Source organism: Urtica dioica, chromosome 1 (assembly GCF_054948205.1).
Source record: "Urtica dioica subsp. dioica isolate 48M chromosome 1, U.dioica_male_clone48M_v1_H2, whole genome shotgun sequence".
Lineage (NCBI taxonomy): Eukaryota > Viridiplantae > Streptophyta > Magnoliopsida > Rosales > Urticaceae > Urtica > Urtica dioica.
In genome coordinates, this window is record NC_142756.1 from 34608281 (window position 1) to 34680369 (window position 72089).

Here is a 72089-nt window from a genome sequence, read left to right on the forward strand (position 1 = left end):
CTCGAACTCGACTCGAGGACTCACGTAGAACCTGCACGAGGAATTTCGTGAAGAGTCGGCGCGAGGAGTATCGGTCGACTCGCGGACTCGGAGCTCGACTCGAGGAATGAATTCATCTCGAGGAGACATGTGAAGAGTCGGCACGAGGAGTATCAGTCGACTCGTGGACTCGAACTCGACTCGAGGACTCACGTAGAGCCTGCACGAGGAATTTCGTGAAGAGTCGGCGCGAGGAGTATCGGTCGACTCGCGGAATCAGAGCTCGACTCGAGGAATGAATTGATCTCGAGGAGACATGTGAAGAGTCAGAACGAAGAGTATCAGTCGACTCGTGGACTCGAACTCGACTCGAGGACTCACGTAGAGCCTGCACGAGGAATTTCGTGAAGAGTCGGCGCGAGGAGTATCGGTCGACTCGCGGACTCGGAGCTCGACTCGAGGAATGAATTCATCTCGATGAGACATGTGAAGAGTTGGCACGAGGAGTATCAGTCGACTCATGGACTCGAACTAGACTCGAGGACTCACGTAGAGCCTGCACGAGGAATTTCGTGAAGAGTCAGCGCGAGGAGTATCGGTCGACTCGCGGACTCGGAGCTCGACTCGAGGAATGAATTCATCTCGATGAGACATGTGAAGAGTTGGCACGAGGAGTATCAGTCGACTCATGGACTCGAACTAGACTCGAGGACTCACGTAGAGCCTGCACGAGGAATTTCGTGAAGAGTCGGGGCGAGGAGTATCGGTCGACTCGCGGACTCGGAGCTCGACTCGAGGAATGAATTCATCTCGATGAGACATGTGAAGAGTTGGCACGAGGAGTATCAGTCGACTCATGGACTCGAACTCGACTCGAGGACTCACGTAGAGCCTGCACGAGGAATTTCGTGAAGAGTCGGCGCGAGGAGTATCGGTCGACTCGCGGACTCGGAGCTCGACTCGAGGAATGAATTCATCTCGAGGAGACATGTGAAGAGTTGGCACGAGGAGTATCAGTCGACTCATGGACTCGAACTAGACTCGAGGACTCACGTAGAGCCTGCACGAGGAATTTCGTGAAGAGTCAGCGCGAGGAGTATCGGTCGACTCGCGGACTCGGAGCTCGACTCGAGGAATGAATTCATCTCGATGAGACATGTGAAGAGTTGGCACGAGGAGTATCAGTCGACTCATGGACTCAAACTAGACTCGAGGACTCACGTAGAGCCTGCACGAGGAATTTCGTGAAGAGTCGGGGCGAGGAATATCGGTCGACTCGCGGACTCGGAGCTCGACTCGAGGAATGAATTCATCTCGAGGAGACATGTGAAGAGTTGGCACGAGGAGTATCAGTCGACTCATGGACTCGAACTCGACTCGAGGACTCACGTAGAGCCTGCACGAGGAATTTCGTGAAGAGTCGGCGCGAGGAGTATCGGTCGACTCGCGGACTCGGAGCTCGACTCGAGGAATGAATTCATCTCGAGGAGACATGTGAAGAGTTGGCACGAGGAGTATCAGTCGACTCGTGGACTCGAACTCGACTCGAGGACTCACGTAGAGCCTGCACGAGGAATTTCGTGAAGAGTCGGCGCGATGAGTATCGGTCGACTCGCGGACTCGGAGCTCGACTCGAGGAATGAATTCATCTCGAGGAGACATGTGAAGAGTCGGCACGAGGAGTATCAGTCGACTCGTGGACTCGAACTCGACTCGAGGACTCACGTAGAGCCTGCACGAGGAATTTCGTGAAGAGTCGGCGCGAGGAGTATCGGTCGACTGGCGGACTCGGAGCTCGACTCGAGGAATGAATTCATCTCGAGGAGACATGTGAAGAGTTGGCACGAGGAGTATCAGTCGACTCATGGACTCGAACTCGACTCGAGGACTCACGTAGAGCCTGCACGAGGAATTTCGTGAAGAGTCGGCGCGAGGAGTATCGGTCGACTCGCGGACTCAGAGCTCGACTCGAGGATTGAATTGATCTCGAGGAGACATGTGAAGAGTCAGAACGAAGAGTATCAGTCGACTCGTGGACTCGAACTCGACTCGAGGACTCACGTAGAGCCTGCACGAGGAATTTCGTGAAGAGTCGGCGCGAGGAGTATCGGTCGACTCGCGGACTCGGAGCTCGACTCGAGGAATGAATTCATCTCGAGGAGACATGTGAAGAGTTGGCACGAGGAGTTTCAGTCGACTCATGGACTCGAACTCGACTCGAGGACTCACGTAGAGCCTGCACGAGGAATTTCGTGAAGAGTCGGCGCGATGAGTATCGGTCGACTCGCGGACTCGGAGCTCGACTCGAGGAATGAATTCATCTCGAGGAAACATGTGAAGAGTCGGCACGAGGAGTATCAGTCGACTCGTGGACTCGAACTCGACTCGAGGACTCACGTAGAGCCTGCACAAGGAATTTCGTGAAGAGTCGTCGCGAGGAGTATCGGTCGACTCGAGGAATGAATTCATCTCGAGGAGACATGTGAAGAGTCGGCACGAGGAGTATCAGTCGACTCGTGGACTCGAACTCGACTCGAGGACTCTCGTAGAGCCTGCACGAGGAATTTCGTGAAGAGTCGGCGCGAGGAGTATCGGTCGACTCGCGGAATCAGAGTTTGACTCGAGGAATGAATTGATCTCGAGGAGACGTGTGAAGAGTCAGAACGAAGAGTATCAGTCGACTCGTGGACTCGAACTCGACTCGAGGACTCACGTAGAGCCTGCACGAGAAATTTCGTGAAGAGTCGGCGCGAGGAGTATCGGTCGACTCGCGGACTCGGAGCTCGACTCGAGGAATGAATTCATCTCGATGAGACATGTGAAGAGTTGGCACGAGGAGTATCAGTCGACTCATGGACTCGAACTAGACTCGAGGACTCACGTAGAGCCTGCACGAGGAATTTCGTGAAGAGTCGGCGCGAGGAGTATCGGTCGACTCGCGGACTCGGAGCTCGACTCGAGGAATGAATTCATCTCGATGAGACATGTGAAGAGTTGGCACGAGGAGTATCAGTCGACTCATGGACTCGAACTAGACTCGAGGACTCACGTAGAGCCTGCACGAGGAATTTCGTGAAGAGTCGGCGCGAGGAGTATCGGTCGACTCGCGGACTCGGAGCTCGACTCGAGGAATGAATTCATCTCGAGGAGACATGTGAAGAGTTGGCACGAGGAGTATCAGTCGACTCATGGACTCGAACTCGACTCGAGGACTCATGTAGAGCCTGCATGAGGAATTTCGTGAAGAGTCGGCGCGAGGACTATCGGTCGACTCGCGGACTCGGAGCTCGACTCGAGGAATTAATTCATCTCGAGGAGACATGTGAAGAGTCGGCACGAGGAGTATCAGTCGACTCATGGACTCGAACTTGACTCGAGGACTCACGTAGAGCCTGCACGAGGAATTTCGTGAAGAGTCGGCGCGAGGAGTATCGGTCGACTCGCGGACTCGGAGCTCGACTCGAGGAATGAAAGAATCTCGAGGAGACATGTGAAGAGTTGGCACGAGGAGTATCAGTCGACTCATGGACTCGAGGACTCACGTAGAGCCTGCACAAGGAATTTCGTGAAGAGTCGTCGCGAGGAGTATCGGTCGACTCGAGGAATGAATTCATCTCGAGGAGACATGTGAAGAGTCGGCACGAGGAGTATCAGTCGACTCGTGGACTCGAACTCGACTCGAGGACTCTCGTAGAGCCTGCACGAGGAATTTCGTGAAGAGTCGGCGCGAGGAGTATCGGTCGACTCGCGGAATCAGAGTTTGACTCGAGGAATGAATTGATCTCGAGGAGACGTGTGAAGAGTCAGAACGAAGAGTATCAGTCGACTCGTGGACTCGAACTCGACTCGAGGACTCACGTAGAGCCTGCACGAGAAATTTCGTGAAGAGTCGGCGCGAGGAGTATCGGTCGACTCGCGGACTCGGAGCTCGACTCGAGGAATGAATTCATCTCGATGAGACATGTGAAGAGTTGGCACGAGGAGTATCAGTCGACTCATGGACTCGAACTAGACTCGAGGACTCACGTAGAGCCTGCACGAGGAATTTCGTGAAGAGTCAGCGCGAGGAGTATCGGTCGACTCGCGGACTCGGAGCTCGACTCGAGGAATGAATTCATCTCGATGAGACATGTGAAGAGTTGGCACGAGGAGTATCAGTCGACTCATGGACTCGAACTAGACTCGAGGACTCACGTAGAGCCTGCACGAGGAATTTCGTGAAGAGTCGGGGCGAGGAGTATCGGTCGACTCGCGGACTCGGAGCTCGACTCGAGGAATGAATTCATCTCGAGGAGACATGTGAAGAGTTGGCACGAGGAGTATCAGTCGACTCATGGACTCGAACTAGACTCGAGGACTCACGTAGAGCCTGCACGAGGAATTTCGTGAAGAGTCGGGGCGAGGAGTATCGGTCGACTCGCGGACTCGGAGCTCGACTCGAGGAATGAATTCATCTCGAGGAGACATGTGAAGAGTTGGCACGAGGAGTATCAGTCGACTCGTGGACTCGAACTCGACTCGAGGACTCACGTAGAGCCTGCACGAGGAATTTCGTGAAGAGTCGGCGCGATGAGTATCGGTCGACTCGCGGACTCGGAGCTCGACTCGAGGAATGAATTCATCTCGAGGAGACATGTGAAGAGTCGGCACGAGGAGTATCAGTCGACTCGTGGACTCGAACTCGACTCGAGGACTCACGTAGAGCCTGCACGAGGAATTTCGTGAAGAGTCGGCGCGAGGAGTATCGGTCGACTGGCGGACTCGGAGCTCGACTCGAGGAATGAATTCATCTCGAGGAGACATGTGAAGAGTTGGCACGAGGAGTATCAGTCGACTCATGGACTCGAACTCGACTCGAGGACTCACGTAGAGCCTGCACGAGGAATTTCGTGAAGAGTCGGCGCGAGGAGTATCGGTCGACTCGCGGACTCAGAGCTCGACTCGAGGATTGAATTGATCTCGAGGAGACATGTGAAGAGTCAGAACGAAGAGTATCAGTCGACTCGTGGACTCGAACTCGACTCGAGGACTCACGTAGAGCCTGCACGAGGAATTTCGTGAAGAGTCGGCGCGAGGAGTATCGGTCGACTCGCGGACTCGGAGCTCGACTCGAGGAATGAATTCATCTCGAGGAGACATGTGAAGAGTTGGCACGAGGAGTATCAGTCGACTCATGGACTCGAACTCGACTCGAGGACTCACGTAGAGCCTGCACGAGGAATTTCGTGAAGAGTCGGCGCGATGAGTATCGGTCGACTCGCGGACTCGGAGCTCGACTCGAGGAATGAATTCATCTCGAGGAAACATGTGAAGAGTCGGCACGAGGAGTATCAGTCGACTCGTGGACTCGAACTCGACTCGAGGACTCACGTAGAGCCTGCACAAGGAATTTCGTGAAGAGTCGTCGCGAGGAGTATCGGTCGACTCGAGGAATGAATTCATCTCGAGGAGACATGTGAAGAGTCGGCACGAGGAGTATCAGTCGACTCGTGGACTCGAACTCGACTCGAGGACTCTCGTAGAGCCTGCACGAGGAATTTCGTGAAGAGTCGGCGCGAGGAGTATCGGTCGACTCGCGGAATCAGAGTTTGACTCGAGGAATGAATTGATCTCGAGGAGACGTGTGAAGAGTCAGAACGAAGAGTATCAGTCGACTCGTGGACTCGAACTCGACTCGAGGACTCACGTAGAGCCTGCACGAGAAATTTCGTGAAGAGTCGGCGCGAGGAGTATCGGTCGACTCGCGGACTCGGAGCTCGACTCGAGGAATGAATTCATCTCGATGAGACATGTGAAGAGTTGGCACGAGGAGTATCAGTCGACTCATGGACTCGAACTAGACTCGAGGACTCACGTAGAGCCTGCACGAGGAATTTCGTGAAGAGTCGGCGCGAGGAGTATCGGTCGACTCGCGGACTCGGAGCTCGACTCGAGGAATGAATTCATCTCGATGAGACATGTGAAGAGTTGGCACGAGGAGTATCAGTCGACTCATGGACTCGAACTAGACTCGAGGACTCACGTAGAGCCTGCACGAGGAATTTCGTGAAGAGTCGGCGCGAGGAGTATCGGTCGACTCGCGGACTCGGAGCTCGACTCGAGGAATGAATTCATCTCGAGGAGACATGTGAAGAGTTGGCACGAGGAGTATCAGTCGACTCATGGACTCGAACTCGACTCGAGGACTCATGTAGAGCCTGCATGAGGAATTTCGTGAAGAGTCGGCGCGAGGACTATCGGTCGACTCGCGGACTCGGAGCTCGACTCGAGGAATTAATTCATCTCGAGGAGACATGTGAAGAGTCGGCACGAGGAGTATCAGTCGACTCATGGACTCGAACTCGACTCGAGGACTCACGTAGAGCCTGCACGAGGAATTTCGTGAAGAGTCGGCGCGAGGAGTATCGGTCGACTCGCGGACTCGGAGCTCGACTCGAGGAATGAAAGAATCTCGAGGAGACATGTGAAGAGTTGGCACGAGGAGTATCAGTCGACTCGTGGACTCGAACTCGACTCGAGGACTCACGTAGAGCCTGCACGAGGAATTTCGTGAAGAGTCGGCGCGAGGAGTATCGGTCGACTCGCGGACTCGGAGCTCGACTTGAGGAATGAATTCATCTCGAGGAGACATGTGAAGAGTTGGCACGAGGAGTATCAGTCGACTCATGGACTCGAACTCGACTCGAGGACTCACGTAGAGCCTGCACGAGGAATTTCGTGAAGAGTCGGCGCGATGAGTATCGGTCGACTCGCGGACTCGGAGCTCGACTCGAGGAATGAATTCATCTCGAGGAGACATGTGAAGAGTCGGCACGAGGAGTATCAGTCGACTCGTGGACTTGAACTCGACTCGAGGACTCACGTAGAGCCTGCACGAGGAATTTCGTGAAGAGTCGGCGCGAGGAGTATCGGTCGACTCGCGGACTCGGAGCTCGACTCGAGGAATGAATTCATCTCGAGGAGACATGTGAAGAGTCGGCACGAGGAGTATCAGTCGACTCGTGGACTCGAACTCGACTCGAGGACTCACGTAGAGCCTGCACGAGGAATTTCGTGAAGAGTCGGCGCGAGGAGTATCGGTCGACTCGCGGACTCGGAGCTCGACTCGAGGAATGAATTCATCTCGAGGAGACATGTGAAGAGTTGGCACGAGGAGTATCAGTCGACTCGTGAACTCGAACTCGACTCGAGGACTCACGTAGAGCCGGCACGAAGAATTTCGTGAAGAGTCAGCGCGATGAGTATCGGTCGACTCGCGGACTCGGAGCTCGACTCGAGGAATGAATTCATCTCGAGGAGACATGTGAAGAGTCGGCACGAGGAGTATCAGTCGACTCGTGGACTCGAACTCGACTCGAGGACTCACGTAGAGCCTGCACGAGGAATTTCGTGAAGAGTCGGCGCGAGGAGTATCGGTCGACTCGCGGACTCGGAGCTCGACTCGAGGAATTAATTCATCTCGAGGAGACATGTGAAGAGTCGGCACGAGGAGTATCAGTCGACTCGTGGACTCGAACTCGACTCGAGGACTCACGTAGAGCCTGCACGAGGAATTTCGTGAAGAGTCGGCGCGAGGAGTATCGGTCGACTCGCGGACTCGGAGCTCGACTTGAGGAATGAATTCATCTCGAGGAGACATGTGAAGAGTTGGCACGAGGAGTATCAGTCGACTCTTGAACTCGAACTCGACTCGAGGACTCACGTAGAGCCTGCACGAGGAATTTCGTGAAGAGTCGGCGCGAGGAGTATCGGTCGACTCGCGGAATCAGAGTTCGACTCGAGGAATGAATTGATCTCGAGGAGACATGTGAAGAGTCAGAACGAAGAGTATCAGTCGACTCGTGGACTCGAACTCGACTCGAGGACTCACGTAGAGCCTGCACGAGAAATTTCGTGAAGAGTCGGCGCGAGGAGGATCGGTCGACTCGCGGACTCGGAGCTCGACTCGAGGAATGAATTCATCTCGATGAGACATGTGAAGAGTTGGCACGAGGAGTATCAGTCGACTCATGGACTCGAACTAGACTCGAGGACTCACGTAGAGCCTGCACGAGGAATTTCGTGAAGAGTCGGCGCGAGGAGTATCGGTCGACTCGTGGACTCGGAGCTCGACTCGAGGAATGAATTCATCTCGATGAGACATGTGAAGAGTTGGTACGAGGAGTATCAGTCGATTCATGGACTCGAACTAGACTCGAGGACTCACGTAGAGCCTGCACGAGGAATTTCGTGAAGAGTCGGCGCGAGGAGTATCGGTCGACTCGCGGAGTCGGAGCTCGACTTGAGGAATGAATTCATCTCGAGGAGACATGTGAAGAGTTGGCACGAGGAGTATCAGTCGACTCATGGACTCGAACTCGACTCGAGGACTCATGTAGAGCCTGCATGAGGAATTTCGTGAAGAGTCGGCGCGAGGAGTATCGGTCGACTCGCGGACTCGGAGCTCGACTCGAGGAATTAATTCATCTCGAGGAGACATGTGCAGAGTCGGCACGAGGAGTATCAGTCGACTCATGGACTCGAACTCGACTCGAGGACTCACGTAGAGCCTGCACGAGGAATTTCGTGAAGAGTCGGCGCGAGGAGTATCGGCCGACTCGCGGACTCGGAGCTCGACTCGAGGAATGAATTCATCTCGAGGAGACATGTGAAGAGTTGGCACGAGGAGTATCAGTCGACTCGTGGACTCGAACTCGACTCAAGGACTCACGTAGAGCCTGCACGAGGAATTTCATGAAGAGTCGGCGCGAGGAGTATCGGTCGACTCGCGGACTCGGAGCTCGACTCGAGGAATGAATTCATCTCGAGGAGACATGTGAAGAGTCGGCACGAGGAGTATCAGTCGACTCGTGGACTCGAACTCGACTCGAGGACTCACGTAGAGCCTGCACGAGGAATTTCGTGAAGAGTCGGCGCGAGGAGTATCGGTCGACTCGCGGACTCGGAGCTCGACTCGAGGAATGAATTCATCTCGAGGAGACATGTGAAGAGTTGGCACGAGGAGTATCAGTCGACTTATGGACTCGAACTCGACTCGAGGACTCACGTAGAGCCTGCACGAGGAATTTCGTGAAGAGTCGGCGCGAGGAGTATCGGTCGACTCGCGGACTCGGAGCTCGACTCGAGGAATGAATTCATCTCGAGGAGACATGTGAAGAGTTGGCACGAGGAGTATCAGTCGACTCGTGGACTCGAACTCGACTCGAGGACTCACGTAGAGCCTGCACGAGGAATTTTGTGAAGAGTCGGCGCAAGGAGTATCGGTCGACTCGCGGACTCGGAGCTCGACTCGAGGAATGAATTCATCTCGAGGAGACATGTGAAGAGTTGGCACGAGGAGTATCAGTCGACTCATGGACTCGAACTCGACTCGAGGACTCACGTAGAGCCTGCACGAGGAATTTCGTGAAGAGTCGGCGCGATGAGTATCGGTCGACTCGCGGACTCGGAGCTCGACTCGAGGAATGAATTCATCTCAAGGAGACATGTGAAGAGTCGGCACGAGGAGTATCAGTCGACTCGTGGACTCGAACTCGACTCGAGGACTCACGTAGAGCCTGCACGAGGAATTTCGTGAAGAGTCGGCGCGAGGAGTATCGGTCGACTCGCGGACTCGGAGCTCGACTCGAGGAATGAATTCATCTCGAGGAGACATGTGAAGAGTTGGCACGAGGAGTATCAGTCGAATTATGGACTCGAACTCGACTCGAGGACTCACGTAGAGCCTGCACGAGGAATTTCGTGAAGAGTCGGCGCGAGGAGTATCGGTCGACTCGCGGACTCGGAGCTCGACTCGAGGAATGAATTCATCTCGAGGAGACATGTGAAGAGTTGGCACGAGGAGTATCAGTCGACTCGTGGACTCAAACTCGACTCGAGGACTCACGTAGAGCCTGCACGAGGAATTTTGTGAAGAGTCGGCGCGAGGAGTATCGGTCGACTCGCGGACTCGGAGCTCGACTCGAGGAATGAATTCATCTCGAGGAGACATGTGAAGAGTTGGCACGAGGAGTATCAGTCGACTCATGGACTCGAACTCGACTCGAGGACTCACGTAGAGCCTGCACGTGGAATTTCGTGAAGAGTCGGCGCGATGAGTATCGGTCGACTCGCGGACTCGGAGCTCGACTCGAGGAATGAATTCATCTCGAGGAGACATGTGAAGAGTCGGCACGAGGAGTATCAGTCGACTCGTGGACTCGAACTCGACTCGAGGACTCACGTAGAGCCTGCACGAGGAATTTCGTGAAGAGTCGGCGCGAGGAGTATCGGTCGACTCGCGGACTCGGAGCTCGACTCGAGGAATGAATCCATCTCGAGGAGACATGTGAAGAGTCGGCACGAGGAGTATCAGTCGACTCATGGACTCGAACTCGACTCGAGGACTCACGTAGAGCCTGCACGAGGAATTTCTTGAAGAGTCGGCGCGAGGAGTATCGGTTGACTCGCGGACTCAGAGCTCGACTCGAGGAATGAATTGATCTCGAGGAGACATGTGAAGAGTCAGAACGAAGAGTATCAGTCGACTCGTGGACTCGAACTCGACTCGAGGACTCACGTAGAGCCTGCACGAGGAATTTCGTGAAGAGTCGGCGCGAGGAGTATAGGTCGACTCGCGGACTCGGAGCTCGACTCGAGGAATGAATTCATCTCGAGGAGACATGTGAAGAGTTGGCACGAGGAGTATCAGTCGACTCATGGACTCGAACTCGACTCGAGGACTCACGTAGAGCCTGCACGAGGAATTTCGTGAAGAGTCGGCGAGAGGAGTATCGGTCTACTCGCGGACTCGGAGCTCGACTCAAGGAATGAATTCATCTCGAGGAGACATGTGAAGAGTCGGCACGAGGAGTATCAGTCGACTCGTGGACTCAAACTCGACTCGAGGACTCACGTAGAGCCTGCACGAGGAATTTCGTGAAGAGTCGGCGCGAGGAGTATCGGTCGACTCGCGGACTCGGAGCTCGACTCGAGGAATGAATTCATCTCGAGGAGACATGTGAAGAGTCGGCACGAGGAGTATCAGTCGACTCGTGGACTCGAACTCGACTCGAGGACTCACGTAGAGCCTGCACGAGGAATTTCGTGAAGAGTCGGCGCGAGGAGTATCGGTCGACTCGCGGACTCGGAGCTCGACTCGATGAATGAATTCATCTCGAGGAGACATGTGAAGAGTTGGCACGAGGAGTATCAGTCGACTCATGGACTCGAACTCGACTCGAGGACTCACGTAGAGCCTGCACGAGGAATTTCGTGAAGAGTCGCCGCGAGGAGTATCGGTCGACTCGCGGACTCGGAGCTCGACTCGAGGAATGAATTCATCTCGAGGAGACATGTGAAGAGTTGGCACGAGGAGTATCAGTCGACTCGTGGACTCGAACTCGACTCGAGGACTCACGTAGAGCCTGCACGAGGAATTTCGTGAAGAGTCGGAGCGAGGAGTATCGGTCGACTCGCGGACTCGGAGCTCGACTCGAGGAATGAATTCATCTCGAGGAGACATGTGAAGAGTTGGCACGAGGAGTACCAGTCGACTCATGGACTCGAACTCGACTCGAGGACTCACGTAGAGCCTGCACGAGGAATTTCGTGAAGAGTCTGCGCGATGAGTATCGGTCGACTCGCGGACTCGGAGCTCGACTCGAGGAATGAATTCATCTCGAGGAGACATGTGAAGAGTCGGCACGAGGAGTATCAGTCGACTCTAGGACTCGAACTCGACTCGAGGACTCACGTAGAGCCTGCACGAGGAATTTCGTGAAGAGTCGGCGCGAGGAGTATCGGTCGACTCGCGAACTCGGAGCTCGACTCGAGGAATGAATCCATCTCGAGGAGACATGTGAAGAGTCGGCACGAGGAGTATCAGTCGACTCATGGACTCGAACTCGACTCGAGGACTCACGTAGAGCATGCACGAGGAATTTCGTGAAGAGTCGGCGCGAGGAGTATCGGTCGACTCGCGGACTCAGAGCTCGACTCGAGGAATGAATTGATCTCGAGGAGACATGTGAAGAGTCAGAACGAAGAGTATCAGTCGACTTGTGGACTCGAACTCGACTCGAGGACTCACGTAGAGCCTGCACGAGGAATTTCGTGAAGAGTCGGCGCGAGGAGTATAGGTCGACTCGCGGACTCGGAGCTCGACTCGAGGAATGAATTCATCTCGAGGAGACATGTGAAGAGTTGGCACGAGGAGTATCAGTCGACTCATGGACTCGAACTCGACTCGAGGACTCACGTAGAGCCTGCACGAGGAATTTCGTGAAGAGTCGGCGAGAGGAGTATCGGTCTACTCGCGGACTCGGAGCTCGACTCAAGGAATGAATTCATCTCGAGGAGACATGTGAAGAGTCGGCACGAGGAGTATCAGTCGACTCGTGGACTCGAACTCGACTCGAGGACTCACGTAGAGCCTGCACGACGAATTTCGTGAAGAGTCGGCACGAGGAGTATCGGTCGACTCGCGGACTCGGAGCTCGACTCGAGGAATGAATTCATCTCGAGGAGACATGTGAAGAGTCGGCACGAGGAGTATCAGTCGACTCGTGGACTCGAACTCGACTCGAGGACTCACGTAGAGCCTGCACGAGGAATTTCGTGAAGAATCGGCGCGAGGAGTATCGGTCGACTCGCGGACTCGGAGCTCGACTCGAGGAATGAATTCATCTCGAGGAGACATGTGAAGAGTCGGCACGAGGAGTATCAGTCGACTCGTGGACTCGAACTCGACTCGAGGACTCACGTAGAGCCTGCACGAGGAATTTCGTGAAGAGTTGGCGCGAGGAGTATCGGTCGACTCGCGGACTCGGAGCTCGACTCGATGAATGAATTCATCTCGAGGAGACATGTGAAGAGTTGGCACGAGGAGTATCAGTCGACTCGTGGACTCGAACTCGACTCGAGGACTCACGTAGAGCTTGCACGAGGAATTTCGTGAAGAGTCGGCGCGAGGAGTATCGGTCGTGTCGCAGACTCGGAGCTCGACTCGAGGAATGAATTCATCTCGAGGAGACATGTGAAGAGTCGGCACGAGGAGTATCAGTCAACTCGTTGACTCGAACTCGACTCGAGGACTCACGTAGAGCCTGCACGAGGAATTTCGTGAAGAGTCGGCGCGAGGAGTATCGGTCGACTCGCGGACTCGGAGCTCGACTCGAGGAATGAATTCATCTCGAGGAGACATGTGAAGAGTCGGAACGTAGAGTAGCAGTCGACTCCTGGACTCGAACTCGACTCGAGGACTCACGTAGAGCCTGCACGAGGAATTTCGTGAAGAGTCGGCGCGAGGAGTATAGGTCGACTCGCGGACTCGGAGCTCGACTCGAGGAATGAATTCATCTCGAGGAGACATGTGAAGAGTCGACACGAAGAGTATCAGTCGACTCGTGGACTCGAACTCGACTCGAGGACTCACGTAGAGCCTGCACGAGGAATTTCGTGAAGAGTCTGCGCGAGGAGTATCGGTCGACTCGCGGACTCGGAGCTCGACTCGAGGAATGAATTCATCTCGAGGAGACATGTGAAGAGTTGGCACGAGGAGCATCAGTCGACTCATGGACTCGAACTCGACTCGAGGACTCACGTAGAGCCTGCACGAGGAATTTCGTGAAGAGTCGGCTCGAGGAGTATCGGTCGACTCGCGGACTCGGAGCTCGACTCGAGGAATGAATTCATCTCGAGGAGACATGTGAAGAGTCGGCACGAGGAGTATCAGTCGACTCGTGGACTCGAACTCGACTCGAGGACTCACGTAGAGCCTGCACGAGGAATTTCGTGAAGAGTCGGCGCGAGGAGTATCGGTCAACTCGCGGACTCGGAGCTCGACTCGAGGAATGAATTCATCTCGAGGAGACATGTGAAGAGTCGGAACGTAGAGTATCAGTCGACTCCTGGACTCGAACTCGACTCGAGGACTCACGTAGAGACTGCACGAGGAATTTTGTGAAGAGTCGGCGCGAGGAATTTCGTGAAGAGTCGGCGCGAGGAGTATCGGTCGACTCGCGGACTCGGAGCTCGACTTGAGGAATGAATTCATCTCGAGGAGACATGTGAAGAGTCGGCACGAGGAGTATCAGTCGACTCGTGGACTCGAACTCGACTCGAGGACTCACGTAGAGCCTGCACGAGGAATTTCGTGAAGAGTCGGCGCGAGGAATATCGGTCGACTCGCGGACTCGGAGCTCGACTCGAGGAATGAATTCATCTCGAGGAGACATGTGAAGAGTCGACACGAAGAGTATCAGTCGACTCGTGGACTCGAACTCGACTCGAGGACTCACGTAGAGCCTGCACGAGGAATTTCGTGAAGAGTCGGCGCGACGAGTATCGGTCGACTCGCGGACTCGGAGCTCGACTCGAGGAAAGAATTCATCTCGAGGAGACATGTGAAGAGTTGGCACGAGGAGTATCAGTCGACTCGTGGACTCGAACTCGATTCGAGGACTCACGTAGAGCCTACACGAGGAATTTCGTGAAGAGTCGGCGCGAGGAATTTCGTGAAGAGTCGGCGCGAGGAGTATCGGTCGACTCGCGGACTCGGAGCTCGACTCGAGGAATGAATTCATCTCGAGGAGACATGTGAACAGTTGGCACGAGGAGTATCAGTCGACTCGTGGACTCGAACTCGACTCGAGGACTCACGTAGAGCCTGCACGAGGAATTTCGTGAAGAGTCGGCGCGAGGAATTTCGTGAAGAGTCGGCGCGAGGAGTATCGGTCGACTCGCGGACTCGGAGCTCGACTTGAGGAATGAATTCATCTCGAGGAGACATGTGAAGAGTCGGCACGAGGAGTATCAGTCGACTCGTGGACTCGAACTCGACTCGAGGACTCACGTAGAGCCTGCACGAGGAATTTCGTGAAGAGACGGCGCGAGGAGTATCGGTCGACTCGCGGACTCGGAGCTCGACTCGATGAATGAATTCATCTCGAGGAGACATGTGAAGAGTTGGCACGAGGTGTATCAGTCGACTCGTGGACTCGAACTCGACTCGAGGACTCACGTAGAGCTTGCACGAGGAATTTCGTGAAGAGTCGGCGCGAGGAGTATCGGTCGACTCGCAGACTCGGAGCTCGACTCGAGGAATGAATTCATCTCGAGGAGACATGTGAAGAGTCGGCACGAGGAGTATCAGTCGACTTGTGGACTCGAACTCGATTCGAGGACTCACGTAGAGCCTGCACGAGGAATTTCGTGAAGAGTCGGCGCGAGGACTTTCGTGAAGAGTCGGCGCGAGGAGTATCGGTCGACTCGCGGACTCGGAGCTCGACTCGAGGAATGAATTCATCTCGAGGAGACATGTGAAGAGTTTGCACGAGGAGTATCAGTCGACTCGTGGACTCGAACTCGATTCGAGGACTCACGTAGAGCCTGCACGAGGAATTTCGTGAAGAGTCGGCGCGAGGAATTTCGTGAAGAGTCGGCGCGAGGAGTATCGGTCGACTCGCGGACTCGGAGCTCGACTCGAGGAATGAATTCATCTCGAGGAGACATGTGAACAGTTGGCACGAGGAGTATCAGTCGACTCGTGGACTCGAACTCGACTCGAGGACTCACGTAGAGCCTGCACGAGGAATTTCGTGAAGAGTCGGCGCGAGGAGTATCGGTCGACTCGCGGACTCGGAGCTCGACTGGAGGAATGAATTCATCTCGAGGAGACATGTGAAGAGTCAGAACAAAGAGTATCAGTCGACTCGTGGACTCGAACTCGACTCGAGGACTCACGTAGAGCCTGCACGAGGAATTTCGTGAAGAGTCGGCGCGAGGAGTATCGGTCGACTCGCGGACTCGGAGCTCGACTCGAGGAATGAATTCATCTCGAGGAGACATGTGAAGAGTTGGCACGAGGAGTATCAGTCGACTCGTGGACTCGAACTCGATTCGAGGACTCACGTAGAGCCTACACGAGGAATTTTGTGAAGAGTCGGCGCGAGGAGTATCGGTCGACTCGCGGAATCGGAGCTCGACTCGAGGAATGAATTCATCTCGAGGAGACATGTGAACAGTTGGCACGAGGAGTATCAGTCGACTCGTGGACTCGAACTCGACTCGAGGATTCACGTAGAGCCTGCACGAGAAATTTCGTGAAGAGTCGGCGCGAGGAATTTCGTGAAGAGTCGGCGCGAGGAGTATCGGTCGACTCGCGGACTCGAAGCTCGACTTGAGGAATGAATTCATCTCGAGGAGACATGTGAAGAGTCGGCACGAGGAGTATCAGTCGACTCGTGGACTCGAACTCGACTCGAGGACTCACGTAGAGCCTGCACGAGGAATTTCGTGAAGAGACGGCGCGAGGAGTATCGGTCGACTCGCGGACTCGGATCTCGACTCGATGAATGAATTCATCTCGAGGAGACATGTGAAGAGTTGGCACGAGGAGTATTAGTCGACTCGTGGACTCGAACTCGACTCGAGGACTCACGTAGAGCTTGCACGAGGAATTTTGTGAAGAGTCGGCGCGAGGAGTATCGGTCGACTCGCAGACCCGGAGCTCGACTCGAGGAATGAATTCATCTCGAGGAGACATGTGAAGAGTCGGCACGAGGAGTATCAGTCGACTCGTGGACTCGAACTCGATTCGAGGACTCACGTAGAGCCTGCACGAGGAATTTCGTGAAGAGTCGGCGCGAGGAATTTCGTGAAGAGTCGGCGCGAGGAGTATCGGTCGACTCGCGGACTCGGAGCTCGACTCGAGGAATGAATTCATCTCGAGGAGACATGTGAAGAGTTTGCACGAGGAGTATCAGTCGACTCGTGGACTCGAACTCGATTCGAGGACTCACGTAGAGCCTGCACGAGGAATTTCGTGAAGAGTCGGCGCGAGGAATTTCGTGAAGAGTCGGCGCGAGGAGTATAGGTCGACTCGCGGACTCGGAGCTCGACTCGAGGAATGAATTCATCTCGAGGAGACATGTGAACAGTTGGCACGAGGAGTATCAGTCGACTCGTGGACTCGAACTCGACTCGAGGACTCACGTAGAGCCTGCACGAGGAATTTCGTGAAGAGTCGGCGCGAGGAGTATCGGTCGACTCGCGGACTCGGAGCTCGACTGGAGGAATGAATTCATCTCGAGGAGACATGTGAAGAGTCGGAACAAAGAGTATCAGTCGACTCGTGGACTCGAACTCGACTCGAGGACTCACGTAGAGCCTGCACGAGGAATTTCGTGAAGAGTCGGCGCGAGGAGTATCGGTCGACTCGCGGACTCGGAGCTCGACTCGAGGAATGAATTCATCTCGAGGAGACATGTGAAGAGTTGGAACGAGGAGTATCAGTCGACTCGTGGACTCGAACTCGATTCGAGGACTCACGTAGAGCCTACACGAGGAATTTCGTGAAGAGTCGGCGCGAGGAATTTCGTGAAGAGTCGGCGCGAGGAGTATCGGTCGACTCGCGGACTCGGAGCTCGACTCGAGGAATGAATTCATCTCGAGGAGACATGTGAACAGTTGGCACGAGGAGTATCAGTCGACTCGTGGACTCGAACTCGACTCGAGGACTCACGTAGAGCCTGCACGAGGAATTTCGTGAAGAGTCGGCGCGAGGAATTTCGTGAAGAGTCGGCGCGAGGAGTATCGGTCGACGCGCGGACTCGGAGCTCGACTTGAGGAATGAATTCATCTCGAGGAGACATGTGAAGAGTCGGCACGAGGAGTATCAGTCGACTCGTGGACTCGAACTCGACTCGAGGACTCACGTAGAGCCTGCATGAGGAATTTCGTGAAGAGTCGGCGCGAGGAGTATCGGTCGACTCGCGGACTCGGAGCTCGACTCGAGGAATGAATTCATCTCGAGGAGACATGTGAAGAGTTGGCACGAGGAGTATCAGTCGACTCGTGGACTCGAACTCGATTCGAGGACTGACGTAGAGCCTACACGAGGAATTTCGTGAAGAGTCGGCGCGAGGAATTTCGTGAAGAGTCGGCGCGAGGAGTATCGGTCGACTCGCGGACTCGGAGCTCGACTCGAGGAATGAATTCATCTCGAGGAGACATGTGAACAGTTGGCACGAGGAGTATCAGTCGACTCGTGGACTCGAACTCGACTCGAGGACTCACGTAGAGCCTGCACGAGGAATTTCGTGAAGAGTCGGCGCGAGGAATTTCGTGAAGAGTCGGCGCGAGGAGTATCGGTCGACTCGCGGACTCGGAGCTCGAATTGAGGAATGAATTCATCTCGAGGTGACATGTGAAGAGTCGGCACGAGGAGTATCAGTCGACTCGTGGACTCGAACTCGACTCGAGGACTCACGTAGAGCCTGCACGAGGAATTTCGTGAAGAGTCGGCGCGAGGAGTATCGGTCGACTCGCGGACTCGGAGCTCGACTCGAGGAATGAATTCATCTCGAGGAGACATGTGAAGAGTTGGCACGAGGAGTATCAGTCGACTCGTGGACTCGAACTCGACTCGAGGACTCACGTAGAGCTTGCACGAGGAATTTCGTGAAGAGTCGGCGCGAGGAATTTCGTGAAGAGTCGGCGCGAGGAGTATCGGTCGACTCGCGGACTCGGAGCTCGACTCGAGGAATGAATTCATCTCGAGGAGACATGTGAACAGTTGGCACGAGGAGTATCAGTCGACTCGTGGACTCGAACTCGACTCGAGGACTCACGTAGAGCCTGCACGAGGAATTTCGTGAAGAGTCGGCGCGAGGAATTTCGTGAAGAGTCGGCGCGAGGAGTATCGGTCGACTCGCGGACTCGGAGCTCGACTTGAGGAATGAATTCATCTCGAGGTGACATGTGAAGAGTCGGCACGAGGAGTATCAGTCGACTCGTGGACTCGAACTCGACTCGAGGACTCACGTAGAGCCTGCACGAGGAATTTCGTGAAGAGTCGGCGCGAGGAGTATCGGTCGACTCGCGGACTCGGAGCTCGACTCGAGGAATGAATTCATCTCGAGGAGACATGTGAAGAGTTGGCACGAGGAGTATCAGTCGACTCGTGGACTCGAACTCGACTCGAGGACTCACGTAGAGCTTGCACGAGGAATTTCGTGAAGAGTCGGCGCGAGGAATTTCGTGAAGAGTCGGCGCGAGGAGTATCGGTCGACTCGCGGACTCGGAGCTCGAATTGAGGAATGAATTCATCTCGAGGTGACATGTGAAGAGTCGGCACGAGGAGTATCAGTCGACTCGTGGACTCGAACTCGACTCGAGGACTCACGTAGAGCCTGCACGAGGAATTTCGTGAAGAGTCGGCGCGAGGAGTATCGGTCGACTCGCGGACTCGGAGCTCGACTCGAGGAATGAATTCATCTCGAGGAGACATGTGAAGAGTTGGCACGAGGAGTATCAGTCGACTCGTGGACTCGAACTCGACTCGAGGACTCACGTAGAGCTTGCACGAGGAATTTCGTGAAGAGTCGGCGCGAGGAATTTCGTGAAGAGTCGGCGCGAGGAGTATCGGTCGACTCGCGGACTCGGAGCTCGACTCGAGGAATGAATTCATCTCGAGGAGACATGTGAACAGTTGGCACGAGGAGTATCAGTCGACTCGTGGACTCGAACTCGACTCGAGGACTCACGTAGAGCCTGCACGAGGAATTTCGTGAAGAGTCGGCGCGAGGAATTTCGTGAAGAGTCGGCGCGAGGAGTATCGGTCGACTCGCGGACTCGGAGCTCGACTTGAGGAATGAATTCATCTCGAGGTGACATGTGAAGAGTCGGCACGAGGAGTATCAGTCGACTCGTGGACTCGAACTCGACTCGAGGACTCACGTAGAGCCTGCACGAGGAATTTCGTGAAGAGTCGGCGCGAGGAGTATCGGTCGACTCGCGGACTCGGAGCTCGACTCGAGGAATAAATTCATCTCGAGGAGACATGTGAAGAGTTGGCACGAGGAGTATCAGTCGACTCGTGGACTCGAACTCGACTCGAGGACTCACGTAGAGCTTGCACGAGGAATTTCGTGAAGAGTCGGCGCGAGGAATTTCGTGAAGAGTCGGCGCGAGGAGTATCGGTCGACTCGCGGACTCGGAGCTCGACTCGAGGAATGAATTCATCTCGAGGAGACATGTGAACAGTTGGCACGAGGAGTATCAGTCGACTCGTGGACTCGAACTCGACTCGAGGACTCACGTAGAGCCTGCACGAGGAATTTCGTGAAGAGTCGGCGCGAGGAATTTCGTGAAGAGTCGGCGCGAGGAGTATCGGTCGACTCGCGGACTCGGAGCTCGACTTGAGGAATGAATTCATCTCGAGGTGACATGTGAAGAGTCGGCACGAGGAGTATCAGTCGACTCGTGGACTCGAACTCGACTCGAGGACTCACGTAGAGCCTGCACGAGGAATTTCGTGAAGAGTCGGCGCGAGGAGTATCGGTCGACTCGCGGACTCGGAGCTCGACTCGAGGAATGAATTCATCTCGAGGAGACATGTGAAGAGTTGGCACGAGGAGTATCAGTCGACTCGTGGACTCGAACTCGACTCGAGGACTCACGTAGAGCTTGCACGAGGAATTTCGTGAAGAGTCGGCGCGAGGAGTATCGGTCGACTCGCAGACTCGGAGCTCGACTCGAGGAATGAATTCATCTCGAGGAGACATGTGAAGAGTGGGCACGAGGAGTATCAGTCGACTCGTGGACTCGAACTCGATTCGAGGACTCACGTAGAGCCTGCACGAGGAATTTCGTGAAGAGTCGGCGCGAGGACTTTCGTGAAGAGTCGGCGCGAGGAGTATCGGTCGACTCGCGGACTCGGAGCTCGACTCGAGGAATGAATTCATCTCGAGGAGACATGTGAACAGTTGGCACGAGGAGTATCAGTCGACTCGTGGACTCGAACTCGACTCGAGGACTCACGTAGAGCCTGCACGAAGAATTTCGTGAAGAGTCGGCGCGAGGAGTATCGGTCGACTCGCGGACTCGGAGCTCGACTGGAGGAATGAATTCATCTCGAGGAGACATGTGAAGAGTCAGAACAAAGAGTATCAGTCGACTCGTGGACTCGAACTCGACTCGAGGACTCACGTAGAGCCTGCACGAGGAATTTCGTGAAGAGTCGGCGCGAGGAGTATCGGTCGACTCGCGGACTCGGAGCTCGACTCGAGGAATGAATTCATCTCGAGGAGACATGTGAAGAGTTGGCACGAGGAGTATCAGTCGACTCGTGGACTCGAACTCGATTCGAGGACTCACGTAGAGCCTACACGAGGAATCTCGTGAAGAGTCAGCGCGAGGAGTATCGGTCGACTCGCGGAATCGGAGCTCGACTCGAGGAATGAATTCATCTCGAGGAGACATGTGAACAGTTGGCACGAGGAGTATCAGTCGACTCGTGGACTCGAACTCGACTCGAGGACTCACGTAGAGCCTGCACGAGAAATTTCGTGAAGAGTCGGCGCGAGGAATTTCGTGAAGAGTCGGCGCGAGGAGTATCGGTCGACTCGCGGACTCGGAGCTCGACTTGAGGAATGAATTCATCTCGAGGAGACATGTGAAGAGTCGGCACGAGGAGTATCAGTCGACTCGTGGACTCGAACTCGACTCGAGGACTCACGTAGAGCCTGCACGAGGAATTTCGTGAAGAGACGGCGCGAGGAGTATCGGTCGACTCGCGGACTCGGAGCTCGACTCGATGAATGAATTCATCTCGAGGAGACATGTGAAGAGTTGGCACGAGGAGTATTAGTCGACTCGTGGACTCGAACTCGACTCGAGGACTCACGTAGAGCTTGCACGAGGAATTTCGTGAAGAGTCGGCGCGAGGAGTATCGGTCGACTCGCAGACCCGGAGCTCGACTCGAGGAATGAATTCATCTCGAGGAGACATGTGAAGAGTCGGCACGAGGAGTATCAGTCGACTCGTGGACTCGAACTCGATTCGAGGACTCACGTAGAGCCTGCACGAGGAATTTCGTGAAGAGTCGGCGCGAGGAATTTCGTGAAGAGTCGGCGCGAGGAGTATCGGTCGACTCGCGGACTCGGAGCTCGACTCGAGGAATGAATTCATCTCGAGGAGACATGTGAAGAGTTTGCACGAGGAGTATCAGTCGACTCGTGGACTCGAACTCGATTCGAGGACTCACGTAGAGCCTGCACGAGGAATTTCGTGAAGAGTCGGCGCGAGGAATTTCGTGAAGAGTCGGCGCGAGGAGTTTAGGTCGACTCGCGGACTCGGAGCTCGACTCGAGGAATGAATTCATCTCGAGGAGACATGTGAAGAGTTGGCACGAGGAGTATCAGTCGACTCGTGGACTCGAACTCGACTCGAGGACTCACGTAGAGCCTGCACGAGGAATTTCGTGAAGAGTCGGCGCGAGGAGTATCGGTCGACTCGCGGACTCGGAGCTCGACTCGAGGAATGAATTCATCTCGAGGAGACATGTGAAGAGTTGGCACGAGGAGTATCAGTCGACTCGTGGACTCGAACTCGACTCGAGGACTCACGTAGAGCTTGCACGAGGAATTTCGTGAAGAGTCGGCGCGAGGAGTATCGGTCGACTCGCAGACTCGGAGCTCGACTCGAGGTATGAATTCATCTCGAGGAGACATGTGAAGAGTCGGCACGAGGAGTATCAGTCGACTCGTGGACTCGAACTCGATTCGAGGACTCACGTAGAGCCTGCACGAGGAATTTCGTGAAGAGTCGGCGCGAGGACTTTCGTGAAGAGTCGGCGCGAGGAGTATCGGTCGACTCGCGGACTCGGAGCTCGACTCGAGGAATGAATTCATCTCGAGGAGACATGTGAACAGTTGGCATGAGGAGTATCAGTCGACTCGTGGACTCGAACTCGACTCGAGGACTCACGTAGAGCCTGCACGAGGAATTTCGTGAAGAGTCGGCGCGAGGAATTTCGTGAAGAGTCGGCGCGAGGAGTATCGGTCGACTCGCGGACTCGGAGCTCGACTTGAGGAATGAATTCATCTCGAGGTGACATGTGAAGAGTCGGCACGAGGAGTATCAGTCGACTCGTGGACTCGAACTCGACTCGAGGACTCACGTAGAGCCTGCACGAGGAATTTCGTGAAGAGTCGGCGCGAGGAGTATCGGTCGACTCGCGGACTCGAAGCTCGACTCGAGGAATGAATTCATCTCGAGGAGACATGTGAAGAGTTGGCACGAGGAGTATCAGTCGACTCGTGGACTCGAACTCGACTCGAGGACTCACGTAGAGCTTGCACGAGGAATTTCGTGAAGAGTCGGCGCGAGGAGTATCGGTCGACTCGTAGACTCGGAGCTCGACTCGAGGAATGAATTCATCTCGAGGAGACATGTGAAGAGTCGGCACGAGGAGTATCAGTCGACTCGTGGACTCGAACTCGATTCGAGGACTCACGTAGAGCCTGCACGAGGAATTTCGTGAAGAGTCGGCGCGAGGACTTTCGTGAAGAGTCGGCGCGAGGAGTATCGGTCGACTCGCGGACTCGGAGCTCGACTCGAGGAATGAATTCATCTCGAGGAGACATGTGAACAGTTGGCACGAGGAGTATCAGTCGACTCGTGGACTCGAACTCGACTCGAGGACTCACGTAGAGCCTGCACGAGGAATTTCGTGAAGAGTCGGCGCGAGGAGTATCGGTCGACTCGCGGACTCGGAGCTCGACTGGAGGAATGAATTCATCTCGAGGAGACATGTGAAGAGTCAGAACAAAGAGTATCAGTCGACTCGTGGACTCGAACTCGACTCGAGGACTCACGTAGAGCCTGCACGAGGAATTTCGTGAAGAGTCGGCGCGAGGAGTATCGGTCGACTCGCGGACTCGGAGCTCGACTCGAGGAATGAATTCATCTCGAGGAGACATGTGAAGAGTTGGCACGAGGAGTATCAGTCGACTCGTGGACTCGAATTCGATTCGAGGACTCACGTAGAGCCTACACGAGGAATCTCGTGAAGAGTCAGCGCGAGGAGTATCGGTCGACTCGCGGAATCGGAGCTCGACTCGAGGAATGAATTCATCTCGAGGAGACATGTGAACAGTTGGCACGAGGAGTATCAGTCGACTCGTGGACTCGAACTCGACTCGAGGACTCACGTAGAGCCTGCACGAGGAATTTCGTGAAGAGTCGGCGCGAGGAATTTCGTGAAGAGTCGGCGCGAGGAGTATCGGTCGACTCGCGGACTCGGAGCTCGACTTGAGGAATGAATTCATCTCGAGGTGACATGTGAAGAGTCGGCACGAGGAGTATCAGTCGACTCGTGGACTCGAACTCGACTCGAGGACTCACGTAGAGCCTGCACGAGGAATTTCGTGAAGAGTCGGCGCGAGGAGTATCGGTCGACTCGCGGACTCGGAGCTCGACTCGAGGAATGAATTCATCTCGAGGAGACATGTGAAGAGTTGGCACGAGGAGTATCAGTCGACTCGTGGACTCGAACTCGACTCGAGGACTCACGTAGAGCTTGCACGAGGAATTTCGTGAAGAGTCGGCGCGAGGAGTATCGGTCGACTCGCAGACTCGGAGCTCGACTCGAGGAATGAATTCATCTCGAGGAGACATGTGAAGAGTCGGCACGAGGAGTATCAGTCGACTCGTGGACTCGAACTCGATTCGAGGACTCACGTAGAGCCTGCACGAGGAATTTCGTGAAGAGTCGGCGCGAGGACTTTCGTGAAGAGTCGGCGCGAGGAGTATCGTTCGACTCGCGGACTCGGAGCTCGACTCGAGGAATGAATTCATCTCGAGGAGACATGTGAACAGTTGGCACGAGGAGTATCAGTCGACTCGTGGACTCGAACTCGACTCGAGGACTCACGTAGAGCCTGCACGAGGAATTTCGTGAAGAGTCGGCGCGAGGAGTATCGGTCGACTCGCGGACTCGGAGCTCGACTGGAGGAATGAATTCATCTCGAGGAGACATGTGAAGAGTCAGAACAAAGAGTATCAGTCGACTTGTGGACTCGAACTCGACTCGAGGACTCACGTAGAGCCTGCACGAGGAATTTCGTGAAGAGTCGGCGCGAGGAGTATCGGTCGACTCGCGGACTCGGAGCTCGACTCGAGGAATGAATTCATCTCGAGGAGACATGTGAAGAGTTGGCACGAGGAGTATCAGTCGACTCGTGGACTCAAACTCGATTCGAGGACTCACGTAGAGCCTACACGAGGAATCTCGTGAAGAGTCAGCGCGAGGAGTATCGGTCGACTCGCGGAATCGGAGCTCGACTCGAGGAATGAATTCATCTCGAGGAGACATGTGAACAGTTGGCACGAGAAGTATCAGTCGACTCGTGGACTCGAACTCGACTCGAGGACTCACGTAGAGCCTGCACGAGAAATTTCGTGAAGAGTCGGCGCGAGGAATTTCGTGAAGAGTCGGCGCGAGGAGTATCGGTCGACTCGCGGACTCGGAGCTCGACTTGAGGAATGAATTCATCTCGAGGAGACATGTGAAGAGTCGGCACGAGGAGTATCAGTCGACTCGTGGACTCGAACTCGACTCGAGGACTCACGTAGAGCCTGCACGAGGAATTTCGTGAAGAGACGGCGCGAGGAGTATCGGTCGACTCGCGGACTCGGAGCTCGACTCGATGAATGAATTCATCTCGAGGAGACATGTGAAGAGTTGGCACGAGGAGTATTAGTCGACTCGTGGACTCGAACTCGACTCGAGGACTCACGTAGAGCTTGCACGAGGAATTTCGTGAAGAGTCGGCGCGAGGAGTATCGGTTGACTCGCAGACCCGGAGCTCGACTCGAGGAATGAATTCATCTCGAGGAGACATGTGAAGAGTCGGCACGAGGAGTATTAGTCGACTCGTGGACTCGAACTCGATTCGAGGACTCACGTAGAGCCTGCACGAGGAATTTCGTGAAGAGTCGGCGCGAGGAATTTCGTGAAGAGTCGGCGCGAGGAGTATCGGTCGACTCGCGGACTCGGAGCTCGACTCGAGGAATGAATTCATCTCGAGGAGACATGTGAAGAGTTTGCACGAGGAGTATCAGTCGACTCGTGGACTCGAACTCGATTCGAGGACTCACGTAGAGCCTGCACGAGGAATTTCGTGAAGAGTCGGCGCGAGGAGTATCGGTCGACTCGCGGACTCGGAGCTCGACTGGAGGAATGAATTCATCTCGAGGAGACATGTGAAGAGTCAGAACAAAGAGTATCAGTCGACTCGTGGACTCGAACTCGACTCGAGGACTCACGTAGAGCCTGCACGAGGAATTTCGTGAAGAGTCGGCGCGAGGAGTATCGGTCGACTCGCGGACTCGGAGCTCGACTCGAGGAATGAATTCATCTCGAGGAGACATGTGAAGAGTTGGCACGAGGAGTATCAGTCGACTCGTGGACTCGAACTCGATTCGAGGACTCACGTAGAGCCTACACGAGGAATCTCGTGAAGAGTCAGCGCGAGGAGTATCGGTCGACTCGCGGAATCGGAGCTCGACTCGAGGAATGAATTCATCTCGAGGAGACATGTGAACAGTTGGCACGAGGAGTATCAGTCGAATCGTGGACTCGAACTCGACTCGAGGACTCACGTAGAGCCTGCACGAGGAATTTCGTGAAGAGTCGGCGCGAGGAATTTCGTGAAGAGTCGGCGCGAGGAGTATCGGTCGACTCGCGGACTCGGAGCTCGACTTGAGGAATGAATTCATCTCGAGGTGACATGTGAAGAGTCGGCACGAGGAGTATCAGTCGACTCGTGGACTCGAACTCGACTCGAGGACTCACGTAGAGCCTGCACGAGGAATTTCGTGAAGAGTCGGCGCGAGGAGTATCGGTCGACTCGCGGACTCGGAGCTCGACTCGAGGAATGAATTCATCTCGAGGAGACATGTGAAGAGTTGGCACGAGGAGTATCAGTCGACTCGTGGACTCGAACTCGACTCGAGGACTCACGTAGAGCTTGCACGAGGAATTTCGTGAAGAGTCGGCGCGAGGAGTATCGGTCGACTCGCAGACTCGGAGCTCGACTCGAGGAATGAATTCATCTCGAGGAGACATGTGAAGAGTCGGCACGAGGAGTATCAGTCGACTCGTGGACTCGAACTCGATTCGAGGACTCACGTAGAGCCTGCACGAGGAATTTCGTGAAGAGTCGGCGCGAGGACTTTCGTGAAGAGTCGGCGCGAGGAGTATCGTTCGACTCGCGGACTCGGAGCTCGACTCGAGGAATGAATTCATCTCGAGGAGACATGTGAACAGTTGGCACGAGGAGTATCAGTCGACTCGTGGACTCGAACTCGACTCGAGGACTCACGTAGAGCCTGCACGAGGAATTTCGTGAAGAGTCGGCGCGAGGAGTATCGGTCGACTCGCGGACTCGGAGCTCGACTGGAGGAATGAATTCATCTCGAGGAGACATGTGAAGAGTCAGAACAAAGAGTATCAGTCGACTCGTGGACTCGAACTCGACTCGAGGACTCACGTAGAGCCTGCACGAGGAATTTCGTGAAGAGTCGGCGCGAGGAGTATCGGTCGACTCGCGGACTCGGAGCTCGACTCGAGGAATGAATTCATCTCGAGGAGACATGTGAAGAGTTGGCACGAGGAGTATCAGTCGACTCGTGGACTCGAACTCGATTCGAGGACTCACGTAGAGCCTACACGAGGAATCTCGTGAAGAGTCAGCGCGAGGAGTATCGGTCGACTCGCGGAATCGGAGCTCGACTCGAGGAATGAATTCATCTCGAGGAGACATGTGAACAGTTGGCACGAGAAGTATCAGTCGACTCGTGGACTCGAACTCGACTCGAGGACTCACGTAGAGCCTGCACGAGAAATTTCGTGAAGAGTCGGCGCGAGGAATTTCGTGAAGAGTCGGCGCGAGGAGTATCGGTCGACTCGCGGACTCGGAGCTCGACTTGAGGAATGAATTCATCTCGAGGAGACATGTGAAGAGTCGGCACGAGGAGTATCAGTCGACTCGTGGACTCGAACTCGACTCGAGGACTCACGTAGAGCCTGCACGAGGAATTTCGTGAAGAGACGGCGCGAGGAGTATCGGTCGACTCGCGGACTCGGAGCTCGACTCGATGAATGAATTCATCTCGAGGAGACATGTGAAGAGTTGGCACGAGGAGTATCAGTCGACTCGTGGACTCGAACTCGACTCGAGGACTCACGTAGAGCTTGCACGAGGAATTTCGTGAAGAGTCGGCGCGAGGAGTATCGGTCGACTCGCAGACTCGGAGCTCGACTCGAGGAATGAATTCATCTCGAGGAGACATGTGAAGAGTCGGCACGAGGAGTATCAGTCGACTCGTGGACTCGAACTCGATTCGAGGACTCACGTAGAGCCTGCACGAGGAATTTCGTGAAGAGTCGGCGCGAGGACTTTCGTGAAGAGTCGGCGCGAGGAGTATCGTTCGACTCGCGGACTCGGAGCTCGACTCGAGGAATGAATTCATCTCGAGGAGACATGTGAACAGTTGGCACGAGGAGTATCAGTCGACTCGTGGACTCGAACTCGACTCGAGGACTCACGTAGAGCCTGCACGAGGAATTTCGTGAAGAGTCGGCGCGAGGAGTATCGGTCGACTCGCGGACTCGGAGCTCGACTGGAGGAATGAATTCATCTCGAGGAGACATGTGAAGAGTCAGAACAAAGAGTATCAGTCGACTCGTGGACTCGAACTCGACTCGAGGACTCACGTAGAGCTTGCACGAGGAATTTCGTGAAGAGTCGGCGCGAGGAGTATCGGTCGACTCGCAGACTCGGAGCTCGACTCGAGGAATGAATTCATCTCGAGGAGACATGTGAAGAGTCGGCACGAGGAGTATCAGTCGACTCGTGGACTCGAACTCGATTCGAGGACTCACGTAGAGCCTGCACGAGGAATTTCGTGAAGAGTCGGCGCGAGGACTTTCGTGAAGAGTCGGCGCGAGGAGTATCGTTCGACTCGCGGACTCGGAGCTCGACTCGAGGAATGAATTCATCTCGAGGAGACATGTGAACAGTTGGCACGAGGAGTATCAGTCGACTCGTGGACTCGAACTCGACTCGAGGACTCACGTAGAGCCTGCACGAGGAATTTCGTGAAGAGTCGGCGCGAGGAGTATCGGTCGACTCGCGGACTCGGAGCTCGACTGGAGGAATGAATTCATCTCGAGGAGACATGTGAAGAGTCAGAACAAAGAGTATCAGTCGACTCGTGGACTCGAACTCGACTCGAGGACTCACGTAGAGCCTGCACGAGGAATTTCGTGAAGAGTCGGCGCGAGGAGTATCGGTCGACTCGCGGACTCGGAGCTCGACTCGAGGAATGAATTCATCTCGAGGAGACATGTGAAGAGTTGGCACGAGGAGTATCAGTCGACTCGTGGACTCGAACTCGATTCGAGGACTCACGTAGAGCCTACACGAGGAATCTCGTGAAGAGTCAGCGCGAGGAGTATCGGTCGACTCGCGGAATCGGAGCTCGACTCGAGGAATGAATTCATCTCGAGGAGACATGTGAACAGTTGGCACGAGGAGTATCAGTCGAATCGTGGACTCGAACTCGACTCGAGGACTCACGTAGAGCCTGCACGAGGAATTTCGTGAAGAGTCGGCGCGAGGACTTTCGTGAAGAGTCGGCGCGAGGAGTATCGTTCGACTCGCGGACTCGGAGCTCGACTCGAGGAATGAATTCATCTCGAGGAGACATGTGAACAGTTGGCACGAGGAGTATCAGTCGACTCGTGGACTCGAACTCGACTCGAGGACTCACGTAGAGCCTGCACGAGGAATTTCGTGAAGAGTCGGCGCGAGGAGTATCGGTCGACTCGCGGACTCGGAGCTCGACTGGAGGAATGAATTCATCTCGAGGAGACATGTGAAGAGTCAGAACAAAGAGTATCAGTCGACTCGTGGACTCGAACTCGACTCGAGGACTCACGTAGAGCCTGCACGAGGAATTTCGTGAAGAGTCGGCGCGAGGAGTATCGGTCGACTCGCGGACTCGGAGCTCGACTCGAGGAATGAATTCATCTCGAGGAGACATGTGAAGAGTTGGCACGAGGAGTATCAGTCGACTCGTGGACTCGAACTCGATTCGAGGACTCACGTAGAGCCTACACGAGGAATCTCGTGAAGAGTCAGCGCGAGGAGTATCGGTCGACTCGCGGAATCGGAGCTCGACTCGAGGAATGAATTCATCTCGAGGAGACATGTGAACAGTTGGCACGAGAAGTATCAGTCGACTCGTGGACTCGAACTCGACTCGAGGACTCACGTAGAGCCTGCACGAGAAATTTCGTGAAGAGTCGGCGCGAGGAATTTCGTGAAGAGTCGGCGCGAGGAGTATCGGTCGACTCGCGGACTAGGAGCTCGACTCGAGGAATGAATTCATCTCGAGGAGACATGTGAACAGTTGGCACGAGGAGTATCAGTCGACTCGTGGACTCGAACTCGACTCGAGGACTCACGTAGAGCCTGCACGAGAAATTTCGTGAAGAGTCGGCGCGAGGAGTATCGGTCGACTCGCGGACTCGGAGCTCGACTGGAGGAATGAATTCATCTCGAGGAGACATGTGAAGAGTCAGAACAAAGAGTATCAGTCGACTCGTGGACTCGAACTTGACTCGAGGACTCACGTAGAGCCTGCACGAGGAATTTCGTGAAGAGTCGGCGCGAGGAGTATCGGTCGACTCGCGGACTCGGAGCTCGACTCGAGGAATGAATTCATCTCGAGGAGACATGTGAAGAGTTGGCACGAGGAGTATCAGTCGACTCGTGGACTCGAACTCGATTCGAGGACTCACGTAGAGCCTACACGAGGAATCTCGTGAAGAGTCAGCGCGAGGAGTATCGGTCGACTCGCAGAATCGGAGCTCGACTCGAGGAATGAATTCATCTCGAGGAGACATGTGAACAGTTGGCACGAGAAGTATCAGTCGACTCGTGGACTCGAACTCGACTCGAGGACTCACGTAGAGCCTGCACGAGAAATTTCGTGAAGAGTCGGCGCGAGGAATTTCGTGAAGAGTCGGCGCGAGGAGTATCGGTCGACTCGCGGACTCGGAGCTCGACTTGAGGAATGAATTCATCTCGAGGAGACATGTGAAGAGTCGGCACGAGGAGTATCAGTCGACTCGTGGACTCGAACTCGACTCGAGGACTCACGTAGAGCCTGCACGAGGAATTTCGTGAAGAGACGGCGCGAGGAGTATCGGTCGACTCGCGGACTCGGAGCTCGACTCGATGAATGAATTCATCTCGAGGAGACATGTGAAGAGTTGGCACGAGGAGTATTAGTCGACTCGTGGACTCGAACTCGACTCGAGGACTCACGTAGAGCTTGCACGAGGAATTTCGTGAAGAGTCGGCGCGAGGAGTATCGGTTCACTCGCAGACCCGGAGCTCGACTCGAGGAATGAATTCATCTCGAGGAGACATGTGAAGAGTCGGCACGAGGAGTATCAGTCGACTCGTGGACTCGAACTCGATTCGAGGACTCACGTAGAGCCTGCACGAGGAATTTCGTGAAGAGTCGGCGCGAGGAATTTCGTGAAGAGTCGGCGCGAGGAGTATCGGTCGACTCGCGGACTCGGAGCTCGACTCGAGGAATGAATTCATCTCGAGGAGACATGTGAAGAGTTTGCACGAGGAGTATCAGTCGACTCGTGGACTCGAACTCGATTCGAGGACTCACGTAGAGCCTGCACGAGGAATTTCGTGAAGAGTCGGCGCGAGGACTTTCGTGAAGAGTCGGCGCGAGGAGTATCGTTCGACTCGCGGACTCGGAGCTCGACTCGAGGAATGAATTCATCTCGAGGAGACATGTGAACAGTTGGCACGAGGAGTATCAGTCGACTCGTGGACTCGAACTCGACTCGAGGACTCACGTAGAGCCTGCACGAGGAATTTCGTGAAGAGTCGGCGCGAGGAGTATCGGTCGACTCGCGGACTCGGAGCTCGACTGGAGGAATGAATTCATCTCGAGGAGACATGTGAAGAGTCAGAACAAAGAGTATCAGTCGACTCGTGGACTCGAACTCGACTCGAGGACTCACGTAGAGCCTGCACGAGAAATTTCGTGAAGAGTCGGCGCGAGGAATTTCGTGAAGAGTCGGCGCGAGGAGTATCGGTCGACTCGCGGACTAGGAGCTCGACTCGAGGAATGAATTCATCTCGAGGAGACATGTGAACAGTTGGCACGAGGAGTATCAGTCGACTCGTGGACTCGAACTCGACTCGAGGACTCACGTAGAGCCTGCACGAGAAATTTCGTGAAGAGTCGGCGCGAGGAGTATCGGTCGACTCGCGGACTCGGAGCTCGACTGGAGGAATGAATTCATCTCGAGGAGACATGTGAAGAGTCAGAACAAAGAGTATCAGTCGACTCGTGGACTCGAACTTGACTCGAGGACTCACGTAGAGCCTGCACGAGGAATTTCGTGAAGAGTCGGCGCGAGGAGTATCGGTCGACTCGCGGACTCGGAGCTCGACTCGAGGAATGAATTCATCTCGAGGAGACATGTGAAGAGTTGGCACGAGGAGTATCAGTCGACTCGTGGACTCGAACTCGATTCGAGGACTCACGTAGAGCCTACACGAGGAATCTCGTGAAGAGTCAGCGCGAGGAGTATCGGTCGACTCGCAGAATCGGAGCTCGACTCGAGGAATGAATTCATCTCGAGGAGACATGTGAACAGTTGGCACGAGAAGTATCAGTCGACTCGTGGACTCGAACTCGACTCGAGGACTCACGTAGAGCCTGCACGAGAAATTTCGTGAAGAGTCGGCGCGAGGAATTTCGTGAAGAGTCGGCGCGAGGAGTATCGGTCGACTCGCGGACTCGGAGCTCGACTTGAGGAATGAATTCATCTCGAGGAGACATGTGAAGAGTCGGCACGAGGAGTATCAGTCGACTCGTGGACTCGAACTCGACTCGAGGACTCACGTAGAGCCTGCACGAGGAATTTCGTGAAGAGACGGCGCGAGGAGTATCGGTCGACTCGCGGACTCGGAGCTCGACTCGATGAATGAATTCATCTCGAGGAGACATGTGAAGAGTTGGCACGAGGAGTATTAGTCGACTCGTGGACTCGAACTCGACTCGAGGACTCACGTAGAGCTTGCACGAGGAATTTCGTGAAGAGTCGGCGCGAGGAGTATCGGTTGACTCGCAGACCCGGAGCTCGACTCGAGGAATGAATTCATCTCGAGGAGACATGTGAAGAGTTGGCACGAGGAGTATCAGTCGACTCGTGGACTCGAACTCGATTCGAGGACTCACGTAGAGCCTGCACGAGGAATTTCGTGAAGAGTCGGCGCGAGGAATTTCGTGAAGAGTCGGCGCGAGGAGTATCGGTCGACTCGCGGACTCGGAGCTCGACTCGAGGAATGAATTCATCTCGAGGAGACATGTGAAGAGTTTGCACGAGGAGTATCAGTCGACTCGTGGACTCGAACTCGATTCGAGGACTCACGTAGAGCCTGCACGAGGAATTTCGTGAAGAGTCGGCGCGAGGAGTATCGGTCGACTCGCGGACTCGGAGCTCGACTGGAGGAATGAATTCATCTCGAGGAGACATGTGAAGAGTCAGAACAAAGAGTATCAGTCGACTCGTGGACTCGAACTCGACTCGAGGACTCACGTAGAGCCTGCACGAGGAATTTCGTGAAGAGTCGGCGCGAGGAGTATCGGTCGACTCGCGGACTCGGAGCTCGACTCGAGGAATGAATTCATCTCGAGGAGACATGTGAAGAGTTGGCACGAGGAGTATCAGTCGACTCGTGGACTCGAACTCGATTCGAGGACTCACGTAGAGCCTACACGAGGAATCTCGTGAAGAGTCAGCGCGAGGAGTATCGGTCGACTCGCGGAATCGGAGCTCGACTCGAGGAATGAATTCATCTCGAGGAGACATGTGAACAGTTGGCACGAGGAGTATCAGTCGAATCGTGGACTCGAACTCGACTCGAGGACTCACGTAGAGCCTGCACGAGGAATTTCGTGAAGAGTCGGCGCGAGGAATTTCGTGAAGAGTCGGCGCGAGGAGTATCGGTCGACTCGCGGACTCGGAGCTCGACTTGAGGAATGAATTCATCTCGAGGTGACATGTGAAGAGTCGGCACGAGGAGTATCAGTCGACTCGTGGACTCGAACTCGACTCGAGGACTCACGTAGAGCCTGCACGAGGAATTTCGTGAAGAGTCGGCGCGAGGAGTATCGGTCGACTCGCGGACTCGGAGCTCGACTCGAGGAATGAATTCATCTCGAGGAGACATGTGAAGAGTTGGCACGAGGAGTATCAGTCGACTCGTGGACTCGAACTCGACTCGAGGACTCACGTAGAGCTTGCACGAGGAATTTCGTGAAGAGTCGGCGCGAGGAGTATCGGTCGACTCGCAGACTCGGAGCTCGACTCGAGGAATGAATTCATCTCGAGGAGACATGTGAAGAGTCGGCACGAGGAGTATCAGTCGACTCGTGGACTCGAACTCGATTCGAGGACTCACGTAGAGCCTGCACGAGGAATTTCGTGAAGAGTCGGCGCGAGGACTTTCGTGAAGAGTCGGCGCGAGGAGTATCGTTCGACTCGCGGACTCGGAGCTCGACTCGAGGAATGAATTCATCTCGAGGAGACATGTGAACAGTTGGCACGAGGAGTATCAGTCGACTCGTGGACTCGAACTCGACTCGAGGACTCACGTAGAGCCTGCACGAGGAATTTCGTGAAGAGTCGGCGCGAGGAGTATCGGTCGACTCGCGGACTCGGAGCTCGACTGGAGGAATGAATTCATCTCGAGGAGACATGTGAAGAGTCAGAACAAAGAGTATCAGTCGACTCGTGGACTCGAACTCGACTCGAGGACTCACGTAGAGCCTGCACGAGGAATTTCGTGAAGAGTCGGCGCGAGGAGTATCGGTCGACTCGCGGACTCGGAGCTCGACTCGAGGAATGAATTCATCTCGAGGAGACATGTGAAGAGTTGGCACGAGGAGTATCAGTCGACTCGTGGACTCGAACTCGATTCGAGGACTCACGTAGAGCCTACACGAGGAATCTCGTGAAGAGTCAGCGCGAGGAGTATCGGTCGACTCGCGGAATCGGAGCTCGACTCGAGGAATGAATTCATCTCGAGGAGACATGTGAACAGTTGGCACGAGAAGTATCAGTCGACTCGTGGACTCGAACTCGACTCGAGGACTCACGTAGAGCCTGCACGAGAAATTTCGTGAAGAGTCGGCGCGAGGAATTTCGTGAAGAGTCGGCGCGAGGAGTATCGGTCGACTCGCGGACTCGGAGCTCGACTTGAGGAATGAATTCATCTCGAGGAGACATGTGAAGAGTCGGCATGAGGAGTATCAGTCGACTCGTGGACTCGAACTCGACTCGAGGACTCACGTAGAGCCTGCACGAGGAATTTCGTGAAGAGACGGCGCGAGGAGTATCGGTCGACTCGCGGACTCGGAGCTCGACTCGATGAATGAATTCATCTCGAGGAGACATGTGAAGAGTTGGCACGAGGAGTATCAGTCGACTCGTGGACTCGAACTCGACTCGAGGACTCACGTAGAGCCTGCACGAGGAATTTCGTGAAGAGTCGGCGCGAGGAGTATCGGTCGACTCGCGGACTCGGAGCTCGACTCGAGGAATGAATTCATCTCGAGGAGACATGTGAAGAGTTGGCACGAGGAGTATCAGTCGACTCGTGGACTCGAACTCGATTCGAGGACTCACGTAGAGCCTACACGAGGAATCTCGTGAAGAGTCAGCGCGAGGAGTATCGGTCGACTCGCGGAATCGGAGCTCGACTGGAGGAATGAATTCATCTCGAGGAGACATGTGAACAGTTGGCACGAGAAGTATCAGTCGACTCGTGGACTCGAACTCGACTCGAGGACTCACGTAGAGCCTGCACGAGGAATTTCGTGAAGAGTCGGCGCGAGGAGTATCGGTCGACTCGCGGACTCGGAGCTCGACTCGAGGAATGAATTCATCTCGAGGAGACATGTGAAGAGTTGGCACGAGGAGTATCAGTCGACTCGTGGACTCGAACTCGATTCGAGGACTCACGTAGAGCCTACACGAGGAATCTCGTGAAGAGTCAGCGCGAGGAGTATCGGTCGACTCGCGGAATCGGAGCTCGACTCGAGGAATGAATTCATCTCGAGGAGACATGTGAACAGTTGGCACGAGAAGTATCAGTCGACTCGTGGACTCGAACTCGACTCGAGGACTCACGTAGAGCCTGCACGAGAAATTTCGTGAAGAGTCGGCGCGAGGAATTTCGTGAAGAGTCGGCGCGAGGAGTATCGGTCGACTCGCGGACTCGGAGCTCGACTTGAGGAATGAATTCATCTCGAGGAGACATGTGAAGAGTCGGCACGAGGAGTATCAGTCGACTCGTGGACTCGAACTCGACTCGAGGACTCACGTAGAGCCTGCACGAGGAATTTCGTGAAGAGACGGCGCGAGGAGTATCGGTCGACTCGCGGACTCGGAGCTCGACTCGATGAATGAATTCATCTCGAGGAGACATGTGAAGAGTTGGCACGAGGAGTATCAGTCGACTCGTGGACTCGAACTCGACTCGAGGACTCACGTAGAGCCTGCACGAGGAATTTCGTGAAGAGTCGGCGCGAGGAGTATCGGTCGACTCGCGGACTCGGAGCTCGACTCGAGGAATGAATTCATCTCGAGGAGACATGTGAAGAGTTGGCACGAGGAGTATCAGTCGACTCGTGGACTCGAACTCGATTCGAGGACTCACGTAGAGCCTACACGAGGAATCTCGTGAAGAGTCAGCGCGAGGAGTATCGGTCGACTCGCGGAATCGGAGCTCGACTCGAGGAATGAATTCATCTCGAGGAGACATGTGAACAGTTGGCACGAGAAGTATCAGTCGACTCGTGGACTCGAACTCGACTCGAGGACTCACGTAGAGCCTGCACGAGAAATTTCGTGAAGAGTCGGCGCGAGGAATTTCGTGAAGAGTCGGCGCGAGGAGTATCGGTCGACTCGCGGACTCGGAGCTCGACTTGAGGAATGAATTCATCTCGAGGAGACATGTGAAGAGTCGGCACGAGGAGTATCAGTCGACTCGTGGACTCGAACTCGACTCGAGGACTCACGTAGAGCCTGCACGAGGAATTTCGTGAAGAGACGGCGCGAGGAGTATCGGTCGACTCGCGGAATCGGAGCTCGACTCGAGGAATGAATTCATCTCGAGGAGACATGTGAACAGTTGGCACGAGAAGTATCAGTCGACTCGTGGACTCGAACTCGACTCGAGGACTCACGTAGAGCCTGCACGAGAAATTTCGTGAAGAGTCGGCGCGAGGAGTATCGGTCGACTCGCGGACTCGGAGCTCGACTCGAGGAATGAATTCATCTCGAGGAGACATGTGAAGAGTTGGCACGAGGAGTATCAGTCGACTCGTGGACTCGAACTCGATTCGAGGACTCACGTAGAGCCTACACGAGGAATCTCGTGAAGAGTCAGCGCGAGGAGTATCGGTCGACTCGCGGAATCGGAGCTCGACTGGAGGAATGAATTCATCTCGAGGAGACATGTGAACAGTTGGCACGAGAAGTATCAGTCGACTCGTGGACTCGAACTCGACTCGAGGACTCACGTAGAGCCTGCACGAGGAATTTCGTGAAGAGTCGGCGCGAGGAGTATCGGTCGACTCGCGGACTCGGAGCTCGACTCGAGGAATGAATTCATCTCGAGGAGACATGTGAAGAGTTGGCACGAGGAGTATCAGTCGACTCGTGGACTCGAACTCGATTCGAGGACTCACGTAGAGCCTACACGAGGAATCTCGTGAAGAGTCAGCGCGAGGAGTATCGGTCGACTCGCGGAATCGGAGCTCGACTCGAGGAATGAATTCATCTCGAGGAGACATGTGAACAGTTGGCACGAGAAGTATCAGTCGACTCGTGGACTCGAACTCGACTCGAGGACTCACGTAGAGCCTGCACGAGAAATTTCGTGAAGAGTCGGCGCGAGGAATTTCGTGAAGAGTCGGCGCGAGGAGTATCGGTCGACTCGCGGACTCGGAGCTCGACTTGAGGAATGAATTCATCTCGAGGAGACATGTGAAGAGTCGGCACGAGGAGTATCAGTCGACTCGTGGACTCGAACTCGACTCGAGGACTCACGTAGAGCCTGCACGGGGAATTTCGTGAAGAGACGGCGCGAGGAGTATCGGTCGACTCGCGGACTCGGAGCTCGACTCGATGAATGAATTCATCTCGAGGAGACATGTGAAGAGTTGGCACGAGGAGTATCAGTCGACTCGTGGACTCGAACTCGACTCGAGGACTCACGTAGAGCCTGCACGAGGAATTTCGTGAAGAGTCGGCGCGAGGAGTATCGGTCGACTCGCGGACTCGGAGCTCGACTCGAGGAATGAATTCATCTCGAGGAGACATGTGAAGAGTTGGCACGAGGAGTATCAGTCGACTCGTGGACTCGAACTCGATTCGAGGACTCACGTAGAGCCTACACGAGGAATCTCGTGAAGAGTCAGCGCGAGGAGTATCGGTCGACTCGCGGAATCGGAGCTCGACTCGAGGAATGAATTCATCTCGAGGAGACATGTGAACAGTTGGCACGAGAAGTATCAGTCGACTCGTGGACTCGAACTCGACTCGAGGACTCACGTAGAGCCTGCACGAGAAATTTCGTGAAGAGTCGGCGCGAGGAATTTCGTGAAGAGTCGGCGCGAGGAGTATCGGTCGACTCGCGGACTCGGAGCTCGACTTGAGGAATGAATTCATCTCGAGGAGACATGTGAAGAGTCGGCACGAGGAGTATCAGTCGACTCGTGGACTCGAACTCGACTCGAGGACTCACGTAGAGCCTGCACGAGGAATTTCGTGAAGAGACGGCGCGAGGAGTATCGGTCAACTCGCGGACTCGGAGCTCGACTCGATGAATGAATTCATCTCGAGGAGACATGTGAAGAGTTGGCACGAGGAGTATCAGTCGACTCGTGGACTCGAACTCGACTCGAGGACTCACGTAGAGCCTGCACGAGGAATTTAGTGAAGAGTCGGCGCGAGGAGTATCGGTCGACTCGCGGACTCGGAGCTCGACTCGAGGAATGAATTCATCTCGAGGAGACATGTGAAGAGTCGGCACGAGGAGTATCAGTCGACTCGTGGACTCGAACTCGATTCGAGGACTCACGTAGAGCCTACACGAGGAATCTCATGAAGAGTCAGCGCGAGGAGTATCGGTCGACTCGTGGAATCGGAGCTCGACTCGAGGAATGAATTCATCTCGAGGAGACATGTGAACAGTTGGCACGAGAAGTATCAGTCGACTCGTGGACTCGAACTCGACTCGAGGACTCACGTAGAGCCTGCACGAGAAATTTCGTGAAGAGTCGGCGCGAGGAATTTCGTGAAGAGTCGGCGCGAGGAGTATCGGTCGACTCGCGGACTCGGAGCTCGACTTGAGGAATGAATTCATCTCGAGGAGACATGTGAAGAGTCGGCACGAGGAGTATCAGTCGACTCGTGGACTCGAACTCGACTCGAGGACTCACGTAGAGCCTGCACGAGGAATTTCGTGAAGAGACGGCGCGAGGAGTTTCGGTCGACTCGCAGACCCGGAGCTCGACTCGAGGAATGAATTCATCTCGAGGAGACATGTGAAGAGTCGGCACGAGGAGTATCAGTCGACTCGTGGACTCGAACTCGATTCGAGGACTCACGTAGAGCCTGCACGAGGAATTTCGTGAAGAGTCGGCGCGAGGAATTTCGTGAAGAGTCGGCGCGAGGAGTATCGGTCGACTCGCGGACTCGGAGCTCGACTCGAGGAATGAATTCATCTCGAGGAGACATGTGAAGAGTTTGCACGAGGAGTATCAGTCGACTCGTGGACTCGAACTCGATTCGAGGACTCACGTAGAGCCTGCACGAGGAATTTCGTGAAGAGTCGGCGCGAGGAATTTCGTGAAGAGTCGGCGCGAGGAGTATAGGTCGACTCGCGGACTCGGAGCTCGACTCGAGGAATGAATTCATCTCGAGGAGACATGTGAACAGTTGGCACGAGGAGTATCAGTCGACTCGTGGACTCGAACTCGACTCGAGGACTCACGTAGAGCCTGCACGAGGAATTTCGTGAAGAGTCGGCGCGAGGAGTATCGGTCGACTCGCGGACTCGGAGCTCGACTGGAGGAATGAATTCATCTCGAGGAGACATGTGAAGAGTCGGAACAAAGAGTATCAGTCGACTCGTGGACTCGAACTCGACTCGAGGACTCACGTAGAGCCTGCACGAGGAATTTCGTGAAGAGTCGGCGCGAGGAGTATCGGTCGACTCGCGGACTCGGAGCTCGACTCGAGGAATGAATTCATCTCGAGGAGACATGTGAAGAGTTGGCACGAGGAGTATCAGTCGACTCGTGGACTCGAACTCGATTCGAGGACTCACGTAGAGCCTACACGAGGAATTTCGTGAAGAGTCGGCGCGAGGAATTTCGTGAAGAGTCGGCGCGAGGAGTATCGGTCGACTCGCGGACTCGGAGCTCGACTCGAGGAATGTATTCATCTCGAGGAGACATGTGAACAGTTGGCACGAGGAGTATCAGTCGACTCGTGGACTCGAACTCGACTCGAGGACTCACGTAGAGCCTGCACGAGGAATTTCGTGAAGAGTCGGCGCGAGGAATTTCGTGAAGAGTCGGCGCGAGGAGTATCGGTCGACTCAAGGACTCGGAGCTCGACTTGAGGAATGAATTCATCTCGAGGAGACATGTGAAGAGTCGGCACGAGGAGTATCAGTCGACTCGTGGACTCGAACTCGACTCGAGGACTCACGTAGAGCCTGCATGAGGAATTTCGTGAAGAGTCGGCGCGAGGAGTATCGGTCGACTCGCGGACTCGGAGCTCGACTCGAGGAATGAATTCATCTCGAGGAGACATGTGAAGAGTTTGCACGAGGAGTATCAGTCGACTCGTGGACTCGAACTCGACTCGAGGACTCACGTAGAGCTTGCACGAGGAATTTCGTGAAGAGTCGGCGCGAGGAGTATCGGTCGACTCGCAGACTCGGAGCTCGACTCGAGGAATGAATTCATCTCGAGGAGACATGTGAAGAGTCGGCACGAGGAGTATCAGTCGACTCGTGGACTCGAACTCGATTCGAGGACTCACGTAGAGCCTGCACGAGGAATTTCGTGAAGAGTCGGCGCGAGGACTTTCGTGAAGAGTCGGCGCGAGGAGTATCGGTCGACTCGCGGACTCGGAGCTCGACTCGAGGAATGAATTCATCTCGAGGAGACATGTGAACAGTTGGCACGAGGAGTATCAGTCGACTCGTGGACTCGAACTCGACTCGAGGACTCACGTAGAGCCTGCACGAGGAATTTCGTGAATAGTCGGCGCGAGGAGTATCGGTCGACTCGCGGACTCGGAGCTCGACTGGAGGAATGAATTCATCTCGAGGAGACATGTGAAGAGTCAGAACAAAGAGTATCAGTCGACTCGTGGACTCGAACTCGACTCGAGGACTCACGTAGAGCCTGCACGAGGAATTTCGTGAAGAGTCGGCGCGAGGAGTATCGGTCGACTCGCGGACTCGGAGCTCGACTCGAGGAATGAATTCATCTCGAGGAGACATGTGAAGAGTCGGCACGAGGAGTATCAGTCGACTCGTGGACTCGAACTCGATTCGAGGACTCACGTAGAGCCTACACGAGGAATCTCGTGAAGAGTCAGCGCGAGGAGTATCGGTCGACTCGCGGAATCGGAGCTCGACTCGAGGAATGAATTCATCTCGAGGAGACATGTGAACAGTTGGCACGAGAAGTATCAGTCGACTCGTGGACTCGAACTCGACTCGAGGACTCACGTAGAGCCTGCACGAGAAATTTCGTGAAGAGTCGGCGCGAGGAATTTCGTGAAGAGTCGGCGCGAGGAGTATCGGTCGACTCGCGGACTCGGAGCTCGACTTGAGGAATGAATTCATCTCGAGGAGACATGTGAAGAGTCGGCACGAGGAGTATCAGTCGACTCGTGGACTCGAACTCGACTCGAGGACTCACGTAGAGCCTGCACGAGGAATTTCGTGAAGAGACGGCGCGAGGAGTTTCGGTCGACTCGCAGACCCGGAGCTCGACTCGAGGAATGAATTCATCTCGAGGAGACATGTGAAGAGTCGGCACGAGGAGTATCAGTCGACTCGTGGACTCGAACTCGATTCGAGGACTCACGTAGAGCCTGCACGAGGAATTTCGTGAAGAGTCGGCGCGAGGAATTTCGTGAAGAGTCGGCGCGAGGAGTATCGGTCGACTCGCGGACTCGGAGCTCGACTCGAGGAATGAATTCATCTCGAGGAGACATGTGAAGAGTTTGCACGAGGAGTATCAGTCGACTCGTGGACTCGAACTCGATTCGAGGACTCACGTAGAGCCTGCACGAGGAATTTCGTGAAGAGTCGGCGCGAGGAATTTCGTGAAGAGTCGGCGCGAGGAGTATAGGTCGACTCGCGGACTCGGAGCTCGACTCGAGGAATGAATTCATCTCGAGGAGACATGTGAACAGTTGGCACGAGGAGTATCAGTCGACTCGTGGACTCGAACTCGACTCGAGGACTCACGTAGAGCCTGCACGAGGAATTTCGTGAAGAGTCGGCGCGAGGAGTATCGGTCGACTCGCGGACTCGGAGCTCGACTGGAGGAATGAATTCATCTCGAGGAGACATGTGAAGAGTCGGAACAAAGAGTATCAGTCGACTCGTGGACTCGAACTCGACTCGAGGACTCACGTAGAGCCTGCACGAGGAATTTCGTGAAGAGTCGGCGCGAGGAGTATCGGTCGACTCGCGGACTCGGAGCTCGACTCGAGGAATGAATTCATCTCGAGGAGACATGTGAAGAGTTGGCACGAGGAGTATCAGTCGACTCGTGGACTCGAACTCGATTCGAGGACTCACGTAGAGCCTACACGAGGAATTTCGTGAAGAGTCGGCGCGAGGAATTTCGTGAAGAGTCGGCGCGAGGAGTATCGGTCGACTCGCGGACTCGGAGCTCGACTCGAGGAATGTATTCATCTCGAGGAGACATGTGAACAGTTGGCACGAGGAGTATCAGTCGACTCGTGGACTCGAACTCGACTCGAGGACTCACGTAGAGCCTGCACGAGGAATTTCGTGAAGAGTCGGCGCGAGGAATTTCGTGAAGAGTCGGCGCGAGGAGTATCGGTCGACTCAAGGACTCGGAGCTCGACTTGAGGAATGAATTCATCTCGAGGAGACATGTGAAGAGTCGGCACGAGGAGTATCAGTCGACTCGTGGACTCGAACTCGACTCGAGGACTCACGTAGAGCCTGCATGAGGAATTTCGTGAAGAGTCGGCGCGAGGAGTATCGGTCGACTCGCGGACTCGGAGCTCGACTCGAGGAATGAATTCATCTCGAGGAGACATGTGAAGAGTTTGCACGAGGAGTATCAGTCGACTCGTGGACTCGAACTCGACTCGAGGACTCACGTAGAGCTTGCACGAGGAATTTCGTGAAGAGTCGGCGCGAGGAGTATCGGTCGACTCGCAGACTCGGAGCTCGACTCGAGGAATGAATTCATCTCGAGGAGACATGTGAAGAGTCGGCACGAGGAGTATCAGTCGACTCGTGGACTCGAACTCGATTCGAGGACTCACGTAGAGCCTGCACGAGGAATTTCGTGAAGAGTCGGCGCGAGGACTTTCGTGAAGAGTCGGCGCGAGGAGTATCGGTCGACTCGCGGACTCGGAGCTCGACTCGAGGAATGAATTCATCTCGAGGAGACATGTGAACAGTTGGCACGAGGAGTATCAGTCGACTCGTGGACTCGAACTCGACTCGAGGACTCACGTAGAGCCTGCACGAGGAATTTCGTGAATAGTCGGCGCGAGGAGTATCGGTCGACTCGCGGACTCGGAGCTCGACTGGAGGAATGAATTCATCTCGAGGAGACATGTGAAGAGTCAGAACAAAGAGTATCAGTCGACTCGTGGACTCGAACTCGACTCGAGGACTCACGTAGAGCCTGCACGAGGAATTTCGTGAAGAGTCGGCGCGAGGAGTATCGGTCGACTCGCGGACTCGGAGCTCGACTCGAGGAATGAATTCATCTCGAGGAGACATGTGAAGAGTTGGCACGAGGAGTATCAGTCGACTCGTGGACTCGAACTCGATTCGAGGACTCACGTAGAGCCTACACGAGGAATCTCGTGAAGAGTCAGCGCGAGGAGTATCGGTCGACTCGCGGAATCGGAGCTCGACTCGAGGAATGAATTCATCTCGAGGAGACATGTGAACAGTTGGCACGAGAAGTATCAGTCGACTCGTGGACTCGAACTCGACTCGAGGACTCACGTAGAGCCTGCACGAGAAATTTCGTGAAGAGTCGGCGCGAGGAATTTCGTGAAGAGTCGGCGCGAGGAGTATCGGTCGACTCGCGGACTCGGAGCTCGACTTGAGGAATGAATTCATCTCGAGGAGACATGTGAAGAGTCGGCACGAGGAGTATCAGTCGACTCGTGGACTCGAACTCGACTCGAGGACTCACGTAGAGCCTGCACGAGGAATTTCGTGAAGAGACGGCGCGAGGAGTATCGGTCGACTCGCGGACTCGGAGCTCGACTCGATGAATGAATTCATCTCGAGGAGACATGTGAAGAGTTGGCACGAGGAGTATTAGTCGACTCGTGGACTCGAACTCGACTCGAGGACTCACGTAGAGCTTGCACGAGGAATTTCGTGAAGAGTCGGCGCGAGGAGTATCGGTCGACTCGCAGACCCGGAGCTCGACTCGAGGAATGAATTCATCTCGAGGAGACATGTGAAGAGTCGGCACGAGGAGTATCAGTCGACTCGTGGACTCGAACTCGATTCGAGGACTCACGTAGAGCCTGCACGAGGAATTTCGTGAAGAGTCGGCGCGAGGAATTTCGTGAAGAGTCGGCGCGAGGAGTATCGGTCGACTCGCGGACTCGGAGCTCGACTCGAGGAATGAATTCATCTCGAGGAGACATGTGAAGAGTTTGCACGAGGAGTATCAGTCGACTCGTGGACTCGAACTCGATTCGAGGACTCACGTAGAGCCTGCACGAGGAATTTCGTGAAGAGTCGGCGCGAGGAATTTCGTGAAGAGTCGGCGCGAGGAGTATAGGTCGACTCGCGGACTCGGAGCTCGACTCGAGGAATGAATTCATCTCGAGGAGACATGTGAACAGTTGGCACGAGGAGTATCAGTCGACTCGTGGACTCGAACTCGACTCGAGGACTCACGTAGAGCCTGCACGAGGAATTTCGTGAAGAGTCGGCGCGAGGAGTATCGGTCGACTCGCGGACTCGGAGCTCGACTGGAGGAATGAATTCATCTCGAGGAGACATGTGAAGAGTCGGAACAAAGAGTATCAGTCGACTCGTGGACTCGAACTCGACTCGAGGACTCACGTAGAGCCTGCACGAGGAATTTCGTGAAGAGTCGGCGCGAGGAGTATCGGTCGACTCGCGGACTCGGAGCTCGACTCGAGGAATGAATTCATCTCGAGGAGACATGTGAAGAGTTGGCACGAGGAGTATCAGTCGACTCGTGGACTCGAACTCGATTCGAGGACTCACGTAGAGCCTACACGAGGAATTTCGTGAAGAGTCGGCGCGAGGAATTTCGTGAAGAGTCGGCGCGAGGAGTATCGGTCGACTCGCGGACTCGGAGCTCGACTCGAGGAATGTATTCATCTCGAGGAGACATGTGAACAGTTGGCACGAGGAGTATCAGTCGACTCGTGGACTCGAACTCGACTCGAGGACTCACGTAGAGCCTGCACGAGGAATTTCGTGAAGAGTCGGCGCGAGGAATTTCGTGAAGAGTCGGCGCGAGGAGTATCGGTCGACTCGCGGACTCGGAGCTCGACTTGAGGAATGAATTCATCTCGAGGAGACATGTGAAGAGTCGGCACGAGGAGTATCAGTCGACTCGTGGACTCGAACTCGACTCGAGGACTCACGTAGAGCCTGCATGAGGAATTTCGTGAAGAGTCGGCGCGAGGAGTATCGGTCGACTCGCGGACTCGGAGCTCGACTCGAGGAATGAATTCATCTCGAGGAGACATGTGAAGAGTTTGCACGAGGAGTATCAGTCGACTCGTGGACTCGAACTCGATTCGAGGACTCACGTAGAGCCTACACGAGGAATTTCGTGAAGAGTCGGCGCGAGGAATTTCGTGAAGAGTCGGCGCGAGGAGTATCGGTCGACTCGCGGACTCGGAGCTCGACTCGAGGAATGAATTCATCTCGAGGAGACATGTGAACAGTTGGCACGAGGAGTATCAGTCGACTCGTGGACTCGAACTCGACTCGAGGACTCACGTAGAGCCTGCACGAGGAATTTCGTGAAGAGTCGGCGCGAGGAATTTCGTGAAGAGTCGGCGCGAGGAGTATCGGTCGACTCGCGGACTCGGAGCTCGACTTGAGGAATGAATTCATCTCGAGGTGACATGTGAAGAGTCGGCACGAGGAGTATCAGTCGACTCGTGGACTCGAACTCGACTCGAGGACTCACGTAGAGCCTGCACGAGGAATTTCGTGAAGAGTCGGCGCGAGGAGTATCGGTCGACTCGCGGACTCGGAGCTCGACTCGAGGAATGAATTCATCTCGAGGAGACATGTGAAGAGTTGGCACGAGGAGTATCAGTCGACTCGTGGACTCGAACTCGACTCGAGGACTCACGTAGAGCTTGCACGAGGAATTTCGTGAAGAGTCGGCGCGAGGAGTATCGGTCGACTCGCAGACTCGGAGCTCGACTCGAGGAATGAATTCATCTCGAGGAGACATGTGAAGAGTCGGCACGAGGAGTATCAGTCGACTCGTGGACTCGAACTCGATTCGAGGACTCACGTAGAGCCTGCACGAGGAATTTCGTGAAGAGTCGGCGCGAGGAATTTCGTGAAGAGTCGGCGCGAGGAGTATCGGTCGACTCGCGGACTCGGAGCTCGACTCGAGGAATGAATTCATCTCGAGGAGACATGTGAAGAGTTTGCACGAGGAGTATCAGTCGACTCGTGGACTCGAACTCGATTCGAGGACTCACGTAGAGCCTGCACGAGGAATTTCGTGAAGAGTCGGCGCGAGGAATTTCGTGAAGAGTCGGCGCGAGGAGTATCGGTCGACTCGCGGACTCGGAGCTCGACTTGAGGAATGAATTCATCTCGAGGAGACATGTGAACAGTTGGCACGAGGAGTATCAGTCGACTCGTGGACTCGAACTCGACTCTAGGACTCACGTAGAGCCTGCACGAGGAATTTCGTGAAGAGTCGGCGCGAGGAGTATCGGTCGACTCGCGGACTCGGAGCTCGACTGGAGGAATGAATTCATCTCGAGGAGACATGTGAAGAGTCGGAACAAAGAGTATCAGTCGACTCGTGGACTCGAACTCGACTCGAGGACTCACGTAGAGACTGCACGAGGAATTTCGTGAAGAGTCGGCGCGAGGAGTATCGGTCGACTCGCGGACTCGGAGCTCGACTCGAGGAATGAATTCATCTCGAGGAGACATGTGAAGAGTTGGCAAGAGGAGTATCAGTCGACTCGTGGACTCGAACTCGATTCGAGGACTCACGTAGAGCCTACACGAGGAATTTCGTGAAGAGTCGGCGCGAGGAGTATCGGTCGACTCGCGGAATCGGAGCTCGACTCGAGGAATGAATTCATCTCGAGGAGACATGTGAACAGTTGGCACGAGGAGTATCAGTCGACTCGTGGACTCGAACTCGACTCGAGGACTCACGTAGAGCCTGCACGAGAAATTTCGTGAAGAGTCGGCGCGAGGAATTTCGTGAAGAGTCGGCGCGAGGAGTATCGGTCGACTCACGGACTCGGAGCTCGACTTGAGGAATGAATTCATCTCGAGGAGACATGTGAAGAGTCGGCACGAGGAGTATCAGTCGACTCGTGGACTCGAACTCGACTCGAGGACTCACGTAGAGCCTGCACGAGGAATTTCGTGAAGAGACGGCGCGAGGAGTATCGGTCGACTCGCGGACTCGGAGCTCGACTCGATGAATGAATTCATCTCGAGGAGACATGTGAAGAGTTGGCACGAGGAGTATTAGTCGACTCGTGGACTCGAACTCGACTCGAGGACTCACGTAGAGCTTGCACGAGGAATTTCGTGAAGAGTCGGCGCGAGGAGTATCGGTCGACTCGCAGACCCGGAGCTCGACTCGAGGAATGAATTCATCTCGAGGAGACATGTGAAGAGTCGGCACGAGGAGTATCAGTCGACTCGTGGACTCGAACTCGATTCGAGGACTCACGTAGAGCCTGCACGAGGAATTTCGTGAAGAGTCGGCGCGAGGAATTTCGTGAAGAGTCGGCGCGAGGAGTATCGGTCGACTCGCGGACTCGGAGCTCGACTCGAGGAATGAATTCATCTCGAGGAGACATGTGAAGAGTTTGCACGAGGAGTATCAGTCGACTCGTGGACTCGAACTCGATTCGAGGACTCACGTAGAGCCTGCACGAGGAATTTCGTGAAGAGTCGGCGCGAGGAATTTCGTGAAGAGTCGGCGCGAGGAGTATAGGTTGACTCGCGGACTCGGAGCTCGACTCGAGGAATGAATTCATCTCGAGGAGACATGTGAACAGTTGGCACGAGGAGTATCAGTCGACTCGTGGACTCGAACTCGACTCGAGGACTCACGTAGAGCCTGCACGAGGAATTTCGTGAAGAGTCGGCGCGAGGAGTATCGGTCGACTCGCGGACTCGGAGCTCGACTGGAGGAATGAATTCATCTCGAGGAGACATGTGAAGAGTCGGAACAAAGAGTATCAGTCGACTCGTGGACTCGAACTCGACTCGAGGACTCACGTAGAGCCTGCACAAGGAATTTCGTGAAGAGTCGGCGCGAGGAGTATCGGTCGACTCGCGGACTCGGAGCTCGACTCGAGGAATGAATTCATCTCGAGGAGACATGTGAAGAGTTGGCACGAGGAGTATCAGTCGACTCGTGGACTCGAACTCGATTCGAGGACTCACGTAGAGCCTACACGAGGAATTTCGTGAAGAGTCGGCGCGAGGAATTTCGTGAAGAGTCGGCGCGAGGAGTATCGGTCGACTCGCGGACTCGGAGCTCGACTCGAGGAATGAATTCATCTCGAGGAGACATGTGAACAGTTGACACGAGGAGTATCAGTCGACTCGTGGACTCGAACTCGACTCGAGGACTCACGTAGAGCCTGCACGAGGAATTTCGTGAAGAGTCGGCGCGAGGAATTTCGTGAAGAGTCGGCGCGAGGAGTATCGGTCGACTCGCGGACTCGGAGCTCGACTTGAGGAATGAATTCATCTCGAGGAGACATGTGAAGAGTCGGCACGAGGAGTATCAGTCGACTCGTGGACTCGAACTCGACTCGAGGACTCACGTAGAGCCTGCATGAGGAATTTCGTGAAGAGTCGGCGCGAGGAGTATCGGTCGACTCGCGGACTCGGAGCTCGACTCGAGGAATGAATTCATCTCGAGGAGACATGTGAAGAGTTGGCACGAGGAGTATCAGTCGACTCGTGGACTCGAACTCGATTCGAGGACTCACGTAGAGCCTACACGAGGAATTTCGTGAAGAGTCGGCGCGAGGAATTTCGTGAAGAGTCGGCGCGAGGAGTATCGGTCGACTCGCGGACTCGGAGCTCGACTCGAGGAATGAATTCATCTCGAGGAGACATGTGAACAGTTGGCACGAGGAGTATCAGTCGACTCGTGGACTCGAACTCGACTCGAGGACTCACGTAGAGCCTGCACGAGGAATTTCGTGAAGAGTCGGAGCGAGGAATTTCGTGAAGAGTCGGCGCGAGGAGTATCGGTCGACTCGCGGACTCGGAGCTCGACTTGAGGAATGAATTCATCTCGAGGTGACATGTGAAGAGTCGGCACGAGGAGTATCAGTCGACTCGTGGACTCGAACTCGACGCGAGGACTCACGTAGAGCCTGCACGAGGAATTTCGTGAAGAGTCGGCGCGAGGAGTATCGGTCGACTCGCGGACTCGGAGCTCGACTCGAGGAATGAATTCATCTCGAGGAGACATGTGAAGAGTTGGCACGAGGAGTATCAGTCGACTCGTGGACTCGAACTCGACTCGAGGACTCACGTAGAGCTTGCACGAGGAATTTCGTGAAGAGTCGGCGCGAGGAGTATCGGTCGACTCGCAGACTCGGAGCTCGACTCGAGGAATGAATTCATCTCGAGGAGACATGTGAAGAGTCGGCACGAGGAGTATCAGTCGACTCGTGGACTCGAACTCGATTCGAGGACTCACGTAGAGCCTGCACGAGGAATTTCGTGAAGAGTCGGCGCGAGGAATTTCGTGAAGAGTCGGCGCGAGGAGTATCGGTCGACTCGCGGACTCGGAGCTCGACTCGAGGAATGAATTCATCTCGAGGAGACATGTGAAGAGTTTGCACGAGGAGTATCAGTCGACTCGTGGACTCGAACTCGATTCGAGGACTCACGTAGAACCTGCACGAGGAATATCGTGAAGAGTCGGCGCGAGGAATTTCGTGAAGAGTCGGCGCGAGGAGTATCGGTCGACTCGCGGACTCGGAGCTCGACTCAAGGAATGAATTCATCTCGAGGAGACATGTGAACAGTTGGCACGAGGAGTATCAGTCGACTCGTGGACTCGAACTCGACTCGAGGACTCACGTAGAGCCTGCACGAGGAATTTCGTGAAGAGTCGGCGCGAGGAGTATCGGTCGACTCGCGGACTCGGAGCTCGACTGGAGGAATGAATTCATCTCGAGGAGACATGTGAAGAGTCGGAACAAAGAGTATCAGTCGACTCGTGGACTCGAACTTGACTCGAGGACTCACGTAGAGACTGCACGAGGAATTTCGTGAAGAGTCGGCGCGAGGAATTTCGTGAAGCGTCGGCGCGAGGAGTATCGGTCGACTCGCGGACTCGGAGCTCGACTCGAGGAATGAATTCATCTCGAGGAGACATGTGAACAGTTGGCACGAGGAGTATCAGTCGACTCGTGGACTCGAACTCGACTCGAGGACTCACGTAGAGCCTGCACGAGGAATTTCGTGAAGAGTCGGCGCGAGGAATTTCGTGAAGAGTCGGCGCGAGGAGTATCGGTCGACTCGCGGACTCGGAGCTCGACTTGAGGAATGAATTCATCTCGAGGTGACATGTGAAGAGTCGGCACGAGGAGTATCAGTCGACTCGTGGACTCGAACTCGACTCGAGGACTCACGTAGAGCCTGCACGAGGAATTTCGTGAAGAGTCGGCGCGAGGAGTATCGGTCGACTCGCGGACTCGGAGCTCGACTCGAGGAATGAATTCATCTCGAGGAGACATGTGAAGAGTTGGCACGAGGAGTATCAGTCGACTCGTGGACTCGAACTCGACTCGAGGACTCACGTAGAGCTTGCACGAGGAATTTCGTGAAGAGTCGGCGCGAGGAGTATCGGTCGACTCGCAGACTCGGAGCTCGACTCGAGGAATGAATTCATCTCGAGGAGACATGTGAAGAGTCGGCACGAGGAGTATCAGTCGACTCGTGGACTCGAACTCGATTCGAGGACTCACGTAGAGCCTGCACGAGGAATTTCGTGAAGAGTCGGCGCGAGGAATTTCGTGAAGAGTCGGCGCGAGGAGTATCGGTCGACTCGCGGACTCGGAGCTCGACTCGAGGAATGAATTCATCTCGAGGAGACATGTGAAGAGTTTGCACGAGGAGTATCAGTCGACTCGTGGACTCGAACTCGATTCGAGGACTCACGTAGAACCTGCACGAGGAATTTCGTGAAGAGTCGGCGCGAGGAATTTCGTGAAGAGTCGGCGCGAGGAGTATCGGTCGACTCGCGGACTCGGAGCTCGACTCAAGGAATGAATTCATCTCGAGGAGACATGTGAACAGTTGGCACGAGGAGTATCAGTCGACTCGTGGACTCGAACTCGACTCGAGGACTCACGTAGAGCCTGCACGAGGAATTTCGTGAAGAGTCGGCGCGAGGAGTATCGGTCGACTCGCGGACTCGGAGCTCGACTGGAGGAATGAATTCATCTCGAGGAGACATGTGAAGAGTCGGAACAAAGAGTATCAGTCGACTCGTGGACTCGAACTTGACTCGAGGACTCACGTAGAGACTGCACGAGGAATTTCGTGAAGAGTCGGCGCGAGGAATTTCGTGAAGCGTCGGCGCGAGGAGTATCGGTCGACTCGCGGACTCGGAGCTCGACTCGAGGAATGAATTCATCTCGAGGAGACATGTGAACAGTTGGCACGAGGAGTATCAGTCGACTCGTGGACTCGAACTCGACTCGAGGACTCACGTAGAGCCTGCACGAGGAATTTCGTGAAGAGTCGGCGCGAGGAATTTCGTGAAGAGTCGGCGCGAGGAGTATCGGTCGACTCGCGGACTCGGAGCTCGACTTGAGGAATGAATTCATCTCGAGGTGACATGTGAAGAGTCGGCACGAGGAGTATCAGTCGACTCGTGGACTCGAACTCGACTCGAGGACTCACGTAGAGCCTGCACGAGGAATTTCGTGAAGAGTCGGCGCGAGGAGTATCGGTCGACTCGCGGACTCGGAGCTCGACTCGAGGAATGAATTCATCTCGAGGAGACATGTGAAGAGTTGGCACGAGGAGTATCAGTCGACTCGTGGACTCGAACTCGACTCGAGGACTCACGTAGAGCTTGCACGAGGAATTTCGTGAAGAGTCGGCGCGAGGAGTATCGGTCGACTCGCAGACTCGGAGCTCGACTCGAGGAATGAATTCATCTCGAGGAGACATGTGAAGAGTCGGCACGAGGAGTATCAGTCGACTCGTGGACTCGAACTCGATTCGAGGACTCACGTAGAGCCTGCACGAGGAATTTCGTGAAGAGTCGGCGCGAGGAATTTCGTGAAGAGTCGGCGCGAGGAGTATCGGTCGACTCGCGGACTCGGAGCTCGACTCGAGGAATGAATTCATCTCGAGGAGACATGTGAAGAGTTTGCACGAGGAGTATCAGTCGACTCGTGGACTCGAACTCGATTCGAGGACTCACGTAGAACCTGCACGAGGAATTTCGTGAAGAGTCGGCGCGAGGAATTTCGTGAAGAGTCGGCGCGAGGAGTATCGGTCGACTCGCGGACTCGGAGCTCGACTCGAGGAATGAATTCATCTCGAGGAGACATGTGAACAGTTGGCACGAGGAGTATCAGTCGACTCGTGGACTCGAACTCGACTCGAGGACTCACGTAGAGCCTGCACGAGGAATTTCGTGAAGAGTCGGCGCGAGGAGTATCGGTCGACTCGCGGACTCGGAGCTCGACTGGAGGAATGAATTCATCTCGAGGAGACATGTGAAGAGTCGGAACAAAGAGTATCAGTCGACTCGTGGACTCGAACTTGACTCGAGGACTCACGTAGAGACTGCACGAGGAATTTCGTGAAGAGTCGGCGCGAGGAGTATCGGTCGACTCGCGGACTCGGAGCTTGACTCGAGGAATGAATTCATCTCGAGGAGACATGTGAAGAGTTGGCACGAGGAGTATCAGTCGACTCGTGGACGCGAACTCGATTCGAGGACTCACGTAGAGCCTACACGAGGAATTTCGTGAAGAGTCGGCGCGAGGAATTTCGTGAAGAGTCGGCGCGAGGAGTATCGGTCGACTCGCGGACTCGGAGCTCGACTCGAGGAATGAATTCATCTCGAGGAGACATGTGAACAGTTGGCACGAGGAGTATCAGTCGACTCGTGGACTCGAACTCGACTCGAGGACTCACGTAGAGCCTGCACGAGGAATTTCGTGAAGAGTCGGCGCAAGGAATTTCGTGAAGAGTCGGCGCGAGGAGTATTGGTCGACTCGCGGACTCGGAGCTCGACTTGAGGAATGAATTCATCTCGAGGAGACATGTGAAGAGTCAGCACGAGGAGTATCAGTCGACTCGTGGACTCGAACTCGACTCGAGGACTCACGTAGAGCCTGCACGAGGAATTTCGTGAAGAGTCGGCGCGAGGAGTATCGGTCGACTCGCGGACTCGGAGCTCGACTCGATGAATGAATTCATCTCGAGGAGACATGTGAAGAGTTGGCACGAGGAGTATCAGTCGACTCGTGGACTCGAACTCGACTCGAGGACTCACGTAGAGCTTGCACGAGGAATTTCGTGAAGAGTCGGCGCGAGGAGTATCGGTCGACTCGCGGACTCGGAGCTTGACTGGAGGAATGAATTCATCTCGAGGAGACATGTGAAGAGTCGGAACAAAGAGTATCAGTCGACTCGTGGACTCGAACTCGACTCGAGGACTCACGTAGAGCCTGCACGAGGAATTTCGTGAAGAGTCGGCGCGAGGAGTATCGGTCGACTCGCGGACTCGGAGCTCGACTCGAGGAATGAATTCATCTCGAGGAGACATGTGAAGAGTTGGCACGAGGAGTATCAGTCGACTCGTGGACTCGAACTCGATTCGAGGACTCACATAGAGCCTACACGAGGAATTTCGTGAAGAGTCGGCGCGAGGAATTTTGTGAAGAGTCGGCGCGAGGAGTATCGGTCGACTCGCGGACTCGGAGCTCGACTCGAGGAATGAATTCATCTCGAGGAGACATGTGAACAGTTGGCACGAGGAGTATCAGTCGACTCGTGGACTCGAACTCGACTCGAGGACTCACGTAGAGCCTGCACGAGGAATTTCGTGAAGAGTCGGCGCGAGGAAATTCGTGAAGAGTCGGCGCGAGGAGTATCGGTCGACTCGCGGACTCGGAGCTCGACTTGAGGAATGAATTCATCTCGAGGAGACATGTGAAGAGTCGGCACGAGGAGTATCAGTCGACTCGTGGACTCGAACTCGACTCGAGGACTCACGTAGATCCTGCATGAGGAATTTCGTGAAGAGTCGGCGCGAGGAGTATCCATCGACTCGCGGACTCGGAGCTCGACTCGAGGAATGAATTCATCTCGAGGAGACATGTGAAGAGTTGGCACGAGGAGTATCAGTCGACTCGTGGACTCGAACTCGATTCGAGGACTCACGTAGAGCCTACACGAGGAATTTCGTGAAGAGTCGGCGCGAGGAATTTCGTAAAGAGTCGGCGCGAGGAGTATCGGTCGACTCGCGGACTCGGAGCTCGACTCGAGGAATGAATTCATCTCGAGGAGACATGTGAACAGTTGGCACGAGGAGTATCAGTCGACTCGTGGACTCGAACTCGACTCGAGGACTCACGTAGAGCCTGCACGAGGAATTTCGTGAAGAGTCGGCGCGAGGAGTATCGGTCGACTCGCGGACTCGGAGCTCGACTCGAGGAATGAATTCATCTCGAGGAGACATGTGAAGAGTTGGCACGAGGAGTATCAGTCGACTCGTGGACTCGAACTCGACTCGAGGACTCACGTAGAACCTGCACGAGGAATTTCGTGAAGAGTCGGCGCGAGGAATTTCGTGAAGAGTCGGCGCGAGGAGTATCGGTCGACTCGCGGACTCGGAGCTCGACTCGAGGAATGAATTCATCTCGAGGAGACATGTGAACAGTTGGCACGAGGAGTATCAGTCGACTCGTGGACTCGAACTCGACTCGAGGACTCACGTAGAGCCTGCACGAGGAATTTCGTGAAGAGTCGGCGCAAGGAATTTCGTGAAGAGTCGGCGCGAGGAGTATTGGTCGACTCGCGGACTCGGAGCTCGACTTGAGGAATGAATTCATCTCGAGGAGACATGTGAAGAGTCAGCACGAGGAGTATCAGTCGACTCGTGGACTCGAACTCGACTCGAGGACTCACGTAGAGCCTGCACGAGGAATTTCGTGAAGAGTCGGCGCGAGGAGTATCGGTCGACTCGCGGACTCGGAGCTCGACTCGATGAATGAATTCATCTCGAGGAGACATGTGAAGAGTTGGCACGAGGAGTATCAGTCGACTCGTGGACTCGAACTCGACTCGAGGACTCACGTAGAGCTTGCACGAGGAATTTCGTGAAGAGTCGGCGCGAGGAGTATCGGTCGACTCGCGGACTCGGAGCTTGACTGGAGGAATGAATTCATCTCGAGGAGACATGTGAAGAGTCGGAACAAAGAGTATCAGTCGACTCGTGGACTCGAACTCGACTCGAGGACTCACGTAGAGCCTGCACGAGGAATTTCGTGAAGAGTCGGCGCGAGGAGTATCGGTCGACTCGCGGACTCGGAGCTCGACTCGAGGAATGAATTCATCTCGAGGAGACATGTGAACAGTTGGCACGAGGAGTATCAGTCGACTCGTGGACTCGAACTCGACTCGAGGACTCACGTAGAGCCTGCACGAGGAATTTCGTGAAGAGTCGGCGCGAGGAGTATCGGTCGACTCGCGGACTCGGAGCTCGACTGGAGGAATGAATTCATCTCGAGGAGACATGTGAAGAGTCGGAACAAAGAGTATCAGTCGACTCGTGGACTCGAACTTGACTCGAGGACTCACGTAGAGACTGCACGAGGAATTTCGTGAAGAGTCGGCGCGAGGAGTATCGGTCGACTCGCGGACTCGGAGCTTGACTCGAGGAATGAATTCATCTCGAGGAGACATGTGAAGAGTTGGCACGAGGAGTATCAGTCGACTCGTGGACGCGAACTCGATTCGAGGACTCACGTAGAGCCTACACGAGGAATTTCGTGAAGAGTCGGCGCGAGGAATTTCGTGAAGAGTCGGCGCGAGGAGTATCGGTCGACTCGCGGACTCGGAGCTCGACTCGAGGAATGAATTCATCTCGAGGAGACATGTGAACAGTTGGCACGAGGAGTATCAGTCGACTCGTGGACTCGAACTCGACTCGAGGACTCACGTAGAGCCTGCACGAGGAATTTCGTGAAGAGTCGGCGCAAGGAATTTCGTGAAGAGTCGGCGCGAGGAGTATCGGTCGACTCGCGGACTCGGAGCTCGACTTGAGGAATGAATTCATCTCGAGGAGACATGTGAAGAGTCAGCACGAGGAGTATCAGTCGACTCGTGGACTCGAACTCGACTCGAGGACTCACGTAGAGCCTGCACGAGGAATTTCGTGAAGAGTCGGCGCGAGGAGTATCGGTCGACTCGCGGACTCGGAGCTCGACTCGATGAATGAATTCATCTCGAGGAGACATGTGAAGAGTTGGCACGAGGAGTATCAGTCGACTCGTGGACTCGAACTCGACTCGAGGACTCACGTAGAGCTTGCACGAGGAATTTCGTGAAGAGTCGGCGCGAGGAGTATCGGTCGACTCGCGGACTCGGAGCTTGACTGGAGGAATGAATTCATCTCGAGGAGACATGTGAAGAGTCGGAACAAAGAGTATCAGTCGACTCGTGGACTCGAACTCGACTCGAGGACTCACGTAGAGCCTGCACGAGGAATTTCGTGAAGAGTCGGCGCGAGGAGTATCGGTCGACTCGCGGACTCGGAGCTCGACTCGAGGAATGAATTCATCTCGAGGAGACATGTGAAGAGTTGGCACGAGGAGTATCAGTCGACTCGTGGACTCGAACTCGATTCGAGGACTCACGTAGAGCCTACACGAGGAATTTCGTGAAGAGTCGGCGCGAGGAATTTCGTGAAGAGTCGGCGCGAGGAGTATCGGTCGACTCGCGGACTCGGAGCTCGACTCGAGGAATGAATTCATCTCGAGGAGACATGTGAACAGTTGGCACGAGGAGTATCAGTCGACTCGTGGACTCGAACTCGACTCGAGGACTCACGTAGAGCCTGCACGAGGAATTTCGTGAAGAGTCGGCGCGAGGAAATTCGTGAAGAGTCGGCGCGAGGAGTATCGGTCGACTCGCGGACTCGGAGCTCGACTTGAGGAATGAATTCATCTCGAGGAGACATGTGAAGAGTCGGCACGAGGAGTATCAGTCGACTCGTGGACTCGAACTCGACTCGAGGACTCACGTAGATCCTGCATGAGGAATTTCGTGAAGAGTCGGCGCGAGGAGTATCCATCGACTCGCGGACTCGGAGCTCGACTCGAGGAATGAATTCATCTCGAGGAGACATGTGAAGAGTTGGCACGAGGAGTATCAGTCGACTCGTGGACTCGAACTCGATTCGAGGACTCACGTAGAGCCTACACGAGGAATTTCGTGAAGAGTCGGCGCGAGGAATTTCGTAAAGAGTCGGCGCGAGGAGTATCGGTCGACTCGCGGACTCGGAGCTCGACTCGAGGAATGAATTCATCTCGAGGAGACATGTGAACAGTTGGCACGAGGAGTATCAGTCGACTCGTGGACTCGAACTCGACTCGAGGACTCACGTAGAGCCTGCACGAGGAATTTCGTGAAGAGTCGGCGCGAGGAATTTCGTGAAGAGTCGGCGCGAGGAGTATCGGTCGACTCGCGGACTCGGAGCTCGACTTGAGGAATGAATTCATCTCGAGGTGACATGTGAAGAGTCGGCACGAGGAGTATCAGTCGACTCGTGGACTCGAACTCGACTCGAGGACTCACGTAGAGCCTGCACGAGGAATTTCGTGAAGAGTCGGCGCGAGGAGTATCGGTCGACTCGCGGACTCGGAGCTCGACTCGATGAATGAATTCATCTCGAGGAGACATGTGAAGAGTTGGCACGAGGAGTATCAGTCGACTCGTGGACTCGAACTCGACTCGAGGACTCACGTAGAGCTTGCACGAGGAATTTCGTGAAGAGTCGGCGCGAGGAGTATCGGTCGACTCGCAGACTCGGAGCTCGACTCGAGGAATGAATTCATCTCGAGGAGACATGTGAAGAGTCGGCACGAGGAGTATCAGTGGACTCGTGGACTCGAACTCGATTCGAGGACTCACGTAGAATTTCGTGAAGAGTCGGCGCGAGGAATTTCGTGAAGAGTCGGCGCGAGGAGTATCGGTCGACTCGCGGACTCGGAGCTCGACTCGAGGAATGAATTCATCTCGAGGAGACATGTGAAGAGTTTGCACGAGGAGTATCAGTCGACTCGTGGACTCGAACTCGATTCGAGGACTCACGTAGAGCCTGCACGAGGAATTTCGTGAAGAGTCGGCGCGAGGAATTTCGTGAAGAGTCGGCGCGAGGAGTATCGGTCGACTCGCGGACTCGGAGCTCGACTCGAGGAATGAATTCATCTCGAGGAGACATGTGAACAGTTGGCACGAGGAGTATCAGTCGACTCGTGGACTCGAACTCGACTCGAGGACTCACGTAGAGCCTGCACGAGGAATTTCGTGAAGAGTCGGCGCGAGGAAATTCGTGAAGAGTCGGCGCGAGGAGTATCGGTCGACTCGCGGACTCGGAGCTCGACTTGAGGAATGAATTCATCTCGAGGAGACATGTGAAGAGTCGGCACGAGGAGTATCAGTCGACTCGTGGACTCGAACTCGACTCGAGGACTCACGTAGATCCTGCATGAGGAATTTCGTGAAGAGTCGGCGCGAGGAGTATCCATCGACTCGCGGACTCGGAGCTCGACTCGAGGAATGAATTCATCTCGAGGAGACATGTGAAGAGTTGGCACGAGGAGTATCAGTCGACTCGTGGACTCGAACTCGATTCGAGGACTCACGTAGAGCCTACACGAGGAATTTCGTGAAGAGTCGGCGCGAGGAATTTCGTAAAGAGTCGGCGCGAGGAGTATCGGTCGACTCGCGGACTCGGAGCTCGACTCGAGGAATGAATTCATCTCGAGGAGACATGTGAACAGTTGGCACGAGGAGTATCAGTCGACTCGTGGACTCGAACTCGACTCGAGGACTCACGTAGAGCCTGCACGAGGAATTTCGTGAAGAGTCGGCGCGAGGAATTTCGTGAAGAGTCGGCGCGAGGAGTATCGGTCGACTCGCGGACTCGGAGCTCGACTTGAGGAATGAATTCATCTCGAGGTGACATGTGAAGAGTCGGCACGAGGAGTATCAGTCGACTCGTGGACTCGAACTCGACTCGAGGACTCACGTAGAGCCTGCACGAGGAATTTCGTGAAGAGTCGGCGCGAGGAGTATCGGTCGACTCGCGGACTCGGAGCTCGACTCGATGAATGAATTCATCTCGAGGAGACATGTGAAGAGTTGGCACGAGGAGTATCAGTCGACTCGTGGACTCGAACTCGACTCGAGGACTCACGTAGAGCTTGCACGAGGAATTTCGTGAAGAGTCGGCGCGAGGAGTATCGGTCGACTCGCAGACTCGGAGCTCGACTCGAGGAATGAATTCATCTCGAGGAGACATGTGAAGAGTCGGCACGAGGAGTATCAGTGGACTCGTGGACTCGAACTCGATTCGAGGACTCACGTAGAATTTCGTGAAGAGTCGGCGCGAGGAATTTCGTGAAGAGTCGGCGCGAGGAGTATCGGTCGACTCGCGGACTCGGAGCTCGACTCGAGGAATGAATTCATCTCGAGGAGACATGTGAAGAGTTTGCACGAGGAGTATCAGTCGACTCGTGGACTCGAACTCGATTCGAGGACTCACGTAGAGCCTGCACGAGGAATTTCGTGAAGAGTCGGCGCGAGGAATTTCGTGAAGAGTCGGCGCGAGGAGTATCGGTCGACTCGCGGACTCGGAGCTCGACTCGAGGAATGAATTCATCTCGAGGAGACATGTGAACAGTTGGCACGAGGAGTATCAGTCGACTCGTGGACTCGAACTCGACTCGAGGACTCACGTAGAGCCTGCACGAGGAATTTCGTGAAGAGTCGGCGCGAGGAGTATCGGTCGACTCGCGGACTCGGAGCTCGACTGGAGGAATGAATTCATCTCGAGGAGACATGTGAAGAGTCGGAACAAAGAGTATCAGTCGACTCGTGGACTCGAACTCGACTCGAGGACTCACGTAGAGCCTGCACGAGGAATTTCGTGAAGAGTCGGCGCGAGGAATTTCGTGAAGAGTCGGCGCGAGGAGTATCGGTCGACTCGCGGACTCGGAGCTCGACTTGAGGAATGAATTCATCTCGAGGTGACATGTGAAGAGTCGGCACGAGGAGTATCAGTCGACTCGTGGACTCGAACTCGACTCGAGGACTCACGTAGAGCCTGCACGAGGAATTTCGTGAAGAGTCGGCGCGAGGAGTATCGGTCGACTCGCGGACTCGGAGCTCGACTCGATGAATGAATTCATCTCGAGGAGACATGTGAAGAGTTGGCACGAGGAGTATCAGTCGACTCGTGGACTCGAACTCGACTCGAGGACTCACGTAGAGCTTGCACGAGGAATTTCGTGAAGAGTCGGCGCGAGTATCGGTCGACTCGCAGACTCGGAGCTCGACTCGAGGAATGAATTCATCTCGAGGAGACATGTAAAGAGTCGGCACGAGGAGTATCAGTCGACTCGTGGACTCGAACTCGATTCGAGGACTCACATAGAGCCTGCACGAGGAATTTCGTGAAGAGTCGGCGCGAGGAATTTCGTGAAGAGTCGGCGCGAGGAGTATCGGTCGACTCGCGGACTCGGAGCTCGACTCGAGGAATGAATTCATCTCGAGGAGACATGTGAAGAGTTTGCACGAGGAGTATCAGTCGACTCGTGGACTCGAACTCGATTCGAGGACTCACGTAGAGCCTGCACGAGGAATTTCGTGAAGAGTCGGCGCAAGGAATTTCGTGAAGAGTCGGCGCGAGGAGTATCGGTCGACTCGCGGACTCGGAGCTCGACTGGAGGAATGAATTCATCTCGAGGAGACATGTGAAGAGTTGGCACGAGGAGTATCAGTCGACTCGTGGACTCGAACTCGACTCGAGGACTCACGTAGAGCCTGCACAAGGAATTTCGTGAAGAGTCGGCGCGAGGAGTATCGGTCGACTCGCGGACTCGGAGCTCGACTCGAGGAATGAATTCATCCGAGGAGACATGTGAAGAGTCGACACGAGGAGTATCAGTCGACTCATGGACTCGAACTCCACTCGAGGACTCACGTAGAGCCTGCACGAGGAATTTCGTGAAGAGTCGGCGCGAGGAGTATCGGTCGACTCGCGGACTCGGAGCTTGACTGGAGGAATGAATTCATCTCGAGGAGACATGTGAAGAGTCGGAACAAAGAGTATCAGTCGACTCGTGGACTCGAACTTGACTCGAGGACTCACGTAGAGACTGCACGAGGAATTTCGTGAAGAGTCGGCGCGAGGAATTTCGTGAAGCGTCGGCGCGAGGAGTATCGGTCGACTCGCGGACTCGGAGCTCGACTCGAGGAATGAATTCATCTCGAGGAGACATGTGAACAGTTGGCACGAGGAGTATCAGTCGACTCGTGGACTCGAACTCGACTCGAGGACTCACGTAGAGCCTGCACGAGGAATTTCGTGAAGAGTCGGCGCGAGGAATTTCGTGAAGAGTCGGCGCGAGGAGTATCGGTCGACTCGCGGACTCGGAGCTCGACTTGAGGAATGAATTCATCTCGAGGTGACATGTGAAGAGTCGGCACGAGGAGTATCAGTCGACTCGTGGACTCGAACTCGACTCGAGGACTCACGTAGAGCCTGCACGAGGAATTTCGTGAAGAGTCGGCGCGAGGAGTATCGGTCGACTCGCGGACTCGGAGCTCGACTCGAGGAATGAATTCATCTCGAGGAGACATGTGAAGAGTTGGCACGAGGAGTATCAGTCGACTCGTGGACTCGAACTCGACTCGAGGACTCACGTAGAGCTTGCACGAGGAATTTCGTGAAGAGTCGGCGCGAGGAGTATCGGTCGACTCGCAGACTCGGAGCTCGACTCGAGGAATGAATTCATCTCGAGGAGACATGTGAAGAGTCGGCACGAGGAGTATCAGTCGACTCGTGGACTCGAACTCGATTCGAGGACTCACGTAGAGCCTGCACGAGGAATTTCGTGAAGAGTCGGCGCGAGGAATTTCGTGAAGAGTCGGCGCGAGGAGTATCGGTCGACTCGCGGACTCGGAGCTCGACTCGAGGAATGAATTCATCTCGAGGAGACATGTGAAGAGTTTGCACGAGGAGTATCAGTCGACTCGTGGACTCGAACTCGATTCGAGGACTCACGTAGAACCTGCACGAGGAATTTCGTGAAGAGTCGGCGCGAGGAATTTCGTGAAGAGTCGGCGCGAGGAGTATCGGTCGACTCGCGGACTCGGAGCTCGACTCGAGGAATGAATTCATCTCGAGGAGACATGTGAACAGTTGGCACGAGGAGTATCAGTCGACTCGTGGACTCGAACTCGACTCGAGGACTCACGTAGAGCCTGCACGAGGAATTTCGTGAAGAGTCGGCGCGAGGAGTATCGGTCGACTCGCGGACTCGGAGCTCGACTGGAGGAATGAATTCATCTCGAGGAGACATGTGAAGAGTCGGAACAAAGAGTATCAGTCGACTCGTGGACTCGAACTTGACTCGAGGACTCACGTAGAGACTGCACGAGGAATTTCGTGAAGAGTCGGCGCGAGGAGTATCGGTCGACTCGCGGACTCGGAGCTTGACTCGAGGAATGAATTCATCTCGAGGAGACATGTGAAGAGTTGGCACGAGGAGTATCAGTCGACTCGTGGACGCGAACTCGATTCGAGGACTCACGTAGAGCCTACACGAGGAATTTCGTGAAGAGTCGGCGCGAGGAATTTCGTGAAGAGTCGGCGCGAGGAGTATCGGTCGACTCGCGGACTCGGAGCTCGACTCGAGGAATGAATTCATCTCGAGGAGACATGTGAACAGTTGGCACGAGGAGTATCAGTCGACTCGTGGACTCGAACTCGACTCGAGGACTCACGTAGAGCCTGCACGAGGAATTTCGTGAAGAGTCGGCGCAAGGAATTTCGTGAAGAGTCGGCGCGAGGAGTATTGGTCGACTCGCGGACTCGGAGCTCGACTTGAGGAATGAATTCATCTCGAGGAGACATGTGAAGAGTCAGCACGAGGAGTATCAGTCGACTCGTGGACTCGAACTCGACTCGAGGACTCACGTAGAGCCTGCACGAGGAATTTCGTGAAGAGTCGGCGCGAGGAGTATCGGTCGACTCGCGGACTCGGAGCTCGACTCGATGAATGAATTCATCTCGAGGAGACATGTGAAGAGTTGGCACGAGGAGTATCAGTCGACTCGTGGACTCGAACTCGACTCGAGGACTCACGTAGAGCTTGCACGAGGAATTTCGTGAAGAGTCGGCGCGAGGAGTATCGGTCGACTCGCGGACTCGGAGCTTGACTGGAGGAATGAATTCATCTCGAGGAGACATGTGAAGAGTCGGAACAAAGAGTATCAGTCGACTCGTGGACTCGAACTCGACTCGAGGACTCACGTAGAGCCTGCACGAGGAATTTCGTGAAGAGTCGGCGCGAGGAGTATCGGTCGACTCGCGGACTCGGAGCTCGACTCGAGGAATGAATTCATCTCGAGGAGACATGTGAAGAGTTGGCACGAGGAGTATCAGTCGACTCGTGGACTCGAACTCGATTCGAGGACTCACATAGAGCCTACACGAGGAATTTCGTGAAGAGTCGGCGCGAGGAATTTTGTGAAGAGTCGGCGCGAGGAGTATCGGTCGACTCGCGGACTCGGAGCTCGACTCGAGGAATGAATTCATCTCGAGGAGACATGTGAACAGTTGGCACGAGGAGTATCAGTCGACTCGTGGACTCGAACTCGACTCGAGGACTCACGTAGAGCCTGCACGAGGAATTTCGTGAAGAGTCGGCGCGAGGAAATTCGTGAAGAGTCGGCGCGAGGAGTATCGGTCGACTCGCGGACTCGGAGCTCGACTTGAGGAATGAATTCATCTCGAGGAGACATGTGAAGAGTCGGCACGAGGAGTATCAGTCGACTCGTGGACTCGAACTCGACTCGAGGACTCACGTAGATCCTGCATGAGGAATTTCGTGAAGAGTCGGCGCGAGGAGTATCCATCGACTCGCGGACTCGGAGCTCGACTCGAGGAATGAATTCATCTCGAGGAGACATGTGAAGAGTTGGCACGAGGAGTATCAGTCGACTCGTGGACTCGAACTCGATTCGAGGACTCACGTAGAGCCTACACGAGGAATTTCGTGAAGAGTCGGCGCGAGGAATTTCGTAAAGAGTCGGCGCGAGGAGTATCGGTCGACTCGCGGACTCGGAGCTCGACTCGAGGAATGAATTCATCTCGAGGAGACATGTGAACAGTTGGCACGAGGAGTATCAGTCGACTCGTGGACTCGAACTCGACTCGAGGACTCACGTAGAGCCTGCACGAGGAATTTCGTGAAGAGTCGGCGCGAGGAGTATCGGTCGACTCGCGGACTCGGAGCTCGACTCGAGGAATGAATTCATCTCGAGGAGACATGTGAAGAGTTGGCACGAGGAGTATCAGTCGACTCGTGGACTCGAACTCGACTCGAGGACTCACGTAGAACCTGCACGAGGAATTTCGTGAAGAGTCGGCGCGAGGAATTTCGTGAAGAGTCGGCGCGAGGAGTATCGGTCGACTCGCGGACTCGGAGCTCGACTCGAGGAATGAATTCATCTCGAGGAGACATGTGAACAGTTGGCACGAGGAGTATCAGTCGACTCGTGGACTCGAACTCGACTCGAGGACTCACGTAGAGCCTGCACGAGGAATTTCGTGAAGAGTCGGCGCAAGGAATTTCGTGAAGAGTCGGCGCGAGGAGTATTGGTCGACTCGCGGACTCGGAGCTCGACTTGAGGAATGAATTCATCTCGAGGAGACATGTGAAGAGTCAGCACGAGGAGTATCAGTCGACTCGTGGACTCGAACTCGACTCGAGGACTCACGTAGAGCCTGCACGAGGAATTTCGTGAAGAGTCGGCGCGAGGAGTATCGGTCGACTCGCGGACTCGGAGCTCGACTCGATGAATGAATTCATCTCGAGGAGACATGTGAAGAGTTGGCACGAGGAGTATCAGTCGACTCGTGGACTCGAACTCGACTCGAGGACTCACGTAGAGCTTGCACGAGGAATTTCGTGAAGAGTCGGCGCGAGGAGTATCGGTCGACTCGCGGACTCGGAGCTTGACTGGAGGAATGAATTCATCTCGAGGAGACATGTGAAGAGTCGGAACAAAGAGTATCAGTCGACTCGTGGACTCGAACTCGACTCGAGGACTCACGTAGAGCCTGCACGAGGAATTTCGTGAAGAGTCGGCGCGAGGAGTATCGGTCGACTCGCGGACTCGGAGCTCGACTCGAGGAATGAATTCATCTCGAGGTGACATGTGAACAGTTGGCACGAGGAGTATCAGTCGACTCGTGGACTCGAACTCGACTCGAGGACTCACGTAGAGCCTGCACGAGGAATTTCGTGAAGAGTCGGCGCGAGGAGTATCGGTCGACTCGCGGACTCGGAGCTCGACTGGAGGAATGAATTCATCTCGAGGAGACATGTGAAGAGTCGGAACAAAGAGTATCAGTCGACTCGTGGACTCGAACTTGACTCGAGGACTCACGTAGAGACTGCACGAGGAATTTCGTGAAGAGTCGGCGCGAGGAGTATCGGTCGACTCGCGGACTCGGAGCTTGACTCGAGGAATGAATTCATCTCGAGGAGACATGTGAAGAGTTGGCACGAGGAGTATCAGTCGACTCGTGGACGCGAACTCGATTCGAGGACTCACGTAGAGCCTACACGAGGAATTTCGTGAAGAGTCGGCGCGAGGAATTTCGTGAAGAGTCGGCGCGAGGAGTATCGGTCGACTCGCGGACTCGGAGCTCGACTCGAGGAATGAATTCATCTCGAGGAGACATGTGAACAGTTGGCACGAGGAGTATCAGTCGACTCGTGGACTCGAACTCGACTCGAGGACTCACGTAGAGCCTGCACGAGGAATTTCGTGAAGAGTCGGCGCAAGGAATTTCGTGAAGAGTCGGCGCGAGGAGTATCGGTCGACTCGCGGACTCGGAGCTCGACTTGAGGAATGAATTCATCTCGAGGAGACATGTGAAGAGTCAGCACGAGGAGTATCAGTCGACTCGTGGACTCGAACTCGACTCGAGGACTCACGTAGAGCCTGCACGAGGAATTTCGTGAAGAGTCGGCGCGAGGAGTATCGGTCGACTCGCGGACTCGGAGCTCGACTCGATGAATGAATTCATCTCGAGGAGACATGTGAAGAGTTGGCACGAGGAGTATCAGTCGACTCGTGGACTCGAACTCGACTCGAGGACTCACGTAGAGCTTGCACGAGGAATTTCGTGAAGAGTCGGCGCGAGGAGTATCGGTCGACTCGCGGACTCGGAGCTTGACTGGAGGAATGAATTCATCTCGAGGAGACATGTGAAGAGTCGGAACAAAGAGTATCAGTCGACTCGTGGACTCGAACTCGACTCGAGGACTCACGTAGAGCCTGCACGAGGAATTTCGTGAAGAGTCGGCGCGAGGAGTATCGGTCGACTCGCGGACTCGGAGCTCGACTCGAGGAATGAATTCATCTCGAGGAGACATGTGAAGAGTTGGCACGAGGAGTATCAGTCGACTCGTGGACTCGAACTCGATTCGAGGACTCACGTAGAGCCTACACGAGGAATTTCGTGAAGAGTCGGCGCGAGGAATTTCGTGAAGAGTCGGCGCGAGGAGTATCGGTCGACTCGCGGACTCGGAGCTCGACTCGAGGAATGAATTCATCTCGAGGAGACATGTGAACAGTTGGCACGAGGAGTATCAGTCGACTCGTGGACTCGAACTCGACTCGAGGACTCACGTAGAGCCTGCACGAGGAATTTCGTGAAGAGTCGGCGCGAGGAAATTCGTGAAGAGTCGGCGCGAGGAGTATCGGTCGACTCGCGGACTCGGAGCTCGACTTGAGGAATGAATTCATCTCGAGGAGACATGTGAAGAGTCGGCACGAGGAGTATCAGTCGACTCGTGGACTCGAACTCGACTCGAGGACTCACGTAGATCCTGCATGAGGAATTTCGTGAAGAGTCGGCGCGAGGAGTATCCATCGACTCGCGGACTCGGAGCTCGACTCGAGGAATGAATTCATCTCGAGGAGACATGTGAAGAGTTGGCACGAGGAGTATCAGTCGACTCGTGGACTCGAACTCGATTCGAGGACTCACGTAGAGCCTACACGAGGAATTTCGTGAAGAGTCGGCGCGAGGAATTTCGTAAAGAGTCGGCGCGAGGAGTATCGGTCGACTCGCGGACTCGGAGCTCGACTCGAGGAATGAATTCATCTCGAGGAGACATGTGAACAGTTGGCACGAGGAGTATCAGTCGACTCGTGGACTCGAACTCGACTCGAGGACTCACGTAGAGCCTGCACGAGGAATTTCGTGAAGAGTCGGCGCGAGGAATTTCGTGAAGAGTCGGCGCGAGGAGTATCGGTCGACTCGCGGACTCGGAGCTCGACTTGAGGAATGAATTCATCTCGAGGTGACATGTGAAGAGTCGGCACGAGGAGTATCAGTCGACTCGTGGACTCGAACTCGACTCGAGGACTCACGTAGAGCCTGCACGAGGAATTTCGTGAAGAGTCGGCGCGAGGAGTATCGGTCGACTCGCGGACTCGGAGCTCGACTCGATGAATGAATTCATCTCGAGGAGACATGTGAAGAGTTGGCACGAGGAGTATCAGTCGACTCGTGGACTCGAACTCGACTCGAGGACTCACGTAGAGCTTGCACGAGGAATTTCGTGAAGAGTCGGCGCGAGGAGTATCGGTCGACTCGCAGACTCGGAGCTCGACTCGAGGAATGAATTCATCTCGAGGAGACATGTGAAGAGTCGGCACGAGGAGTATCAGTGGACTCGTGGACTCGAACTCGATTCGAGGACTCACGTAGAATTTCGTGAAGAGTCGGCGCGAGGAATTTCGTGAAGAGTCGGCGCGAGGAGTATCGGTCGACTCGCGGACTCGGAGCTCGACTCGAGGAATGAATTCATCTCGAGGAGACATGTGAAGAGTTTGCACGAGGAGTATCAGTCGACTCGTGGACTCGAACTCGATTCGAGGACTCACGTAGAGCCTGCACGAGGAATTTCGTGAAGAGTCGGCGCGAGGAATTTCGTGAAGAGTCGGCGCGAGGAGTATCGGTCGACTCGCGGACTCGGAGCTCGACTCGAGGAATGAATTCATCTCGAGGAGACATGTGAACAGTTGGCACGAGGAGTATCAGTCGACTCGTGGACTCGAACTCGACTCGAGGACTCACGTAGAGCCTGCACGAGGAATTTCGTGAAGAGTCGGCGCGAGGAGTATCGGTCGACTCGCGGACTCGGAGCTCGACTGGAGGAATGAATTCATCTCGAGGAGACATGTGAAGAGTCGGAACAAAGAGTATCAGTCGACTCGTGGACTCGAACTCGACTCGAGGACTCACGTAGAGCCTGCACGAGGAATTTCGTGAAGAGTCGGCGCGAGGAATTTCGTGAAGAGTCGGCGCGAGGAGTATCGGTCGACTCGCGGACTCGGAGCTCGACTTGAGGAATGAATTCATCTCGAGGTGACATGTGAAGAGTCGGCACGAGGAGTATCAGTCGACTCGTGGACTCGAACTCGACTCGAGGACTCACGTAGAGCCTGCACGAGGAATTTCGTGAAGAGTCGGCGCGAGGAGTATCGGTCGACTCGCGGACTCGGAGCTCGACTCGATGAATGAATTCATCTCGAGGAGACATGTGAAGAGTTGGCACGAGGAGTATCAGTCGACTCGTGGACTCGAACTCGACTCGAGGACTCACGTAGAGCTTGCACGAGGAATTTCGTGAAGAGTCGGCGCGAGTATCGGTCGACTCGCAGACTCGGAGCTCGACTCGAGGAATGAATTCATCTCGAGGAGACATGTAAAGAGTCGGCACGAGGAGTATCAGTCGACTCGTGGACTCGAACTCGATTCGAGGACTCACATAGAGCCTGCACGAGGAATTTCGTGAAGAGTCGGCGCGAGGAATTTCGTGAAGAGTCGGCGCGAGGAGTATCGGTCGACTCGCGGACTCGGAGCTCGACTCGAGGAATGAATTCATCTCGAGGAGACATGTGAAGAGTTTGCACGAGGAGTATCAGTCGACTCGTGGACTCGAACTCGATTCGAGGACTCACGTAGAGCCTGCACGAGGAATTTCGTGAAGAGTCGGCGCAAGGAATTTCGTGAAGAGTCGGCGCGAGGAGTATCGGTCGACTCGCGGACTCGGAGCTCGACTGGAGGAATGAATTCATCTCGAGGAGACATGTGAAGAGTTGGCACGAGGAGTATCAGTCGACTCGTGGACTCGAACTCGACTCGAGGACTCACGTAGAGCCTGCACAAGGAATTTCGTGAAGAGTCGGCGCGAGGAGTATCGGTCGACTCGCGGACTCGGAGCTCGACTCGAGGAATGAATTCATCTCGAGGAGACATGTGAAGAGTCGGAACGAGGAGTATCAGTCGACTCGTGGACTCGAACTCGACTCGAGGACTCACGTAGAGCCTGCACGAGGAATTTCGTGAAGAGTCGGCGCGAGGAGTATCGGTCGACTCGCGGACTCGGAGCTCGACTCGAGGAATGAATTCATCTCGAGGAGACATGTGAAGAGTTGGCACGAGGAGTATCAGTCGACTCGTGGACTCGAACTCGACTCGAGGACTCACGTAGAGCCTACACGAGGAATTTCGTGAAGAGTCGGCGCGAGGAATTTCGTGAAGAGTCGGCGCGAGGAGTATCGGTCGACTCGCGGACTCGGAGCTCGACTCGAGGAATGAATTCATCTCGAGGAGACATGTGAAGAGCTGGCACGAGGAGTATCAGTCGACTCGTGGACGCGAACTCGATTCGAGGACTCACGTAGAGCCTACACGAGGAATTTCGTGAAGAGTCGGCGCGAGGAATTTCGTGAAGAGTCGGCGCGAGGAGTATCGGTCGACTCGCGGACTCGGAGCTCGACTCGAGGAATGAATTCATCTCGAGGAGACATGTGAACAGTTGGCACGAGGAGTATCAGTCGACTCGTGGACTCGAACTCGACTCGAGGACTCACGTAGAGCCTGCACGAGGAATTTCGTGATGAGTCGGCGCAAGGAATTTCGTGAAGAGTCGGCGCGAGGAGTATCGGTCGACTCGCGGACTCGGAGCTCGACTTGAGGAATGAATTCATCTCGAGGAGACATGTGAAGAGTCAGCACGAGGAGTATCAGTCGACTCGTGGACTCGAACTCGACTCGAGGACTCACGTAGAGCCTGCACGAGGAATTTCGTGAAGAGTCGGCGCGAGGAGTATCGGTCGACTCGCGGACTCGGAGCTCGACTCGATGAATGAATTCATCTCGAGGAGACATGTGAAGAGTTGGCACGAGGAGTATCAGTCGACTCGTGGACTCGAACTCGACTCGAGGACTCACGTAGAGCTTGCACGAGGAATTTCGTGAAGAGTCGGCGCGAGTATCGGTCGACTCGCAGACTCGGAGCTCGACTCGAGGAATGAATTCATCTCGAGGAGACATGTAAAGAGTCGGCACGAGGAGTATCAGTCGACTCGTGGACTCGAACTCGATTCGAGGACTCACATAGAGCCTGCACGAGGAATTTCGTGAAGAGTCGGCGCGAGGAATTTCGTGAAGAGTCGGCGCGAGGAGTATCGGTCGACTCGCGGACTCGGAGCTCGACTCGAGGAATGAATTCATCTCGAGGAGACATGTGAAGAGTTTGCACGAGGAGTATCAGTCGACTCGTGGACTCGAACTCGATTCGAGGACTCACGTAGAGCCTGCACGAGGAATTTCGTGAAGAGTCGGCGCAAGGAATTTCGTGAAGAGTCGGCGCGAGGAGTATCGGTCGACTCGCGGACTCGGAGCTCGACTGGAGGAATGAATTCATCTCGAGGAGACATGTGAAGAGTTGGCACGAGGAGTATCAGTCGACTCGTGGACTCGAACTCGACTCGAGGACTCACGTAGAGCCTGCACAAGGAATTTCGTGAAGAGTCGGCGCGAGGAGTATCGGTCGACTCGCGGACTCGGAGCTCGACTCGAGGAATGAATTCATCTCGAGGAGACATGTGAAGAGTCGGAACGAGGAGTATCAGTCGACTCGTGGACTCGAACTCGACTCGAGGACTCACGTAGAGCCTGCACGAGGAATTTCGTGAAGAGTCGGCGCGAGGAGTATCGGTCGACTCGCGGACTCGGAGCTCGACTCGAGGAATGAATTCATCTCGAGGAGACATGTGAAGAGTTGGCACGAGGAGTATCAGTCGACTCGTGGACTCGAACTCGACTCGAGGACTCACGTAGAGCCTACACGAGGAATTTCGTGAAGAGTCGGCGCGAGGAATTTCGTGAAGAGTCGGCGCGAGGAGTATCGGTCGACTCGCGGACTCGGAGCTCGACTCGAGGAATGAATTCATCTCGAGGAGACATGTGAAGAGCTGGCACGAGGAGTATCAGTCGACTCGTGGACGCGAACTCGATTCGAGGACTC